Genomic DNA, 72,089 nt, shown 5'->3' on the forward strand with positions numbered 1-72,089 from the left:
AGCATTACATACTCACATATTGTGTGTAATATGTCCGCCTGTGTCAGATTTCGTCGGAAAGAATAACTTATATTATTCACTGCAGGCTGGTTCCAACTTCATTGTGGGCATTTGAAGCCCACAAGCATTTATTTCCTGGATGTGGTGAATGCTGTGCTCCCAGCATTCACTGCTCGTTCCCGCACATGCTCAGTGGCATCCTGGGAAGCCTGAGACTAGCTCCCAGGAGTCTGGGAGAGGCTAGAAACACGCCTACTCCCACGGGAGGAAAACCAGGAAGTGCAAAGAAGAATAGAAAAATAAAAGGTAATTACGGCGATTTAAATTTTTTTAAACGGCATGTCAACATCTAGGCAAGGAAGAGAATACATACAGATATTGTTCAAAATTTGGGTGGAACCCCGCTTTAATGTATGACAGAGACCTTGTAACTTGCTGCAAAGTTACAGTGTTGCAGTTTGATCTTGATCTTGCAGCTGGGGATGGGGAGGGGGGATAGGGAATTCAGGAAATGCTTCATAAGATAAGATAAGATAAGATAACATAAGATAAGATAACACAAGATTAGATAAGATAAGATATATTGTCATTGCAAAACATATCACAATGAAATTACATTTCTACTCCACACATTATTCATACATCACAATTTCCAACCATGCATTTACTACATAGGATTTAATTATACCAAAAAGTGTGTAATATATATAAATATATAAAGGTGTCCCCATATTATAAAAAGTATAAAAAGTGCCCTCATATTAAAAAAACAAAAAAAACTAAACAACTAAAGACAATAAAATAAAATTATGTAACCATTCCTGCATTGATAGCCTTAACAACCCTGGGAAAGAAGCTCTCTTTAAATCTTTGTCCTTGTTTTAATCACCCTAAAACGTCTCCCAGATGGCAATAATTCAAAGAAATGACAACCAGGATGAGTCGAGTCTCTAACTATTTTTCCTGCTCTACAAAGGCTACGAGTCTCATATATTTCTTCTAGAGAAACAAGTTCACACCCTACAATTTTCTGCGCTGTTCGAACCACTCTCCTTAGAGCATTTTTATCTGCCTGCATACAATTAGGATATCAAACTAAAATACAATACATTAATGTACTCTCAATGGCAGAGCGATAGAAGGTCTCTAGCACTTTCCTTCCCAAGCCATTCTTCCTAAGGAGTCGCCAAAAATATAAACGCTGTTGCGATTGCTTAATAATGGCTTTAACGTTGATTGTCCACGATAAGTTTTCAGAAATGCATGTTCCCAAAAACTTAAGTGCCGGTTCACACTGCTGCGCTGTGAATTTGTTCCGTTTTTTTTTGTCCTGTGTGAGGTGCGATTTTACAGCGAATTTACCGCGATTTAAACGCGATTTTACCGCGAATTTCAGGAGTTGGTCAAAGCTGCGATTGGTGTTCTAGGCAATGGAATCATAATGGAAAAAAAAAAAAAGGTGTTAACTTCCTGTGTATTTCCTGTTTTTTGTGGAGAGTAGTGTGGTGGAATTCGCACATATCTGAACCAACAATGCGATTCCAGAACGATTTACATTGATGTCTATGGAGGCTAAATTCGCAACGCAACGCTGTAAACTCGCACAAGACCCTTTTTTTTAATCGCATCGCATTCGTAGGGGAATCGCAACGCATGTATGTGAACGACGGTTATTGAAAACAATGACTTTATGGATGACATGTGAATTTAGAATGTTTTCTAAACTCGCATCAGTGTGAACCGGCACTAAAGGTAGAGACCCGCTCGACGCACACGCCTTTAATAAAAAGCGGTGCTGGTTCAGGCCTGTTCCTTCTGCAATCTACAGTCAGTTTTTTTGTTTTCCCCATGTTTAGGATCAGGTTATTCACTTTACACCATTCCACTATCAGTCATATGTGTACAGTGATCAGAGAAAGGGACTTAAGACACAACCCTGCGGTGCTTCAGTACTTTTTTCTCGCTTGGAAGAAACAAATTTATCCAATTTAAACACCTGTGAGCGATGGACCAAAAAATCTCTTATCCAAAAACAAATAAAGGGCGGCAAATCCAATTTTTTCATCTTTTCAACCAACGAATCTGGAATGATGGTATTAAAGGCGGAGCTATAATCTATAAACAACATCCCTATGTAGTTTCCTGAATACTCCAGATGTCTAAGTGCCCCTTGCAACGCTAAAGCTATTGCATCTTCTGTGCTTTTATTTGCCCTATACGCAAACTGATAAGGATCTAAACTGCCCGGTAATCTAGTTTTGATATATTCCAAGACCAACCTCTCAAAGCACTTCCTTAGTAATGAGGTCAGTGCTGTTGGTCTATAATCATCTAAACTTCCCGCAGTTAAATTTCTGGAATAATAATAGCTGATTTTAAACATGCCGGTACTACAGCAGATGATAGTGATCGATTAAAGATCTTGGAAAAGACTCCAGCTAATTGATTAGCAGAGGCCTTAACTACTCTCCCTGGGATTCCAAGTGGACCTGATGATTTTCTTGTATTTATAGCCTTAAACGCCTGCCTCACCTCATATTCCTGTATAGTGTGTGTGTACAGTTTCCTGGACCTAAAGGACAACCTATATCCTGGTTTGGCAACACAACCTCAAACCGTGTGAAGAACCTATTTAATTCTTCAACCAGTGAAGCACTAGAATTCCTTTACATTTTTTTAGTTTCTCTACAGTATGTTGTGTCAAATACTGTATACCCCTCCAACCTCTTGCCTGCAGCACATTGATGACATCATCTCATCCTAGGCAAAGTCACCTGTTTAAGGGTAACAGCAGTGATGGGAGTAAGTCACACATGTGCAAGTCACAAGCAAGTCTCAAGTCTTAACCTTCAAGTCATAAGCAAGTCCCAAGTTACTGTGGCGAAAAGCAAGCAAGTCAAGTCGAGTCCCTGCTAGAAGTCAAGCAAGTCAAGTCAAGTCAAGTCATTTATTTTGGTCAAGTCACAAATTAAGTCAAAATACTGATCTACCCCGAAGCCGGGACTCGGGGGGAGCTTTCTTTTGTGGGGGGGGGGGCGGCTTTTGCCTAGGCCAAGACACAGAACTGGTGGTGCCAAGTCATTGCAAGTCATTGCAAGTCAAATAGCCCAAGTCAAAGTCAAGTCGCAAGTCATTAGTGACAAGTCAAAGTCAAGTTGAGTAATTTATTTAATTTTGTCAAGCAAGTCGCAAGTCCTCAAACAGGTGACTCGAGTCTGACTCGAGTCAAGTCATGTGACTCGAGTCCCCCACCTCTGGGTAACAGTGGACCTTTTAACCTGTTGCTGCCAGAATCACACCTATGTGCTGCGGCAAAAGGGTGGACTTTACCTCCCACATGCCAGGACAGCACAGAGACCAAGCCATCAAAGACAGCTATCGGTCCCTAACGATCAGCAACCAGTGGGACCAGCTCCCCATCATGTGACCACCGTGACAGCCAATCACAGTGGTTACACGATTGCTGATCCTTCCCACACACCCAGCGTATAGACCCTATTAAAGGTACAAGGGAAGGGTTAAAAAAATATACTGCTGCTCGGTGTTATACTGGCACTCACCGTTAGATAAAAATGATGCAGTGTTGTGCAGTGCGGAGAAGTCTTAAAAAACATATCCATTCCACTTCCTACGTTCCACCTATTAACTCCTGACATAATACGACACTCGCTGTCAAATAAAACCACAAAGGGAATTCGTACATTGGGTTTGCAGTAACCCAATAAAGATAAAGTACGTAGGCTGTTTGATAGGATGTTAAAGACAGCACAGACAGTTCTTATTTCAGAGACTTTGGTCCTTGAGGGTCAGAAGAGAAGAACAAGTTTTTATATTTTTTTCCAATAATGACTTTGAGAAGGCACAGGACAGTGGAGCTCTGCAGCTGGGTGACGACATTACAGCATGACAAACTCTACGTTCCTTGACAGCCATTTTGTTCTGTAAGTACATTTTTCTTCTGTTATTGCCACATAACTTGTGATAGACGTGAACCCGCCTGCGACGAAGATGACATTCTTTCCACATTTCTATTGTAGAGTGCTGAGGTTGGGAGTAATTGCAAGTAATTGCGTGCTCCCATAGAGCGGCACCCCACGCCTGTACCTTGTCTGTACAACAGAAGAAGGCGCACCCTATGAATAATAGATGGACTGGATCTGCAGGTGGAAGAGGAACCAGGGGCTTCATTTCCAAACAAAGAAAAAAAATGTCATCTTAGCATTGCCAAATCAGATAAAAATAAAAACAAATGTAACGGTAATTACACAGAGGAGGACAAGTGCTGCCGAAGCGTACTGAGCTCTGATGTGACTTCATGTTGCAGCCTTTCCAGTCAAACACCTCAGTCAAATAATGAAGGTAACCATTTAATCTGGTTATAAATCTATAAGAAACAAATTACCAATACTTTAAATGCAATTAGTATACAGTTGGGTCCATTTATATTTGGACACAGGCACAATTTTAGTTTTTTTCAGGTATTTTCCAAAACATATTCAAGCTATAGTTATATAATGGATATGAGTTGAAAGTGCACACAATTTGAGGGTATGTACATCCAAATCGGAGGAAGGGTATAGGCTCTTAAGAATGCCCCCCCGACCCTTTTTCAAGGACCCAAAAGTAATTGCAATTGAATCAAAAGCTGTTTCTTAGCCAGAGTTCAGTAACCAGATCGGGTAGTCAGCCAATGCCAATGTCAGAGAGCCAGAGATCAACGTAGTAGTACAGCAAACAGGGTAAGGAGCCAGAAGGGACGTCAGCCAAGCAAGTCTTCAACAGGAGCGCAGGAGAAAAGTCTCTGAGATGTGACCAAAGGGAAGGCAGAGATGAAGTGAGCTGGACGGTCCTAAGTAGGCAGGACTGACGAGCAGATCATCAACAACAGCTGAGTCACTGTGGAGAGAAAGGAGCTGGCAATTAGCCAATAGCTGAGCGGCCAGCTCAGAGAAGGAAGAGCTGAGCCCAGCAGGTAAAAGGTTTGGAGTTGATTCTAAGTGTGGTATTTGCATTTAGACTCTATTGCTGTGAACCTACATCATGCGTTCAAAGGTGCTGTCCATTCAAGTGGAACAGGCCATTGTAAGGCTTCAAAAACTAAACAAATCCATCAGAGAGATAGCAGCAACATTAGGAGTGGCCAAATCAATAGTTTGGTACATTCTGAGGAAAGAGGAACGCACTGGGGAGCTCAGCAACATAAAAAGGCCTGGAAGTCCACGGAAGACAACAGTGGTGGATGATCGCAGGATCTTTGAACGGATGAAACTAAGATTAATCTGTCCCAGAATGACAGGAAGAAAAAGTGTGGAGAGGGCTTGGAACAGCTGATGATCCAAAGCACACAACTTCATCTGGGGTCACATGGTGGAGCTTGAGGTGTGATTGCATGGGCATGCATGGCTTCCAGTGGCACTGGGTCATTGGTGTTTATTGATGATGTGACAGAAGACAGAAGAAGCCAGATGAATTCTGCTGTATTTAGAGATATACTGTCAGCTCAGAATCAGCCAAATGCAGGAAAGTTGATTGGACGGTGCTTCACAGTACAGATGGACAATGATCCAAAACACACTGCAAAAGCAACCCAGGAGCTTTTGAAGGAAAAGAAGTGGAATATTCTGCAATGGCCGAGTCAATCACCTGATCTCAACTTAATTGAGCACACATTTCACTTGCTGAAGGCAAAACTAAAGGCAGAAAGACCCACAAACAAAGAACAACTGAAGACAGCTGCAGTTAGAGCCTGGCAAAGAATCAGAAAGGAGGAAACCCAGACTTTGGCAAAGTCCAAGAGTTCTAGACTTCAGGCAATCATTGCCAGCAAAGGATTCTTAAAAAAATATTAAAAATCAACATTTTATTTCTGATTATATTTATTTGTCCAATTACATTTGAGCCCCTGAAAATGGAGGGACTGTGTATAAAAATGTTTGAAGTTTCTAAAATTTGGACTTGATATTTATGTTCAACCCTTTGAATTGAAGCTGAAAGTCTGCACTTCAAATTCATTTGGATGGTTTCATTTTAATTTTATTCCGGTGGCATACAGAGCCAAAAGTATGATAATTGTGCCTGTGTCCAAAAATATATATGGACCTAACTGTAAGTACCAGAATAGGTCAGTTTTGAGTCTTCTGTTTTTTCTCTTGCAAAGTGGGACTTAGGTTGGGAGGTAGAACTTTAAACAAAACAGGTTCAGATGTAGTGCATAGTGTCATCCATCTAACAATGGAAGCTTGCTGACAGGAGGAGAAAGCAGTGTGAGCTTAGTGGTGACCTTATCAATTCACTACCAACTCCATCACTGTCCAATCAACAGGCTACTGGTAGGTTGGTGAGCACAATATATTTATAAAACTACAGATGAGGAAAGTAAGGTCACTGACTCACTTAGGGGCACTAGATTTCCTCTCTTCTCCATCTTGCTAGATGTCCAAGATTGTGAGTCTGATATGTGTGTGGACCGATAGAAATTAAAATAGATTCTGAAGGATCATTTGTAAAGTGATTTTTTCTTAAAGGAAGCACATCCATTAATGAAATATAGTACAGTGGAACCTTGGATTGCGAGCATAATCCGTTCCAGGAGAATGCTCGTAATCCAAAGTACGGAAAGACTCAGTTCCCGCGGTTTGCCGAGGTCGGCCGAGCTGTCCTCGGGCCTTTCCGTGCATTTCCGAACGGCGCCCCCCCACCTTAGGCCAAATGCGGTACTGCACATGCTTTGGCCTGAATCATGCTTGTTTTGCGAGACAACACTCGCAAACTGAGTTACGATTTTTAAAAATACAGTGCTCGTATTGTGAAACACTCGTTAACTGTGTTACTCGCAATCCGAGGTTCCACTGTATGGATGAACCCTGTTCTGATCCTAGGCGGTTGCCTTTCTGATTGCGACAAAAGGAGCGATCACCAAATGGCATATTAGACAGTCTTTAGTGCTGTCAGAAGACACTCGTTTTCAACCTGCCTTATCACAGGTCCCTATTGTGTTCTGTTACATTCCAGTGGTTCTCAACCCTGTCCTCAAGTACCCCCAACAGGCCATGTTTGCAGGTTTTCCTTTATCTTGCACAGGTGCTTTAAATTAGAGTCAATGGCTTGGCACTCTGGACAGCTATTTTATCTAAGAGAAATTCCCAAAACACGGCCAGTTGGGGGTACTTGAGGACAGGGTTGAGAACCACTGTGTTACACCACTTGTATGTTACACCACTTGTATCTACAGGTTACTATAATAAGGCTTACCTGTAGGTACTGTGAATATGCCATAAACTTGCACAGATTAGAAGATATTCACAGTGCATACAGCCAATGACATCATTGGTGCATGCGATCTGAAGCAGACCTTCAGAGCCCATCCTGGAAATGTCATTGCGCCCCCCGCCACTCATGTAGCCAGAAGCCACGAACCCAGAAGAAAGACTGGGTGAAGATGTCAGCCGCTTCAGTGCTGAGATTGCGGCGCTGGAGGACTTTGTTCTAGGGTAAGTTTCTCATAATGTGCTAGTATGTGATGCATACTAGCACACTATGACATTGCCTTGCAGGATTTTTTTTTTTTTTACCACCAGCGGTTTACAACCAGTTTAAAGCAGAGGTCCGCCCACCCCTGCAAAAATTAGAAGCCAGCAGCTACACATACTGCATATGCTGACTTTTAATAATAGGACACTTACCTGTCCTGGAGTCCAGCGATGTCAGCATTGCAGCTGATGTTTCCATCAGCTGTCAGCATTACGGCTTCACTCCGGGGCCCTACGGCGCATGCATGAGGCACCGCTGCGCTCTCCTACTGGCCCGACGGCGAGGGAAGGAGCCGAGCTGCTTACGTAATGCACCGAGGCCCAGCCTGCTGGAAGTGAGGACAGGATACCTGTCAAAAACAGGTATGCGCCCCCACCCCCGAAAGGTGCCAAATGTGGCACCGGAGGGGGGGGGAGACAAATTAGCGGAAGTTCCACTTTTGGGTGGAACTCCGCTTTAACAACAACCGCTCAGGACCTGAAGAAAGGGGAGGCTTTTTTCCCCTGAAATTAGTTGGCTGTATCTGATGCTCTTAACAATTAAATGCTGTAAAAAGTCCTTCAAGTGAGATAAACTTCTGTACCTTCATTTGGATTAATGCATTTTATTTGGACGAGAGCGGCGCAGTAGTCTGTGACTCTTGGATAATCAATAATTCTTTATGCATTAACATTTTTCATTATTAAAAATGCACAGCATATGAAATGGGAACATATTGCAATAAGAACAAGAAGGTATAAAATATGAAATAAGATGATTCCTAATTATTGTATTTGGGTTGGATGGAGGTGAATCCATCTGAATCTCTGAATCATAACATAACAAATGAACCCAAAATGTATTTTGTTCCATTCATTACTTTCGGATGCACACGACTCCAGTCAATATTGTCCAATATAGCCAATCTTCCAAAATAACAAAAAGAACAACAGAACTCCTGAAAATACGAATCGATTCGGAACAACGAATATATTCTGTCTTGAAATAACGAATTGTTCCCGGAAACAAACCATTCTAACATAAAGATTATGGCGAAACTAAATGATTTACTTAACGAATGAAACCGAAACTGAAATTAAAAAAAAAATTTCCATTGTCCACATCTTTAATATTTATATAACGTGACTTTGGCAATACCTGGACTCAAAGCAAGAAATGTTTTTGTAGATCTCACACAAGATAAGATCATCAAGTAGTGCAGAATGGCGCTACCAAACTAAGTGCTGATGAAGTGGGAGTGTGTGAACCCCAAGAACACCCGTGAACCCCACCCATGAACCCCAAGAGCACCCTGCTGGCGGTGCGCGCGCTCACTAGCCCGCAATTTAAAGGGGACGTACAGGTACCCCCATTTGTGCAGCCGTACCTTTGTGCCGACATACATCGTTGTTGCGCTGGTCGGCAAGCGGTTGATGAATTAACCCCTTCATCCCTCTGGGAGTTAACCAGTCCAGTCCACAGGAAAGAGAATGGGGAGAGAAAAGGGGGGGGTTGAGAGAGAGGGGGTGAGAGAGAGGGGGGCTGAGAGACAGGTGGGGTAAGAGAGAGAGGGAAAGGGAGTGAGAGAGAGCAGGAGGGCTGAGAGAGAGGGGGGAGTGAAGGGGGGTGAGAGAGAGGGGGGAGTGAAGGGGGGGTGAGGGGGTGAGAGAGAGGGAGGCTGAGGGAGAAGAGGGGCTGAGAGAGAGGAGAGAGCTAAGAGAGAGTGAGGGGGTGGAGTGTGTGAGAGAGGGGTGAGAGAGAGAGGGGTGGAGTGTGAGAGAGGGGGGGTGAGAGAGTGAGGAGGGTGGAGTGTGTGAGAGATGGGGTGAGAGAGAGAGGGGTGGAGTGTGAGAGAGGGGGGGTGAGAGAGTGAGGAGGGTGGAGTGTGTGAGAAAGGGGGTGAGAGAGAGATGGGGTGGAGTGTGAGAGGGGGGGTGAGAGAGAGAGGGGTGGAGTGTGAGAGAGGGGGGGTGAGAGAGAGAGAGGGGTGGAGTGTGAGAGAGAGATGGGATGAGAGAAAGATGGGATGAAAGAGGGGGTGAGAGAGAAATGGGGGCTGAGAAAGGGAAAGGGGAGGGGGAGTGTGAGGTGGCATGAGAGAAAGGGGGTCAAGAGAGAGGGGGAAAGGGGGTGAGGAGGGGTGAGAGAGAGAGGGGGCTGAGAGAGGGGAGGTGAGGGGGGCTGAGAGAGAGAAGGGTAAGGGGGAGATGAGAGAAGGACCACATAACTGTCCCTATCTGCAGTCCCTCCCCTGCAGGCTCTGTGTGCAGGTAGGTATGTGTATGATGCCTGGTACCTGATGGCCAGTAGCGGGCAGCTCCCAGTCTCCTTTATGATCTGGAGGTGCTCTCAATGCTCTGCTCCATCCAGCAGCTCCTTGGCAGCCTCTGCCTCCTGCCTCTCTTCCTCCGGGCACCCAGTCAGCCTGTCCTCCGGACCTCAATGTTGATCTTGGAGCAGAGAGGAGGCTGGGGGACTCCTGGTTCTGGGAGCGCCAGGGATGCTGCACCCACTCCAGCTCACCACTTCGGTGGTCAGGGAGGGGGTGGGGCTCTTCACTGTCCACCTTCCCCCGCATTCCCTACAGGATCGCCGTTGTTTGCTGCCACCGAACTCTCCATGAAAACAAGGGGCAGTGTGTTAGGCAGATTAAGCGGCCGCAAGGCCCCTGTGAGCCTGAGGCCTTAAGCGTCCACCTAATTTGCCTAATCAAAGTGCCGTCTCTGCCGCCATTACTAGCATAAAAAAAAAAAAAATTCCAGTATCTATACCAGACACAAACCAAATAATATACACTTCTTAGGATTTGTTTACCAAAGACATGTAGCAGAAAACATTTTGGCCTAAATTCATGAAAAAATTAGATTCAATTGGGATATGTTTTGTAGCAGAAAATAAAAAGTAAAGTTTTTTTTTTCAAAATTTCAGTTGTTTTTTTTTTCAGTATATTGCAAAAAATAAAAAAAAACTGTGGTGATCAAATACCACCAAAAGAAAGCTCTATTTGTGCGAAAGCAATTAAATAAATTTAATTTGGATACAGTGTTACATGACCGCGCAATTGTCAGTTACAATGAATGAACAAATTACTGAAGTTTGAATGGTTTCACATTCTCAGTACAGATCTACAAAAGGTGTCAGCTACAAAATGAATATGACTCAGGAAGTCCTCATTCTAGTGTGTTCAGGCTCACAAACCTTTGGCAGATGTATAGTCAGCACTCACTCCTATCACTAGCAAGCCATTATATCCCAGACGCCAGAAGCTGATTGGCCCCCGCTGTCAGTCAGTGGTTCAGAAAAGTGCTTCCAGTGGTGCGGACACATCAAGTGAGCTAACAGCTGCAAGGCACAGGGGGGTTACTGAGCCATCACACACTGAACCCGACAAGAAAAAAAATGAGACGGGAGGTAAAAACTGCCGCAAGTCTCTTCTGCTAAACCATTATATCATTATCCAATTCCAGGAAAGTCTCTGGAAAAAGACATATTTCTAAAAGGGGAAAAAGAGAACAGCTTGATTTATTTTTAAACACATATGGTAAAAATAAGCTTGCAACCTTTTAGCTTCTGAACTTTGCCAAATGGAATAGAAAAATCACGTTTTTATGATTCTCGGTGCTTCTGGGGACCAAATGTCAAACCTCATTGCAACGTATTTCCGCTGTGGCCACGCATCTACCTGTAAATAAAATGGTTCCTTTTTTTCTTAAATAGAATTGTTAAAAGTTTTTTTTTTTTTTGTCAATTAACAAAATGGAAAGTAAATGAACAGAAGGGAAATCCAAATCAATAAATCAGGACAAAGAGATTACGGGGATTTTTGCGGTGCCAAAAGGAGTCCAAGAGAAAAACAATAACTTAAAAATATAAGAAATATATTTTATTTTTACAAAGTTAAAAAGTACAAGAAAAAATGTTCACAGTGATAACAAAAGTATAGTGGTCACAGAGATTGGTAGGTTCAGGCAAAATCGATACATTGCAAACTAGCCCGACATGTTTCGCTGATTGCTTCTTCAGGGGATGTGCAAATTAGGACAAAAGTAGCGTAAAGAACCTACAAAAAGTTTCCACCAAAACAAACGAAAGCCGGGTTCAACAATCCCATAAGGCTCCCCATGCACACAGGAGATGGTCAGATTGCAGTCATAGAGGACAGAAAGGCGAGATGAAGGTAGTGTAGTTATCGATGCATGAGATCGAAAGTGACTTTAAACTACCTGCCTGATATTAAATGCAGGTAGTAGTGCGGTGACATGAGCACCGCTCGATGGAGTCTAGCCCTCCGGCTCTTTTGTTCTTCAAATCAAATCAATATTTGGGGTGACCACCCATTCCCTTCTTCTAGGTAGACTTGCACACACAGTTTTTAAGGGAACTCGGAAGGTAGGTTGTTCCAGACATCTTGGAGAACTAACCACAGATCTTATGTGGACGTCGGCTGTCTCAAATCCTTCTGTCTCTTCATGTCATCCCAGACAGACTCCATGATGTTAAAATCAAAGCTCTGTGGGGGCCAAACCATCACTTCCAGGACTCATCGTTCTTCTTTACACTGAAGATAGTTCTTAATGACTATGGCTGTATGCTTGGGGTCGATTACACGCCTCCCTGATAGTATAGCGTGATGGAGAAGTATCTCCCTGTATTTATCAGCATTGAGGACACCATTGATCATACCTCCCAACACTTTGAGATGGGAATGAGGGACACCTACTACCCAACGTATGTAGGCATAGGACACGCCTCCTGCCACACCCCCTTAAAGGTGAATTAACCAATAAAAAAGGTTAATTAAATCCACAAGGGCTTTTTTTTACCGCTTCTATTCCTTTATATTGGCTTTTAAAATGTACAAATGCAGCAATTTAAAGATTGGATGAAAGGTTTAGCACTGGGAAACACTTTTCGAAAGATAAAAAGTGCATTTTATATACAACTATATAGATCAGACCAAAATGTGGGACAAATGAGGAGGAAAGAGGGACAGAGGGACATCCCTCCAAATCAGGGACAGTCCCTCGAAATCAGGGACAGCTGGGAGCTATGCCATTGATCCCGACCAAATCTCCAACTTCATAGGCAGAAATGCAGCCCCAAACTTGCAAGGAACCTCCAACATGCTTCACTGTTACCTGAAGACACTTATTATTGTACCGCTCTCCAGCCCCTCACCAACAAACTGCCTCCTGCTAAAGCCAATTATTTTACATTTTCACTTATAAGTCCGGAGCACTTGCTGCCATTGTTCTGCAGCCCACTTCCCTATGTTTTCCTGCATAGTTGAGTCGATAAGCCTTGTTTCCACTTCGGAGGTAGACATGTGTAGAACGGAAAAATGTGTTTCCTTTCTGATAGATTTGTTATGTTACTAATTTCGTTTCATTATGGAATTCGTTTAGTTTGGTTTCGGAATTTGTTTAGTTTAGTTTCGTTTTCATAAAATTTTGTTTCCTTTTAGTTAAAATCCGTTTCATTTATTAAACGAATTCCAACTTTCCAGAAGGATTAGGATTCGGATTGGTCGAAAAATGATCGACCGATCCGAATTCTGTGTGAAGAAATAGCTGGTTTTTAAGCAGCGGGCCGGGAAGCCGGCCACCTGTGTCCTTAACAACCATAAGTCATCATCTGTCAGCGGGCTTCTCCACTGACTGATGAATGTAAAGATAAAGAATGCCGGCATTTCCTGGCAATAGAAAAATGTTTTAAAAAAACAGCGTAGGGTCCCCCCCCCAGTTCATACCAGGCCCTTCGGGTCTGGTATGGATTTTAAGGGGAACCCCACCCCAATTTTTTCTATAAAAACAGTGTAGGGCCCCCCCCAAAAAAAATTACCGGACCCTTATCCGAACATGTAGTCCGTCAGGTCAGGAAAGGAGCGCTCCCCCTGAACCATACGAGGGCACATGCCCTCAACATGGGGGTGGTGGGTGCTTTGCGCCCTCCACCCCAAAGCACTTTGTCCCCTTGTTGATGGGGACAAGGGCCTCTTCCCGACAACCCTGGGCTGGGGTTGTCGGGGGTCTCTGGGCAGGGGGCTTATCGAAATCTGGCAACCCCCTTTAACAAGGGGGCCCCTAGATCCCGCCTACGTGAAAGGGGAACCTGGTACATCGTGTGGGGGGGGCGGAATCTGGGGGCCCCCTTGTTAAAGGGGGTTGCCAGATTTCGATAAGCCCCCCGCCCAGAGACCCCCGACAACCCCAGCCCAGGGTTGTCGGGAAGAGGCCCTTGTCCCTATCAATATGCTTCGCCCCCCGCCCCAAAGCACCCACACCCCCATGTTGAGGGCGTGTGGCCTGGTATGGTACAGGAGGGGGTGCCGCTTGCTTGTCCCCTCCCCTTTCCTGACCTGCCAGGCTGCATGCTCGAATAAGGACCTGGTATGGACTGGGGGGGGGGGGGGGGGACACTACGCCATTTAAAAAAAAAAATTATATTGCTGGGAAATGCCGGCATTCTTTATCTTTACATTCATTTGTTAAATGAATTGCACATGTCTATTCGGAGGTATTGTGACTTTTTGGCCACAGTTTTTCCATGAAGACCACTTTTGGCCAGACTTCTCCAGACAGTAGATGGATGTACCTGGGTCCCACTGGTTTCCACCAGTTCTGTGTTGATGGCACTGCTTGACATTTTTCGATGTGGAAGGGAAGTTAGCATGATGTGTCTTTCATGTGCTGCATTACATTTCTTTGGTCAACCACTGCGTCTACGGTCCTCACCTTTCCCTATTTCTTTGTACTTCCTCAATAGAGCTTGAACAGCACATCTTGAAACCCCAGTCTGCTTTGAAATCTTTGCCTGGGAGAGACCTTGCTGATGCAGAATAACTACCTTGTGTTTTGTTTCTGTCCTCAGTCTTGCCATGGCGAATGACCCGTGACATGAAACTGTCTTCCACAACCTCACCTTAGTAGCAGAGTTTGGCTGTTCCTCACCCAGTTTTAAGCATCCTACACAGCTGTTCCTGTTTCAGGTAATGACTGTTTCAGCCTACTTATGAAATTGATGATCATTAGAACCTGCTTGGTATAATTGGTTAATTAAACACCTGACTCTAATCCTTCAAAATCACTGACTTTGTGCAAGCCAAAAAGTAAAGAAAGTGTTTCCACCGCTCAGGCTGACACTGACCCAGGTGTAAGTAGAAGTTTCAGAGCAGAAGAGCTCCAGGTGCTGGCTGAATGCTAGGCAAAGCAGGCTTGAATGGAGGAGAAGATTTGGATGCCGCACACTGGATGTAGTCAAAAAACTTCACTTTATTGAAAAAATGGGATCATCAAAACAACAAGACTGTCATGCAGAAAGTACAGGTAAGCTGACGCGTTTCGCACTCAGGACTGAGTGCTTACTCATAGCTATCTCTCCTCCAAATCTTCTCCTCCATTCAAGCCAAAAAGTAGTCACACCAAATATTCACCTGATTTAGATGTTCCTTCTGCTCCCTCAATTTGCATTTTGTAAATTGATAAAAAAATAAACAATTAAAATATATATTTTTGAAATCATTCTTACTCTACAACATTTCTTCAAACCTTTTGCTGTATATAAAGCCCTTAGGCCAGTGCAAAGTTACCTTATGTTGGTAGAAAGTGCTAGGGAGATCGCACTGATCAGGGTTGCTGTCAATTAAGGCTCTAGTAAGAGGGCACAGGGTTTGAATGATTTGAATGACGGGATTCTGCACATCGCAGGGTGGCTCCAGGAAAACCCTGCAAGGCAGCAGAGCCACCCTACAGGGGAAAATTATAGACGTTGAACTTCACAAAGCCAATACTGCTGCAAAGAATGGCTGCAGATAAAAAAGGGAAAGGAAAAAAAAGAAAAATAGATGTCCAAGCATGTGTATTTTTTTTATCATTAAAGAGTTAATAGCACTTCAGTTCTTATATCACAATGGTGGTGGGGGGCCCAACAATATAATATTTACTTCTGAACAGCTTACTGTATGTCTTTATGTGACTTAACCACTTCATAATATACTGTGGCAGGGCAGCCGCTCTGTTCCAGATCACTATGATCTGACCCTTCTGGGTCTGGGGCGCGTGCGCGCGCCTCCGGCGACCCGCTCCCATTGTGATTACACACACCAGGAGCCCAGTGGCGGGTCCTGTGGACTCGATGTCTGCCGGAACCTGCAGATTACACAGGCTGAACGACAATCTGCCTATGTATTCAAGGCAGATTGCCGTTTTGTCAGTAGAGAAGGCATGGATCCTGTGTGTCCGCAAAGCAGGAACATGGACCTATGCCTTTCCCTAGTCAAAGCTCCTCCACCACAGTGAGTAAGCACAAGCTAGGCACACATTTAACCCGTTGATTGCCCTGGATATCAACCCCTTCCCCGCCGGTGTCAGTACAGTGACAGTGTACAGTGACAGTGCGTATTTTTTAGCACTGATCTATGTATTAGAGTCACTGGTCCCCAAAAAAGTATCAAAAGTGTCACTTAGTGTCCAATGTCACAGTTCCGCTATAAGTCGCTGATTGCTGCCATTACTAGTAAATTAAAAAAATAAATAAAAATTCCATAAAAAGTGTCAGTTAGGTGTATTACTAGTAAAATAAATAAATAAAAAATAGATAAAAATATCCTATAGTTTGTAGACACAATAACTTTTGTGCAAACCAATCAATATACGCTTATTGGGATTTTTTTTTTCACAAAAATATGTAATAGAATACATATTGGCCTAAATTGATGAAGAAATTAGATTTTTTTACATTTTTTTTATTGGATATGTTTTATAGCAGAAAGTTAAAAATATTGTTTTTTGTTTTTTTTTTTTCAAAATTGTCGGTCTTTTATTGTTTATACCACCAAAAGAAATCTCTACTTGTGGGGAAAAAAAGGACATACATTTTATTTGGGTACAGCGCCGCACGGCCGCGCAAATTGTCAGTTAAAGTAACGCAGTGCCGTATCGCAAAAAAAAAATGGCCTGGTCATGTAGGAGGGGTAAAACTTGCGGAGGTCAAGTGGTTCAACCTTACTGATGAGAAGCAAGCTTTTACTGGCTATATGCGAGTTTCCAATGTGTTGTTTTTATAATAAAAGTATTTCCTACACTCAGATCACGCCCTCTGCTATACCCTTGATGTTTCAGTAGGACTTTATGAACTATCTGCTGAACTCTATTCACACATATATACTTGTAGTCCATTCTATGCTTGTGCGCCATATCCAATACCTATTATGTCTTTATGTGAGCCAGAACCAAGACAACTAAAAGGCTGCCATTGATCAGGCCCATAGAATCGCTGGCTCCGTAGCACCGCTGTGACAGGTGAGTACTTTCTGTTAGTTAGGACCCTAGTGTTTCCATCCTGGAGAAAATGCCAACGGCATCCATACATCCTGGAGAGTGTCACATTAGCAGCGGCGCCTCTATTCCCAGTAATACCCTTCCATCATTTTCTTATTACGCTCTCTCCATGCTCGAAAACCTAATAGTCACGGCGAAAGTAATCAGTGCCGAAGACGGCGGGCAATGGTTGTACCGACTCATTTTGTTTTATGGGACAGGACCTCAATCGTCCACGCACACACCGCTTTCTGTTCTCCAAGAATGGATCCCAGAGAACAGTCTGCGGGGAAGGTGCAGAAACTCTTTCAGGCCATGACGACTTTGTATAACAAGGTAGGAGTCAAGTGCAAAAAGCCGCCATTCACACCATGTTCTGCGTACACACATTCGCAAGCAGGCCTGGTGCTACCACTAGGCAAACTAGGCAGCCGCCTAGGGTGCCCAGCCACTGGTGTTCCTACTCTCTTCTCTCTGCAGCAACTAAGTCTCAGCATCAGCAGGCAGTGGCCACTCCATTCACATATAGTATCAGAGGTACAGCAGCGGCGGAGGACTGCATCTGTGTCCCGACTTCCGGATGAATGGAAGCAAGCAAACATTCATTGATGGGCGCTGGTAGGCTGCAGTTGATTGGGCGCTGCTGACGCTACATTTGATGGGCGCTGGTGAGGCTACATTTGATGGGCGCTGGTGAGGCTACATTTTATGGGCGCTGGTGAGGTCTGCATTTGATGGGCGCTGGTGAGGCTGCATTTGATGGGCGCTGGTGAGGCTGCATTTGATGGGCGCTGGTGAGGCTGCATTTGATGGGCGCTAGTGAGGATGCATTGATAGGCGCTTGTGAGGCTGCATTTGACGGGCGCTGGTGAGGCTGCATTTGATAGGCGCTGGTGAGGCTGCATTTGATGGGCACTGGTGAGGCTGCATTTGATGAGCGTTGATGAGGCTGCATTGATGGGTGCTGGTGTAGCTGCATTTTATGGGTGCTGGTGAGGCTGCATTGACGGGCGCTGGTAGGCTGCATTTGATGGGCGCTGGTGAGGCTGCAATGATGGGCGCTAGTGAGGCTGCATTTGATGGACGCTGGTGGGCTGCATTTGGGCTTCATTAAAAAGGTGGGGTATACATGGCCGGGGAAAAGAGGGTGGGGTCAGGGGTGGAGCCCCATTGATGGGCGCTGGTGAGGCTGCATTTGATGGGCACTGGTGAGGCTGCATTTGATGAGCGCTGATGAGGCTGCATTGATGTGTGCTGGTGTAGCTGCATTTGATGGGCGCTGGTGAGGCTGCATTGATGGGCTCTGGTGAGGCTGCAATGATGGGCGCTAGTGAGGCTGCATTTGATGGGCGCTGGTGGGCTGCATTTGGGCTTCATTAAAAAGGTTGGGTATACATGGGCACGGAAAAGGGGGTGGGGTCAGGGGTGGAGCCAGGGGGTCCCGCAAAATGAGGTTTCACCTAGGGTGTCAAAAATCCTTGCACCAGCCCTGATTGCAAGACGGAACAATTGTTCATGTGTGTGTGTTGGGGGGGGGGGGGGGGGGGGGCGTGGTAGGGTTCACCTACTGTACTAAGGAAAATCATTTTCATTTCTGTCATGTCGCTGTTGTAGATAGGGTTGCCACTTTTTCTTCAAGCCAACCTGAACACTTTAGCGGCACACAGTAAACTTTCTTTTTTATAGCAGGGGTAGGCAACCTGGGGCCCGCCAGCTGTTGCAGAACTACAAGTCCCATCATGCCTCTGGGAGTAATTGTAACTGCCAGCCTTGCAATGCCTCATGGGAAATGTAGTTCCACAACAGCTGGAGGGCCCCAGGTTGCCTACCATTGCACTATAGGATTGTAACAGACCTGGGGCACCTTTGGGCACTCCAAAGAGAATAGTAAAGCGGCGCACATAGTGCCTCCTCACCCTCCTGTCCAGCCCTGTTCTGAGCCACATTCCTGTCTGAAAAATGTGTCTGGGTTTCAGGTGGACTGAAACCCGGACACATGATTCAAATCCCGGACAGGTGGCAACCCTAGTTGTAGAATTCCCCTCACTTCCTGTCTGGTAAAACATCAGCAGAACAGGATGTGTCCCAGAGAGCAGTACTAAGAAAAAAAAGTTTTGTACTGAGCATACACTATAATGCTAGTAACAAACTACATTATATATGTTATTTTTGCCCATAGAAAAACACTTTAACCACTTGACCTCCGGAAGATTTACCCCCCTTCGTGACCAGGCCATTTTTTGCGATGCGGCACTGCGTTACTTGAAATGACAATTATGTTGTTGGGTGACGCTGTACACAAATAAAAGAAAATATACTGTATGTCCTTTTCTTTTGGTGGTATTTGATCACCTCTGCAGTTTTTGTTTTTTGCGCTATAAACAGAAAAAAGCTGACATAAAAAAAAATATATATATATATATATATATATATATATATATATATATATATATTTTAGGGCACTTTCACACTGAGGCGTGGGGGTGGTATCCGCCGCTAGCGGTGCGCTTTTACCCCCCCCCGAAGGGGTTAAAAGCTTCTGTAGCACTGCCCATTCATTTCAATGGGCAGGGACGCTTTAGGAGTGGTGTATACAGGGGCGGTGTATACAACGCTCCTAAACTGCCCCAAAGATGCAGCTTGCAGGACTTCTTTTAACGTCCCGCAAGCGCACCGCCCCCAGTGTGAAAGCACTCGGGATTTCACTCTGGAGTGACAGGAGAGGCGCTTTACAGGCGTTATTTTTAGCGCTAAAACGCCTGCAAAGTGCCTCAGTGTGAAAGTGGCCTTACTTTTTGCTATAAAACATATCCAATAAAAAAAAATTGAGAAAAAAATCTAATTTGTTCATAAATTTAGGCCAATATGTACTCTGCTACATATTTTTGGTAATAAAACCCCAATAAGCATATATTGATTGGTTTGCCTAAAAGATATAGCGTCTCCAAACTATGGGATTTTTTTTTAAACTTTTACTAGTAATGGCGGCGATCAGTGACTTATAGGGGGACTGCGACTATGCGGTGAACATTCTGACACTAACTGACACTTTGACACTGTTTGGGGACCAGTGACAACAATACAGTGATCAGTACAAAAAATATGCACTGTCACTGTACTAATGACACTGGCAGGGAAGGGGTTAACATCTAGGGGCGATCAAGGGGCTAAATGTGTTCCTAGCCCGTGTTTTACTATACTGTGTGTGCTGCTTTTACTAGGGGAAGAGATGAAATGTATTCCCTGCTTTGCAAGGACACAAATTTCATCTCTTCCCTCCTTTTAGAACGGCGATCTGCCTTGTTTACATAAGCAGACCACCGTTCTGCCTCTGCTTGATGATCGGCGGGTGCCAGCGGACATCGAGTCTGTGGTACCTGTCGCTTGCTCCCACATGTGTGTCCCCTACCCAGAAGAGCCGGATCACGCATATACACTATATTACCAAAAGTATTGGGACGCTTGCCTTTACACGCACATGAACTTTAATGGCATCCCAGTCTTAGTCCGTCGGGTTCAATGTTGAGTTGGCCCACCCTTTGCAGCTATAACAGCTTCAACTCTTCTGGGAAGGCCTTCCACAAGGTTTAGGAGTGTGTTTAGGAGTAATGGCTGCCATATCACTAGCGTGGCCCTTTAGTGTGGCCTTTTTTGAACTGTTTACCCTAAAGCAGTGGTGGCGAACCTTGGCACCCCAGATGTTTTGGAACTACATTTCCCATGATGCTCATGCACTCTGCAGTGTAGTGGAGCATCATGGGAAATGTAGTTCTAAAACATCTGGGGAGCCAAGGTTTACCATCACTGCCCTAGAGGAACCCTTGAAAGGTCTCAGGGTACCCCTGGTAAGACCAGTTTATTAGAGGTCAGTGCGCAAATAGCCTTTACATTTGAGGCCCTTACAGTGGCGGCCAGAACCCCTAGCAATCTCTTGAGGAACCCTAGGGGCTCCTTGGTACTCTTGTTGAAAATATCTTCTTTAGAGTTACAGGGATGCACTTCTAATGTCGTGGCCGGTAGCAGGTATTCGACACACCAGGAAGTGTCATATGCTGAAGATTCTACCAATGCTTCAAGCTCTTCTTTTTACATGTTCATTTGTAGAATTGTTTGTAGATTCTATATTTATTTACCTAAACTTCTCTGCTTGTGGGCAGGTGCAGTCTGCTGTCTCCACTGCAGGTGGTGCTCAACTGCAGTAGCAATGCAGAGGGAGAGGCTGACTCTGACGGCCATCTTAGGTGTAGCAGAGTCTATTGAAGACCCTGGCCCCTGGGTTTGGCACACTTTATGTGAGTGGGTAGTGTAGGGAAAGGTACCCTGTCTGTTAGGGAGAAAGGTTCCTGTTGAGGAGGGAAAGCGTAGGGTTGCATCTCTCTGGATCAGTGGCGGCTGGTGCTCAAAATTTTTCGGGGGGCCAAAACAAACTGAAAAATTCTGAAAGAAAACCCCATCAATTGCAGCCTCACTGTACCATCAATCGCAGCCACAGTGCCCATCAATCGCCGCCACTGTGCCACCAAATGCAGCCACTGTGCCCATAAAACGCAGCCACTGTGCACATCAAACGCAGCCACTGTGCCATCAAATGCAGCCACTGTGCCCATTAAAAGCAGCCACTGTGCCCATCAAACGCAGTCACTGTGCCAAATGCAGCCACTGTGCCCATCAATTGCCACCACTGTGCCATCAAACGCAGCCACTGTGCCATCAAATGCAGCCACTGTGCTCCATAAAATGCAGCCACTGTGCCCATCAAACGCAGCCACTGTGCCATCAAACGCAGCCACTGTGCCATCAAATGCAGCCACTGTGCCTCATAAAACGCAGCCACTGTGCCCATCAATTGCCGCCACTGTGCCATTAAAGGCAGCCACTGTGCCATCAAATGCAGTCACTGTGCCATCAAATGCGGCCACTGTGCCCCATAAAATGCAGCCACTGTGCCCCATAAAATGCAGCTACTGTGCCCATCAATTGCTGTCACTGTGCCATTAAACGCAGCCACTGTGCCCATTAATTGCCGCTACTGTGCCCATCAATTGCTCCCACTGTGTCCCATCGAACGCAGCCATTGTGCCATATCAAATTCTGCCAGTGTGCCCCCCACCGGCCCATCGTCTGCACTTACCTTTCTGAGTGGGACAGCTCCTCGATGTCTTCTCCATCCGTCCTCTATGATTGGACGCCTGCCGTCCAATCACAGCGCCTGTCGTTTCAGCCAATCAGGTGACGGGTAACAGATTCAAGCACCTGATTGACGGAGAGGTGGTTTAGTGTTAGGAAAGCGAATATTCATTCGCTTTTCTAACACAGCTGAGTGACCTGCGAGCGCCCAGGCTGGTGCTCGCTGGTCATCTCTTTTGACGCCTATTAGATCCTATGGCTCTAAACAGGTGCTTCAAAACCACCCCCCGGCCGCTGTAATTCAGGCTCCCTGCGCCCAAAAAGGGGCTGGGCGCCTGAATAGGGGGTGGCAGCGGCGGCCATGGATAGATTCATGCAATGCATGAATCTATCTATTGGTGCTAGAGGGGGGTGGCGGGAGAGAGGGGGCGGCGCCCGTGCGCCCTTAATGCGTGGGCCGCCACTGCTCTGGATACCTTCCTGATTGGGGACAAGACAGCCAGGCCTAATTCTGTCCCCTCTCAACAGACGTGGTTGGCTCGGCTTGAACCTGCTTCTTATTGGACACTGAGTCTGCCCAGCTCGGTAGCTGTCCCACCAATCCACAAGTTTTATATTGCACCCGACTGTGTGAATTATTGCCGCCACAACACTCTGCACCCCACTTATATAATGGTTAGGGCTGGAGTAGAGATCTGGAGCAGAGTTCATCTTTATAAGATAAACTTAACCCATGGTTCTCTTATGGCAACCATTGCTTGTTCTAGTGTACATTTCTCACCTCTCTTGTTTGCCTGCTACGGAATACATTTCCGCCTGGATGAATATGTGTGTGTGTGCGAGAACGCCACAACCTATAATTACAATCACTCCTAAATAAGGATTCTTCTAGCCACCAAAATGTGTATGTGTTTCCTGCGCGTGAGTATCTGGATTCCACAACTTGATTGCAAATACTTCTGATCGCCCCCAAGACCACACTCCTTCTCTTCCGCACACAATGCACTTGATTCCTCTGATTGCTGAGTGTGGCCATTTCATTACGGTGCTCTGTCTGGGCACCGTCTCCTGTCATGCCTTTAATAAGGACAGTTGATTAGGGGCGCCTGTCAAAGGCTTTTCTGGGAATGACGAGGCTAAATAGATGGGGAGTTTTGCAGCTGGAGGAAGTGGGCAGAGCCCCAGGCATAAGGAGAGGCTTTCTTCAGATGCTGCACCATGTTGGCTAAAAATCTTACATTCAGAAAATGCCGTACATCTCAAACATCTCTGGAATCTACCGCTGTAATATTCAATTCACTCAGTTTGCAAAGTACTAAAGGTCTATATCTGTTATTAGTTGTAGCCAGGTCTATTTTTCTCTGAAAATAGGTGCCGGAACCCAACCACGACCCCCCGAAATCCCCTTCTCCCCCACACACACCCTCCATCAAATAATGGGCGTTTCAAATTTCACAATGGGCGCGTCTTAAAGAGCATTAAATACCAGGAGTGCCATACGAACAGAGGGCAGAGTTCGGGGGGGGGGGTCACACACAGAGTGCAGAGTTCAGGGTTGCGCTACATGCAGAGTTCAGTGGTACACTATCTATATAGTGCAAAGTTCAGGGGTGAGCTACACAGAGCACAGAGCTCAGACTTCTTCCACAGCTGCTTACCTCTGCATCCCCCGTCCACATCTTACTTTCACCCCTCTTCAGCTCTGACCTCTGCATGCAACCCCCCCCCCTTAAAAGCTCCACCATTTGGTACAGGACCCCTGACAGAATACATAAATTCCACCCCAGCATCTCCCCACTCTGTCGGTGATGCAACACAGCTCACGGATCGCTACTCCACATTTGGTGGGAGTGCCTTCAGATTCCACCCTACTGGAAAGAAGTACACCATCTTATCTCCCAAATAACAACCTATACCCCAGATTTTACACCCGCCCAATACCTACTCCACCATACATCCATACATCCATAGCCCACACCGTCTTATCTCCCAAATAACAACTTATACCCCAGATTTTACACCTGGATTTTTACACCCACCCAATACCTACTCCACCATACATCCATACCCCATAACTTTTAGCTCTCGGATCGCTACTCCACATTTGGTGGGAGTGCCCTCAGATTCAACCCTACTGGAAAGAAGTACACTGTCTTATCTCCCAAATAACAACCTACACCCAAGATTTTACACCCGCCCAATACCTACGCCACCATACATCCATACCCCATACCGTCTTATCTCCCAAATAACAACCTATACCCCAGATTTTACACCCGCCCAATACCTACTCCACCATACATCCATACACCATAACTTTTAGCTCTCGGATCGCTACTCCACATTTGGTGGGAGTGCCCTCAGATTCAAGCCCACTGGAAAGAAGTACACCGTCTTATCTCCCAAATAACAACCTACACCCCAGGTTTTACACCCGCCCAATACCTACTCCACCATACATCCATACCCCAGTCGGCTTACAAAGGGTCTCTCACCCTACATCTCATCAACGCAGCAAAACTATGTATACCAATTCATTGGAAGGATAGTTCTCCCCCCAGCATCTCCAAGTGGCTCCAAAGAGTTGGGAAAATAGCTAAAATGGAAGACCTAATTCAACAGGTGAGGGATTCCCCAGCAAAGTTCCAAAAAACATGGGCCTGTTGGCTTCATTTTAAGGAATCGGCAGAATACCGTAATATTTCAACCATTTCTCCAAAGCTTGACCTGGTGGACAGTGCTTGGCACCTAACAAATATAACGGACAACTGCCCATAGACATACACCCCTACGACCCCCACCCCCCCTCCCCACACCTCTCTTCCTTTACTCGTCTTCCCCATAACAAAAACTAAGGTTTACAGACGGACTCTTGAACAGGACGGCTTGGAACTCACACAAACTCCAAACCTCGACTGGCTAAGGAGTTTAGCCATTGTACCAAGACTCCGAGGTTGAACTTTGACCTTTCCGTAGTATTTAAGACATTGTGAATCGTACATACTACAACCGGGAAACTGGCAAGACAGTAGATGGAAACCTGACTGGTGACACCCCCACCCACACACAGTTAGTTCCCGACAGGGGTGTATGGGTGTCATGGTGGCAAACCCGGTTTCCCGATGAAACTTATAGTGGAATCCCAGAATTGTTTCGCCAAGAGTACCCTACTTGTTCATCTAGTTCCAGGGACTCCTATAGTTGTATGTATTAGTTGGTTTATGTGACTACCGATTTGATTCTCTGCATTCTATATATACCTCAATGGTAAAATTGTATTTCAAATGCAAAATGGCATACTGTTCGATGTAAAACCTTAATAAAAAAATTACAAAAAAAAAAAAAAGCTCCAACTTTTGCTGCTGTGTTAAGCTGAAGCACCCAGCCGGCTCCAGAACCTTCCCTCACGCTGTAGTTCTCCCGTCTTTCTCACTTGCAGGGAGATCATCCAGTGGGGGGTGTTGCACCCTGAACACCTGCATCTCCCTTTTCCCCATCCTGCACTCAGTGGGAGCTGCTCAGGAGATCAGATCTGTGGGAGCCTTTGGGAGACAAGCTGTCACTTGTAAACACAGAAGCCAGACTTCTGTGTTTACAAGCGATGGTGGTGAGCAGAGAGCAGAGGGTCTGAGCCAGAGATGGTGGAACTGAGTTCCACCAAGTTCCAGCTGAAAAAAAGCACCCGGTTGTAGCAAAATGCTGTTTCCCAACATTAGTTACTGTTAGCACATAGTGGTGTTCACGTGATTAAAACATGAAGCGTTAGGGTCGCTTCACTTCAAAATTGAAGCCTCAGGTCGAGTCAGGAGGCGTTTGAAGCCTTTCAACACCTCCCATTCAAGTCTATGGTAACGCTTCACAAATGCTCTGGCAGGCGTATGCAGTGTGGTTGTGGGGCGTTAAAATAAGTTTATTTCCTGTAATATTACATTTGTGGAGCGGTTTTAACGTGCCTTAATGCTCATCAAACGCTTCAAAACTGCACATAGGGCGTTTGGGGAGCGTTTTTAAGGCTTGTAAAACGTCAGTCTAACCCCCATACTAAAGCTCATTGATGCTAAGCTAATTAGACACATGCCTTTAGTTTTGTTTCAAATTAGTTTTTCGTCAAAATTCGGTATATTCGTTGATTTGGAAACAGCCGAATTAACGAAAAAACATTTAACTTATTTTTCCGAAAAACACATTTTCAAAAAGAACGAAAATTCGAAAAAACGAACATCCAAAAATTCAAAACAATGAAAATAAGAACAAAAATCAGAAAATTTAAAAAAACAGAAAAGCTGAAAATAAGAACGAAAATCCAAAAGAACAAAAACCATTTGCATAATTTCTATAATTCAATTTGTAACAAAAAATAATTATAATTAAATTATTAAGTTTATTAACCATTATTATAGTTTTTTATTATTATTAGTATTTATTATTAAAGGGGTTGTAAACCCTCATGGTTTTTCACCTTAATGCATTCTATGTATTAAGGTGAAAAACCTTCTGTGGTGCTGCAGCCCCCCCAAGCTGTGACTGGACAATGAAAGGAGAAACAGCTGACTGGTTAGCTCATCTTTCTGTCACTTAAATACTTAAATCTCTCTTCCAATCAGCATGTTTCTTGTCAGCACATTAGCACTGAAAGCACACCTGATTGGCTCCTTGTGTTGCTTGTCTTTGGAGTGTGGGAGGAAAACCGGAGTACCCGGAGGAAACCCACACAGGCACAGGGAGAACATGCAAACTCCAGGCAGGTAGTGTCCTGGTCAGGATTTGAACCAGCGACCCTTTTGCTGTTAGGTTAAAGTGCTAACCATTACACCACTGTGCCGCCCACCTAGTACATTATCTGACACTTCCCGGCCAGGGGTGCGTGCGCGCGGCGCCCGCAACACGCTCCCGCTGTGATCTCACACAGTTGGAGCCCAGCGGCGAGTTCCGCAGACTCGATGTCCGCCGGCACCTGCGGATTACACAGGACACAGACAGAACGACAGTCAGCCTATGTTAACAAGGCAGATCGTCCTTCTGTCAGAAGGGAAGGCATTGATCCTGTGTTCACAGCAACACAGATCTTTACCTTTCCCTAGTCAAAGCACCTCCCTCACAGTGAGTAAGCACAACCTAGGCACACAGTTAACCCTTTGATCGCCCCCTGATGTTAACCCCTTCCCAGCCAGTGTCATTAGTACAGTGACAGTGCATATTTTTAGCACCGATCACTGTATTTGAGTCACTGGTCCCCAAAAAGTGTCAAAAAGTGTCAGTTAGGTGTCCGATTTTTCCGCTGCAATATCGCCGCCATTACTAGTAAGAAAATGTATAAATAAATATATAGGTGTGGGGAACCTTTTCCCTGGGCCCCCAGCTTGCTGACGCCCTCCGTTAAGACGTGTGGGTGGTGGGTGTTTTGCAGCGGATGACTTATATTTACATCAAATGTTACTGGTTGTAATCACACAATGTTTTTTTTTTTTTTTTTGTGAATAATATGTGTATTTTCTTTATTTTTAGTTATATGACAATCTTTTCTCTACATACCATCTAAATAGAAAAGCTCCTGAAGAAGCGGCCAAGTCCGCAAAACATGTAGAGTAATCACCACCAAGATGGTATAAATGTATTTTCTGATTGTCATGACTTGGTTTTATACTTACCCATGTAAAATGAAGGCATCTCCTCTTTGTAATAAAATATCTTGAATAATTTTATTATTGACTGTTTATTAACAGCCAATTATACGGTACCACTAAAGTCTGATCATAGGGGGTTATTTACTAAAGGAAAATCCACTTTGCACTGCAAGTGCACTTGGAAGTGCAGTCGCTGTAGATCCGAGGGGGACAAGTGAGGAAAATAAAAAACAGCATATTAGCTTGCACATGATTGGATGATAAAATCAGCAGAGCTTCCCCTCATTTCAGATCTACCCCTTAGATTTAGAGCGACTGCACTTCCAAGTGCACTTGCAGTGTAAAGTGGATTTGCCTTTCGTAAATAACCCCCCATAGCCTCTTTCTCCCCTTGTTTATAAATAAATAGTTTGTAGACGCTATAACTTTTGCACAAACCAATCAATATACGCTTATTGGGATTTGTTTTACCAAAAATTTATAGCAGAGTACATATTGGCCTAAATTTATGAAGAAATTAGATTTTTTTTAAAATTTTTTATTGGATATGTTTCATAGCAGATAATAAAAAATATAGGTTTTTTTTTTTCAAAATATTTGCTCTTTTTATGTTTATAGTGCAAAAAAAAAATAAAAAACGCAGAGGTGTTCAAATACCACCAAAAGAAAGCTCTATTTGTGGTAAAAAAAAAATTAAATAAATCTCATTTGGGTACAGTGACGCACGACCGCACAGTTTTTTTTTTTTTTCAAAATATTTGCTCTTTTTATGTGTATAGTGCAAAAAAATAAAAACCGCAGAGGTGCTCAAATACCACCAAAAGAAAGCTCTATTTGTGGTAAAAAAAAAAATTTAATAAATCTCATTTGGGTACAGCGACGCACGACCGCGCAGTTGTCAATTAAACAAATGCCGTTTCGCAAAAAAATGGCCTGGTCAGGAAGGGGGGGGGGGTAAATCTTCTGGAGTGGAAGTGGATAAGCCATATTTTGCCTGTGGGAAAATTCTCCACATTTGCGAAACACATTAGCAGTCTGGATTCACCTTCACGCCCGCCTAACCAAGCCCCCTGGACTTCAATACTATTTCAATAGGAAATCCAGTTTTAGTAACTTTGCTGTATTTATATCACAGCCAAAGTTATAGAAACAGAAAAGAGACGGCAGTAAAAAAGACTGAGTGGTCGATCGAGTGCGCCCATTATGTTTAGCAGTCATTTGCCGATTTAAAATGCCAAATTATTAAGACCCATCGCTCCCATACCATTTGTCCACATTTATTGTCCTGCAAATGTAGGTGATAGCCATTCATCTGGTGCCACAAGACATCAATTTGACCTTTTTTTTTTTTAAACGGTTGCTAAATGTGTTCCCAGTGCCGAACACCAATGGCTGACAGCTGGGAAGAAAAGTACCTCTGCTGTAACAGTATGAATTTCAAGGGTCACTGAGGCATCATTGGCTCTCATTACAGCTCCACACATGACTATGAAAATTTAAAGCTGCATGGGCTACAGATGTTTCTAATAAGATAACTCCGCTTTACAAGTCACCGTGGAGCTTGGGGAACTTTGCAAACCAAGGCAGCGCGAGCCGTAATGAAGAACTCCTGCCTGTGAGGCTTGTGGGAATTCCCAGCAAGCTCTTTTCCTCGGCGCGTTCCCTGAAGCCATAACAATAATTAATGATCTGTGTATCGGCTGCGCTCAGCCTGCCAAGCGCTGCATTAAACAGTAATACTCCATCCATTGCATATCTTCCCAGCCTCAACTTATTTCTTATTTACAAAGCCCGTTAACTCTACCAGCTCCTCCACACATGCTTTCCGCCACCTTTCAGAGAAATGCATGGAAAACACTTCATCTGGCTCATGTTTCTCTCTTTATCAGATCACTCTCTCTATAACATATATTTTGGGAATCTATAGAGAAGAATGAATGTTGAAAAAAAACACTTTTGATCTATTCACCCCTGAAAGCTATCGACCCTTCCTCCTCTGGGAACCTCTATCAACCCCCCCCCCCCCCACAAGGAATGGAGCAAGAAGGCCTGGTTTGCCATAGCTAAATGTTCTTTCAACACGACAACGCTGGAGGTAGCCTACGAGGTCCTTTTGAGGTGGTACTGGGTTCAGGTCCATATTGCAGGTTTGAACCCATCATACAGCGACAGGTGCTTCAGGGGCTGCAGCCAACGGGGGCAAAGTGGTGATGTACTTCACATATGGTGGTCCTGCCAACGTCTAACGGAATTCTGGTCCAGAGTCTTTGGGCTCCTGTACACCCCATTCCATATACCTATCCGTAAAGACGCTACAGTGAGTGGGTAGATGTCACCACCCCACTCCACCCCAGATCATCCAGTCTCCAGCCCCACGACCTTCCCTCCAAAAACCCCCTCAACTACAGCAGACAATCTCTCCCCGCTCCCTTCCCCTCTAACACAAACTCACCTATATTTGGTATACGTCCTGAGGAAGCTACCAGTTCATGGATGGGACGAAATGCGTCAACATGGAGTCATGCTTCCCCCTCCTTTCCCTTTCCACATGGAAAGGGAAAGCAACTTGGACTGGAGTGCACGCCAGCCTGATGGATTATAGCAGCCCACACATACCGCGCTAGTGGGTTTGATATCCAGCGTAGCAGTGATGGTGTAGCAGGCTTGGCGACATACACAGCACACTTGGAGCAGACTCAGCCATTTGGATATTGGTGGGACTTTTGACGACTTGGCGTGTAGCTGATGATGGTGTCAGGACCTCTTTCCTTCTTTTTGTTGTGTTGTATTCAACCATACTGCCCATTGTACCAAGTTAGGGCTAATAGAGTCTAGGTAGCAGACTGATTTACAGAGTCTTGGATTCAATGATTATATCGACACTAATAAAAAAAAAGACATAAAATAAACCTTGAGTCTCAGATGTTTTCTTAGATTGTTTTTACAATCGGGTTGGCCCTACTACTTTCCTTATTTGTATTTATCATTTTTCTAAACCTTTTTTCTAAATTCACAGGAGCAATGAAGTCAAGTGATTTAAACAGCAGCCTTTTCACTCCATCATCTCCGACCCCCTTAATATCAGGTGGTTGACATTCATTCCTTAGAGGAAAAACATTCTGCACTGAAAACATAATCAATGAGCAACCAGGAAAAAGCCATCATTGTATAATCACTATTTCTCAATGACTGAACAAATTCATATTCCAATATTAGATAATCAGTCTTCGCAGCAAGCAAGAGCCATAAATCTTACTCAATTTGTGTCCTTTGGATTTTAATCAAGTGTAAAAAATTCTACGAAGCGTTTGCTGTTCCCATGAATTTTCCGATCACTTTCACGGGTCTGTGAGACACTGCCAATGACTGATTTGTAAACTATGATTGGGTCGATTCAAACATGTATAGTTTAATTAAATTTCCCATTTAGTTGTTGTACAGGAGGTGTCATATATGCTAATCAATCATAACGGCAAACATCTGTCGTTACCATGGCTGGTGTGCTTCATTTCCATAGATCCTATTGGTGGCAAATTGTACGGAATTCTAAGTCAGCTCTTTCATCCAACCGACAAGGCTATGCTTCTGAATGGCCCCCAATCAGCCTGTGAAAATGTACAGCCGTAGACTAAAAGTTTTGAGAATGACACAAATATTAATTTTCACAAAGTTTTCTGCCTCAGTTTTTCTTTTGGTAACTTACATATACCCCAGAATGTTATGAAGAGTGATCAGATTGCAATTAATTGCAAAGTCCCTCTTTGCCATGAAAATTAACTTAATCCCATAAAAAACATTTCCACTGCATTTATGAAGAAGTCTTCAGGGCACCCAAGAAAGTCCATCCAGCAAGCTCCAGGACCATCTCCTACAGTTTATTCAGCTGTGGGATCAGGGCACCACCAGTGCAGAGCTTGCTCAGGAATAGCAGCAGGCAGGTGTGAGTACATCGGCACGTACAGTGAGAAGAAGACTTTTGAAGAATGGCCTGGTGTCAAGAAGGGCAGCAAAGAAGCCACTTTTCTCCAAGAAAAACATCATGGACAGACTGATTTTCTGCAAAATGTACAAGGATTGGACTGCTGAGGACTGGGGGAAAGTAATTTTCACTGATGAATCCCCTTTCCGGTTGTTTGGGGCATTCGGAAAAAACCTTGTCTGGAGAAGAAAAGGTGAGCGCTACCATCAGTCCTGTGTCATGCCAACAGTAAAGCATCCTGAGACCATTCATGTGTGGGGTTGCTTCTCAGCCAAGGGAATGGGCTCACTCACAATTTTGCCTAAGAATACAGTCATGAATAACAAATGGTACAAAAACATCCTCCAGGAGCAACTTCTTCCAACCATCTAAGAACAATTTGGTGATGAGCAGCAAAGCCTTTTCCAGCATGATGAAGCACCTTGCCGTAAGACAAAAAGACTAAGTGGCTTGGGGAACAAAACATGGAAATTTTGGGTCCATGACCAGGAAACTCCCCAAACCAATCCAACTTGTGGTTGATCCTCAAGAGGCAGGTGAACAAAAAAACCCCACAAACTCTGACAAACTCCAAGCATTGATTATGCAAGAATAGGCTGCCATCAGTCAGGATGTGGCCCAGAAGTTGATTGACAGTATGCAAGTCGAATTGCAGAGGTCGGTAAAAAAGAAAGGTCAACATTGCAAATATTGACTGTTTGCATAAACGTAATGTAATTGTCAATAAAAGCCTTTGACACTCATGAAATGCTTGTAATTATACTTCAGTATACCATAGTAACATCTGACAAAAAAAAAATCTAAAAACACTGAAGGGTAAAGGGGCAGACTTTGTGAAAATTTATATTTGTGTCATTCTCAAAACTGTTGGCCACGGCTGTAGGTATTTTGTTCCTTGTCTCTGTGCTCTCTGTGAGCCTATATTATTATTATTAATATTATTATTATACAGGGTTTATATAGCGCCAACAGTTTACACAGTGCTTTACAATATAAAAAGGAGACAATACAGTTATAATACAAAGAAATACAAGAGGATTAAGAGGGCCCTGTTCAGAAGAGCTTACAATCTAATAGGGTGGGGCAGGTTGCACAAAATGTTGTAACTGTGGGGAATTAGCTGATGGAAGTGGTAGAGGATTAGTTGGAGGCGTGATAGGCTTTTCTGAAGAGATGAGTTTTCAGGGATCGCCTGAAGGTAGCAAGAGTAGGGGATAGCCGGACCGGTGGAGGTAGTGAGTTCCAGAGGATGGGAGAGGCTCTGGAGAAATCCTGAAGACGAGCATGGGAGAAGAAGATGAGAGAGCTTGAGAGTAGGAGGTCTTGAGAAGAGCGGAGAGAACGATTTGGGTGATATTTGGAGACAAGATTGGTGATGTAGCTCGGGGCAGAGTTGTGAATGGCTTTGTATGTTGTGGTTAGTATTTTGAATTTAATTCGCTGGCTGATTGGGAGCCAGTGTAGGGATTGGAGGAGAGGGTTGGCAGACACTGAGCGGTTGGTAAGGTGTATAAGTCTGGCAGCAGCATTCATGATAGACTGAAGAGTAGATAGCCTATGGAGAGGCAGGCCAATGAGAAGGGAGTTGCAATAGTCAAGGCGAGAGATAACAAGGGAGTGAAAGAGGAGCTTGGTGGTTTCATTTGTTAAAAAGGGGCGAATGTTAGAGATGTTACGGAGGTGAATTCTACAAACTTTTGACAACGATTGGAGATATATCAGACCCGTTCATTTTGTGGGACTGCTGGACCAGAAGGGATATGATTGATATTACTGCAAATAGTCTGAATGGTCTAAGGTTATCAGTGGTGTATCCCAAGGTTCAGTGTTGGGACCCTTACTTTTTAATATATTTATAAATGATATAGGGCCTGGATTCTTTCATAGTTACACATAATATAACTGAATACTAATATTTATAGGTAAAGTTGATCCAGGGAATATCTGATAGGCTCTTGGGGGATCAGGAAGGATTTATTTCGTCCACTAAAGCAAATTGGATCATGCTTTATTGAGGGTTTTCCCTTCCTTTGGATCAACTGTGAGTATAGTAGGAATGTATATGAAGGATTGTATAATTTTTTTTACCTTCTATTGGTTGAACTGGATGGACTTGTGTCTTTTTTCAACCAGACTATCTATGAAACTATGCAAATCCAAAAGTAGGGATGAATCTGTTGTAAGTGTACAGCGTGTATAGATCCAGTTCAGGTCCAAGGCTGCGGGCTTCTCTGATCATGAAGGAGGAATTGCGTTTCAGAAAGGAATACGGGTATGCGCTGGGAGAACCTCGTAAAAATATATTTATATTAGTTGGAAACGTGTTTAAAACATTTATTGGACTTTCCTGGCAGCCAAAGAAAAGCCAAGGCCTGGAAGAAGCCCTCAGCCTCCATACAGGAACTCAAAGACCGTATGACCCTAATGTTGATTCATGCCTACTTAACGATTCTTAGACCAAATTCCTTAAAACCTGGGACCCGTGGCTCAATTACTATCTACCTTCCCTGGACCCAGCAAGCCTAACATTCTTCTAACCGCCTACCTGGACTGAACCCGAACTGGTGGGATTCCTTCCCCCCCATCCCTCCCCCACTCCCCTGCCTTTTTCCTTCCAATAGTTACCAGGCTCTACCCTCCACCTTTTATTCTTCTTTAGCGTTATGTTTTTCCTTTTTCTCAAGTTACTTTGCTCAATAATATTCAATACCATTCGATACTTGTTACCTCCTGTCTAGCATCTTGGAGTTTATATCTTTCTGACAATTCTGCCATAGCAGATCGTGCTCTAATGTTATCTGTTGTTAATGCCCCTGCGTGGGAGTAACAGTTTTTATAATCTTGTCCTTTCCTGAAAATCGTACTAATCTCTTTAAATGAGAAAACATTTTTTGAACAAGAGTTTAAGATACAGCCAAAGGGGTCGATTTACTAAAACTGGTCAAAACGAATACTGCAGTCAACGCATTTCACTGGCAAGTACTCCCCCTACTTTAGGGCTAAACATATAGGAAACAATAAAATAATAATACAAGTCATGAATAGTATATAATATTATTGTTTTCTATATTATTGTTCATCATATTTATTATTATTCTTTAATTGTTTTGTATAAGTTTAGCCTTGGAGAAAGGGGGAGAGTCCTTTCTACAAAACACATTGGGGGTTGGTTTACTGAAACTGGAGAATGCAAAATCTGGTGCAGCTGCACATGGTAGCCAATCAGCTTGTTCAATTAAGCTTTGACAATAAAACCTGAAAGCTGATTGGTTTCTATGCACAGCTGCACCAGATTTTGCACTCTCCAGTTTCAGTAAACCAACCCCTAATGTGTTTTTTAGAAAGGACCCCCCCCCCATTTCTCCAAGGCTAAACTTATACAAAACAATAAAATAATAATAATAAAAATGATGAACAATAATATAGAAAACAATAATATTATATACTATCCGTGATTTGTATTATTATTTTACTGTTTTCTATATGTTTAGCCCTAAAGTAAGGGAAGTTCTTGCCACTGAAATGCGTTGGCTGCAGTATTCATTTTGATATCAAATTTCAATTTGATTTTAGTCATTGTCTTTTGACTAAAGGGCCATTTTAATTTTAGTCATAGTTTAGTCATCTGAATCATTTCAGTTTTATTCATATTTTATTTGACTAAAATCTGCAGTACATTTTAATCAATTAAAATCGAATGGGTTTAGTTAAACTGTAATGCATTTTTTAAGCATTTCTCTAAAATTGCCAAACTCTTTATATACTCCTGGAGTAAAAATCTAATAACATGTTATTATTTCTGGTAATAAGGTTTGAACATGCACATTACAGACACAGATTTAGCTGTTGTTATATATAACGTCTTTAGAAATAAAACCAATTTTCATAAACAAACAAAAATATTCTATTTTGACAAACGGAAGTGCAACTTTTTTTTAACCATAAAAAAAAAAAAAAAAAAAACTCTATTGGCTGTAATGCCATTGCACATATTACCTGAATGTATTAGCAACATTAAATATTAAGAAAAAAAAAAATAAGAAACGTTTTTTCTTTCAGCAGCTTAGTAGATGCACTTTATTTTTTGTATTTTTATTTTGTGGGTTATAGTGCTTAGCTGCAGGTCAATAATTGACAAATTTTTCACATCGTTTAATTCATCTATCACTTAGCGCAGATATATAATTTTTTTTTCTAGCTTAGTAGATGCCCCCGACTTATTCTGTAGTGTTCATTTTGATGTCAAATTTTGAATTCGTTTTAGTCATTGTCCATTTCAGTTTTAGTCCTATTTTAGTCATCTGAATTGTTTTAGTTGTATTTTAGTCGATAAAAAAAACACTGGTTGGCTGTTTATGATACTCTTCTGCAATAAACGTGAGATGACCATTTTTTTATCAAGTTGCTCCCAACCACATATCCCGGATCTGTATTGCACAGGACACAAAAACAACAGATTAAGATTCAGACTGCTCAGCGGGAACTAGTCTTTCTTCATATATTCCTTTGCAAGAGCCCCCTGTCCTCTGAAGAAGAACCCTGTAGGTAAAAAAAATGTGCAAAGGCTTTTTTTTTCTCTCTAAACAACAAAGGGAAATCTTAATATTTATAGGCTGAGGATAACATCCGACTCCTTGTTCACAAGTCCTGGGCTCCACAGATTCCCCCCAGTCAGGTTGGTAAATGGAAGTAAGAAGGACTCCTGTGGGGTTCCTTTTATTTGATGTCGGCCCCCCTACAGAGTACTGATGTCAATGAGAAGAAATTCACGTGTGACTTTTCTAGGATCAAACACGGCTCTGTGCGGCACATCTCCCCTTCATAAACTGATGTATTATTATTATTATTATTACACAGGATTTGTATAGCGCCAACAGTTTGCGCAGCGCTTTACAATATAAAAGGAGACAATACAGAAACAATACAATTTAATACAAGAGGGTTAGGAGGACTACAACAGACCGCAGCAAAAGTCTGATGATCGTTAACATCCCAACACAAAGGAAATATGTTATATTATTGTGTTACTAATACAGCATTGAGATTAGCATTTTCGCAATTTCGTTATTTACATTATTTATATCTGTAACTATTTAACTTGCCCAGTGAATTGTAAAGTGACATATATATGAGACTCTTATACACTTTTGTGATCCATTATCCTTGCCATGCTATACAGCTGCAGAATGTAAGGATAATTTATTTTTTAAATTTTTTTCATTACAGGTACTTACAGTGCCTTGAAAAAGTATTCATACCCCTTGAAATTTTCCACATTTTGTCATGTTACAACCAAAAACGTAAATGTATTTTATTGGGATTTTATGTGAAAGACCAACACAAAGTGGCACATAATTGTAAAGTGGAAGGAAAATGATAAATGGTTTTCAACATGTTTTACAAATAAATATGTTAAAAGTGTGGCGTGCATTTGTGCTCAGTCCCCCTTTACTCTGATACCCCTAAGAGCCCTTTCACACTGCCAACGCGGGGGCGTCGGCGGTAAATCACCGCTAATTTTCCGTCATTTTTGCGGCGCTTTTCGGGCGCTAGTGGGGCACTTTTAACCCCCGCTAGCGGCTGAATAAAGGGTTAAAAGCGCCCGCCTTTGCAGGCGCTTCAGCGGCGCTGCCCAATGGGCAGGGGTGCTTTAGGGCTAAAACGCCTTAAAGAAGCTGCTTGCAGGACTTTTTTTTTTTTACGCCCTGCCAGCGCAGCACCCCAGTGTGAAAGCACTCGGGCTTTCACACTGGGATTGCAGATGAGGCTTTTTTCAGGCGCTTTACAGGCGCTGTTTTTAGCGCCTACAGTGTGAAAGGGGTCTAACTAAGATCTAGTGGTACCAATTGCCTTCAGAAGTCACCTAATTAGTAAATAGAGTCCACCTGTGTGTAATTTAATCTCAGTATAAATACAGCTGTTCTGTGAAGCCCTCAGAGGTTTGTTAAAGAACATTAGTAAACAAACAGCATCATGAAGGCCGAGGAACACACCTGACAGGTCAGGGATAAAGCTGTGGAGAAGTTTAAAGCAGGGTTAGGTTATAAAAAAAATCTCCCAAGCTTTGAATATCTAATTGAGCACTGTTCAATCCATCATCCAAACATGGAAAGAGTATGGGACAGCTGCAAACCTACCAAGACATGACCGTCCACCTAAACTGACCGGCCGGACAAGGAGAGCATTCATCAGAGAAGAGCCAAGAGATCCATGGTAACTCTGGAGGAGCTGCAGAGATCCACAGCTCAGGTGGGAGAATCTGTCCACAGGACAACTATTAGTCGTGCTCTCCACAAATCTGACCTTTATGGAAGAGTGACAAGAAGAAAGACATTGGTGAAAGAAAGTAATAAGAAGTCCTGTTTGCAGTTTGCGAGAAGTCATGTGGGGGACACAACAAACATGTGGAAGAAGGTGCTCTGGTCAGGTGAGACCAAAATTTAACTTTTTGGCCTAAAAGCAAAACGCTATGTGTGGTGGAAAACTAACACTGCACATCACCCTGAACACACCATCCCCACCGTGAAACATGGTGGTGGCAGCATCATGTAGTGGGGATGCTTTTCTTCAGCAGGGACAGGAAAGCTGGTCAGAGTTGATGGGAAGATGAATGGAGCCAAATACAGGACAATCTTAGAAGAAAACCTGTTATAGTCTGCAAAAGACTTGAGACTGGGGTGGAGGTTCACCTTCCAGCAGGACAACGACCCGAAACATACAGCCAGAGCTACAATGGAATGGTTTAGATCAAAGCATATTCATGTGTTAGAATGGCCCAGTCACAGTCCAGACCTAAATCCAATTGAGAATCTGTGGCAAGACTTGAAAATTGCTGTTCACAGACGCTCTCCATCCAATCTGACAGAGCTTGAGATTTTTTGCAAAGAAGAATGGGCAAAAATGTCCCTCTCTAGATGTGCAAAGCTGGTAGAGACATCCCCAAAAAGACTTACAAGCTGTAATTGCAGTGACAGGCGGTTCTACAAAGTATTGACTCAGGGGGGCTAAATACAAATGCACGCCACACTTTTTGCAGATTTTTTTTTTTTTTAATAATAAACACCTCTACCTTCCAGCAGATTATAAGTTAAAGTGGTTGTAAACCTCTACATATACCCAGCGAAGTGACTGGACTGGTGATACAGAGAGATGAAACAAATCCTCCAATATAAAAATTGTACCTGTTTATCTACAGTCTCCTCTACATCCATTCAAAGTCCTTAAAGCGGTGTTACGCCCAAAAAAAAAAAAAAAATTAAAAGCCAGCAACTACACATACTGCAGCTGCTGGCTTTTAACAATAGGACACTTACCTGTCCTGGAGTCCAGCAATGTCGTCTCCTACTGGCCCGGCGACAAGGAGAGGAAGAGGGAGCCCCACGGTGATGTCACGGGCTGCGGCCGGACTCCCATAAGTGGGAACAAGATACCTGTCAAAGACAGGTATCCTGTGACCCTCAAAAGGTGCCAATTGTGGCATTGGAGGGGGAGAGGAGACAAATGAGTAAAAGTTCCACTTTTGGCTGGAACTCAGCTTTAATTTATACAGCTTGTCTGATCTTTCAGAAAACAGGAGGCAGAGAGCTGAGATGACACACTGCAGAGCTCAGTGAGGAGAGCTAAGAGCTGATTGGAGGGGAGAGAAAGGACACCCCCCCACCTTTCATACAGCACACAGGAACAGAGCTGGGACTGTCAATCACAGGTTGTGTGCTGGCGTTCCCTCCCCTTTCACCTTTTTCTGTTGGTGTCAGGAAAACTTGTCAGAAGTGATTCATGCAGATAGCAGAGGAAGGAGGCAGCAGACAGAAATGACACTTGACACGTGATCTGGATAGAGACAAGTACACACTATAGAGGGATATGCTTTGTTCTTATTTCGTGTCTGAGGTTTACAACTACTTTAAGAAAATCCTGCTGCATGGCTTATAATACATTTAAGCTAACTGCCTTGGCCCCTTTGCTCTTGCTTAACTCCTGTTGGCCCATCCAAGTATCTCCTCCTTCTAGCAAGCTCAAATTAGACACTCCCACTGGAAGCCTCCTTTCAGCTGGCGTGGGGCATCCGAGTAGGAAGACAGTTTACAGGTATTTAAAAAGCCCTCAATTCCTTTTTAATTGTTTTGACTGAACAACAAAAAAAAATAAAAAATTCAACTTTTGAAAGCTGTTTTTATAAATTTGCCAGAAGTTGTTCTTGATCTGAACCCTCGAAGGAGCTCTTGTTTCTTCTGGCAAACCGCCTTGTATTTCAGGCATATTATTGATACCAGCTCAGAAACAGAACCATCTAACGAGAAACGGTTAGCGAGCGTCTCCTCCTGTCATTACCGGAGCCCAGGGACGCAGCTCACACGAAGCTTCTGCTTTAATTAAGGGCCTGTGGTTCGGATCAGCCAACAACATCTGGAGCATCCTGGTTCATCTGGTCTCAGGAGCCAGACGTGTCAGTGACGGCGCCGCGCTGTGCGGAGTCAGATCTGAGATTGTTTATTTAAAGTTTGTTGACAAATGTCAGAACCATCTGCCGCTGAGAACAAGGAGAATGTTCCCGGCGCCAGTAAAATTACACGACAAGCGATCCGCGTGTGAGCGGGTCTAAGAGGCAACGATTGATGACATTTGTGGGCCAATTCAGCTCTTCGCATTTATTAATTCATTCTTGTTCCAGTGTGGGCTCTGACTTTAAACGCCAAAGTAACTGACACCGTGTTGTCTCCATCAAAGGTGGGCAGATGTATACTGCAAAAACTGATGAAAGTTAAAAAAATGATCTGAATAAATTTAAAAAAAATCTGAAATCCAAGCCAGTAGCTCTAAGCTAATGAAATACATATATGGGAAAAATGAACCTGACAAAGGTTTTGTAACTCTGTACAGCCAGTTCTGTGATCTATGCACAGGTAACACACTCAGATCTATGACATGCACTGCAGCAGCACAGCTTGGTTAGAACACACCTATTGTCAGATGGATGACTTGACTTGATCATGCCACTGTTGATGCACAGCAGAAAACCCGGGTGGACCAATGCTTCCTGGATGATATCAGCACTTCATTAGCTGACTTTGTTTTACCTGAAAGTCTCTTTAATAGTTAATTGTCAGAGGATGGTTCACAGAAGAACTGGCACATCTGGCAACACTCAACAGGACCGCAGATGATGTTTGTGTGCGCATGCGCATGTGCGCGCGGCCGCGCACATTGGTGCGCAGTTGCAAACATGTGTGCGCCACGGCACAAGCAATGCATAACAGATCCTGGCGCCCAGTGGCCTATCTAAAGTGGTTGTAAAGCTTGTGCACCTCCCCACCCTTTTTCTTACCTGAGCCCGACCCGATACAGCGATGTGCTCCAGCCGCTGTCTCGGGTCCTCATTGGACAAATTGATAGCCATTGGCTTCCGCTGCTGTCAATCAAAAGCTGTGACACGGGGGCAAGGGGCGGGGGCCACTGTCTATGTCAATGGACCCAGCAGTAGGACTCGGGAGTGAGCCCGCATGGGTGCCCCCAGGGTAAGCAGCTTTCCGCAGGGGCACCAGATGAAGAGGAGGGCCCTGGAGCGCTGACGGGGAACCCCAGAAAAATGGGATCAGTGCTCCTTACTGCAAAACCCTTGCACAGAGCAGGTAAGTATTTTTCTTTCTGTTTTTAGAAATCGAAGGTTTAGTATCACTTTAAACTCAGCAGTCTGATCCACAAGTTGCTGGATGATCGTCCAGCATTTCTGTGCTCCTGCTTAAGCTATTATTCGATTTCCTGTTACCGGCCCGGCTTGCCTTTGACCTGTCTTGTCGCCATCGCTGGCTCTGACCACTGGCTTGTTTTATGGATTCTGCATTTGCCTGATTGCCCGTGTATGACCTTGGCCTGCTCTCCTGACTCCGCTGCTGCCTGATTTCCTGTGTATGACCCCGGCTTGTTCCTGATTCTGTTTCTTTCTTTTGCTCCTGGCTGAACTCCCGTGCATGACTACTGGTCTGGCTCCTGACCCTGCTCCTGGCTCTCTCTACTGCCAAATATCGCCTGGTACTCCTGAGGGACTTCTGCCCTGCAGTGCACCCTGTTCGACAGCCATCAACTGGAGGACATCTCCTCAGCACTTCAGCCTAACACAGCTGGCAACCTGTGCTTCTTTCTCCTGTTACCACTTTCAGGGGTGATCTTCACTCAGTCGCAAGGGGAGCCCTCTCAGCACTCCAGCCTCCAACCAGGTACGTGGCAATAATCTAGATATTTTACATAATGAATGAAACATATAGTATTTTTGTTGTGGATGTAGCGCCCTCTTCTGGTTAGGTTGTTAGGGGAAGTTTTTGGCTCCATCATACTAAATGTGGCAGTGACTGATTGTGTAGGTCCGATAATGTTTCCCTGAGCTGAGAGTTTGATTGCTCCTCCCTGCCTCTGAAAGAAGCTTCCAGAGCATAGGGCTGGGAGAGTCAAATGATCAGTTGAATAATTATTATGCCCCAGCCAATCCCTGGAAGGAGGCATCCAGAAGGTGGCTGAGGAGGTGATAAATGTGCAAGAGGCATGAGCAGATTGTTCTTTCCTCTTCAGAGAGGGATCCAGTTCTCCTGGGGATGGCTGCTGCCTCTGGGAAAGAGTCACCGAGATGAGAGATTGCAGGCTGGGCCTCAGCAGCTGTTGGGTTCAGGGTCTGGAGAGGATTGCCTGAGAGTTACATTTGCTGGAGGGCTCTGCAGTGAAGTCCTGGGTCTGGAGAAGGGGTTTGTTCTCTCCCTCACTGAGGATCTACCTGTGGATGCTGGGTGGCATACAGCTCCTGGGGCACTGTGAGAAAAGACCTTGCTGGAGACTGTTGGTTGCACCGGTGCCAGAAGGGAACTACATGCCAGAGGTAGCTATATAGACTGCTGCTGTAGAAAAGTTGCTTTTGGATGATTAGAGAGAAGATTGTCCTCCTATTGTTGTGATTGATCATTTTCAAGTACTCTGTGATCTTTAACCCATGTTTCCCGTTAAACTTCTTTGGCAATAAATACTAAAAAGACATCGCCTGGACTGAGCCTCAATTGTCGGTGTGCGTTTGACCGAGCTTGTGTGACTGGCTGCCTCTGTGTTACTTTGGGAGAACCTTGGTTTACTGTCAGTCGCCCCTTTGGATGTAAATGCTACATGTAGTGCCAGGACAAGGTCATCTAAAGCCCAGGGCAAACATGCCATATCCCCCCCCCCCCCAAGATGTATGATTGTGTGTCAGCAAAAATCCCCTCCCCCCAAAAAAAATATTCGACACTAATCTGCATACTCCCCCCTAAGCATAAATGCCCCCTTTCTCCCAGTACAAATCCACCCCCCTCTTCTGAAATCCCCTCCCCTGCCACAAATCTTTGTCTCCTCCCCACCGCCAGTTCAAATCCTTTCTCTCCCAATATGCCCCCAGCACAAACCCCACCCCCCAAAAAACATCCCCCTTTATAGCACAAATCCCCTACCCCTCAAATTTACCCTCCAAGAACAAATCCTCTCTCATCCCCACCTCCTAGCACAAATACCTCCCAATTATCCCTACTCAATTCCCCATCCAAAAAAAAATTCTGATCTTAGCACAAACCCCCTCCCCCCAACAATATTACCTTTTTGTAGCACAAACCCCCCAAATCCCCCTCCTAGCACAAATCCTCTTCATCCATCCCCTGTCCCAACACAAATCCCCCCAAATCACGACACCTAACACACCTCGCCAAATTTACCCTCCTAGACCAATTCTTATCCCTTGGCACCCAACCTCACATGATACCACAGTCATCATGTGACCAACCCTTATGCCCACCCCTTGTCCCGACCCTGGCTGCATGTGCATACTGGTATATCTGTTTCTACTGCAGCTCCCTAACTATTATTTTACATCAGCTAGAAGATACAGTACAGGAACTGAATAAGTCACAAGACTCCTCAAATGTTATTTGCAGAGGAAGAAAAAAAAAAGAGAAAATCAATTTCATTTTTGTTGACTTCCATTACTTGCTATGGAAATGCATGAAGAGACTGACAAGGATTCCAGTATTCCTCTCAACCAGTTCTATTCAGATACTCACAGATTTCTGATCACTTAGGAAGCACGATACCGCTGCAGAAGCTCTAATTAAGTAAAAATTCTCCTGGACTTGTCGACAAAATGATCCGGACAAAATGGTAAAATTGTTACACCAGAGTGGGTCGTGCCTGACTTAAAAGAAAAAAACGTCAAGAAAAGATCATCTCACAGAAATACCCAAAATTGTAACTGGCTGAGATTAATTAAAGTTCTTTCTCTCTACAAGATGATCCAACTGAGTGGTCCTCAGCATGCGATACATGTACCCCCCAGAGGTACTTCTGACAGCTTCTCAGTGTACTCCAGCCTGGTAAAGGAAACACAATATTCTCGTATGAAAATGTAAAACGCATGAAGGATTCTTTGGATAGCTTTGATACACATTTAGAGGTTTTTTTTTCAAGAATGTGCAGCTTTATGGAGGATTCCAGAAATAAACTGACACACAACCTGGGGTGCCTTGAGGCCTCTTCAGGAATGCATTGGAAAAATGCCTAAAAATTTATCAAAAATTGTATACAAGCCAGCAGGTGGATGAATCCTGCATTTTAGTTACACAAAGCCACAGGCATTCGTTATGCACATTGACACATTGACACATGACATTCTAAACTATAGCATCCGAACAACCAATGATGTCATCAGTTGATAAGGAGGATGTCTCCACAGCATCCTTGTTTGACCCTCCTGTGCCCCTCTCCCTCAGCACTGGGGGTCACATTAGGAGACTGATGGAGAGAAATTGAGGGAGAAAAGAAACATTGGAATACTAGTCAGTACCAGTGTGCAAAAGTGTATTTGCTTTGTAAGAAAATATCACCTCTAACATTGGGTGTCCTACATGTTTGGATGTTGCTGCATTATGTAAAACTATTATGCCCCGTACACACGATCGGACATTCCGACAACAAAACTGGATTTTTTTTCCAACTGAAGTTGGCTCAAACTTGTCTTGCATACACACGGTCACACAAATGTTTTTGGAAATTCCAAACGTCAAGAACGCGGTGACGTACAACACATACAACGAGCCGAGAAAAATGAAGCTCAATAGCCAGTGCGGCTCTTCTGCTTGATTCCGAGCATGCGTGGAATTTTGTGCGTCGGACTTGGGTACACACACTTGGAAATTTCCGACAACAAATTTTGTTGTCGGAAAATTCGAGAACCTGCTCTCAAACATTTGTTGTCGGAAATTCTGACAGCAAATGTCCGATGGAGCCTACACATGGTCGGAATTTCCGACAACAAGCTCACATCGAACATTTGTTGTCGGAAATTCCAACCGTGTGTACGCGGCATAAGAATAGCTTTTTACATATAATAATGGGGTGCCTCGAGACTGTCCATAATTTTAAAGGGTGCCTTGACTGAAAAAAGGTTGAGAAACACTGCACTAGAGAGTAAGGGCTTGATTGCTCTTTCTTGCCCTACATTGGGGTATAATATAACAGTGTTGAGAAGCACTGGTGCAAATCAAGAGAGGTTAATACGCATTTTTTTAATGTGTATCTAAAGGCAAAGCTGGAAATTTTGGTCCTATTTCCCCCCTCCTCAGAGCACACAACCAGGCACACAACATTGCATTCTTCTACTGGCTCCAAAGAACAGTCTAGGGTTTTTTTTGTTTTGTTTTTAGAACAATGAAATGGGATAGGGAGAGGGACCATGGGATACCCTGAAAATGATAGAAAAATTCCCCCAATTTTTCTGGCTGCATTTCACACACGGAATGTCCCACAGGATCTCTATGCTGACGTGACCTGTACTTCTTAAGAGTTTCAAAACAATATTAGCTCCTCAGCAATAGGGTTGCTTACTCACTTAGCCACAAGGTCATGGGTTGCCTTCTGCTGATATCCACCAGGCTCTTCCTAGTGAGGGAGATGTAGAATCACACCACTATAGGACAGCTGGACTCTTTCCCACCAACTTCCTCCTGGCTCTCTCCAGTGAGATTCTCCAGACGCCATTTTATCCTTAAGTTCTTGCGAACTTGCAAAAAGGCCCCCCAGCTAAGACTAGCTGGGACCTCAGTGTCTTTTTCACAGATCTTTCCAGAAAGCTGCCTCAAGGGAACAGCCCCTGCACAGGGGCCTCGGAACTCGGCCTCTGCTGCTTGGGCCTCAGACTATTTATGAGCTCTCTCTTCACGTTCTGGGCACACCTCCCCAGGGATTGGCTGCACAGATAAGCAGAGAAAGGAGAGAGAAGTGCCAGGCAAATCCTTAAGCAGCATACAATTTATTCAATGAAAACACAAGATTACGTGAACAATATAGGGTGCACTTACAGGGTGCTAAAGCGGGTGGGTGATTCCATATGCAGCATCACAGGAGAGCCGCCGGGATGTCTCTGTGGAGGAGTCCACGAGTGCCGTATCAGCAAGCAGCTGAAGCCTCGATAAGCCTTGGAGGGATGCCTGCTGAGTGTCTCTGTGTGAAAGTGGTCCGGAGCTGTCAGACCGGGGAGTCGTCAGACCGGGGAGTCGTCTAACCACTGTGTCTGGCCAATCAGAACGTGTTTTTCGAAGGCACGGCCACGCCTCCTGAACAGATATCTTCCAAGTCGCACCCGAAGTCGCACTGACATGCGTCTTTCAAATGCGATTTCAGACGAAGCAGAAGTTTATATGTGCCTTTTTTTACGTAGTTACATTGGACCCAACATGGACCACTAGAAGTATGTGTGTGTCATACCTGTGGAAGTTGGAAATCATTGTAATAGGCACTACTACTCTAGGAATCTCTACTAGCTTCTGAGTCCTGTGCCAAGAGGCTGCTCTACTGCATTGTGAACGCAGGAGGTTACGCGCTCAGCGCTGGCGCCATTGAGAGAACACATTGCATTTTTTTCCAAGAACGCAAAGTGTTCTCTGATTGGGCAAGATGTAAAAACTGCCACACCTAAACTTCAGCTTTATGTATTTAAACCTTGGCTAGTTTTGTGACGAAATGTACCTGAAGGCTTGTGATAGGCTAAACTCAAAGACACATTACATCACTGAATACAAAGGGGTTATGATAGAGATGGTTTTTATTGGATGGTTTTATATTGATTTTTTTGCCTGCATTCCAAACTACATGAAAGCATCAATGTTTTTCTCCGTTTATTAAAAAAAAAAAGCTTGCGCCCTATCTCAGTTGGGTTTTTGGCGGCTCTGATTGTCTGCACAAAGTACAGCTACTCAAAGGGACTAATCAATGTGCAGATCCCCTGCTAGCGGCAACCCGCAGATACCAATCACTGTGACAAGGGCTGCTTTTGTATTTGGCACGTGTTGCATTCCCTGCCCCTTAGAAAGGCATTTTCTGTTTATTACAGCAGTAACTGATGTCAAACATGAACAATGTAGTTGGCAGGAGGCATTAAATACAGAAAATTTCTCTTGTCATGTATTGTACATATTACCAGACACAGCTGCAGGAGATATTAATAGAATGGGCAGAAAAAAAAAAAAAAGATTACCAATATAAAGCAACAGTAGAAACTCCAGTTACCTTCAAATAAAAGGGCTACTGGTATATTGTACAGATACAGCGGGTAAAATAAGTATTGAACACGTCGCCACATTTCTAGGTAATTAAATTTTCACCACTTGTCGGTAACAACCCATCTATACATACAAAGAAACCAAAACAAATACGTTCAGAAATTAAGTTACGTGTAATGAAATGGAATGCCACAGGGAAAAAAGTATTGAACACATAAAGAAAGGGAGGTGCAAAAAGTCATGGAAAGCCAAGACACCAGCTGAAATCTATCAGTAATTAGAAAGCAATCCTGCCCCTTGTCAGTGCTAATTACTATCAGCTGGTTCAATCTCAACTGATGGCCTATAAAAAGGTGTCTCATTACCAAGGTGACAGACAAGAAACATCTTATGATGGCTAAAAGCAAAGAGCTTTTTCAAGACCGTTGCAACCTTATTGTTGCAAAACATACTGATGGCATTGGTTACAGAAGGATTTCTAAACTTCTGAGTGTTCCAGTGAGCACTGTTGGGGCCATAATCCGGAAGTGGAAAGAACATCATTTCACCATACACCGGCCACGACCAGGTGCTCCTCACAAGATTTCTGACAGAGGAGTGTAAAGAATTATCAAAAGAGTTGTCCAAGAGCCAAGGACCACTTGTGGAGAGCTTCAGAAAGACAGGTACAATTGTTTCAAAGGAAACAATAAGTAATGCACTCACCCGACATGGCCTGTATGCACGCTCACCATGCAAGACTCCATTGCTGAAGAAAAAGCATGTTGAAGCTCATTTAAAGATTGCTGCACAACATTTAGACAAGCCTGTGAAATACTGGGAGAATATAGTCTGGTCAGAGGAGACCCAAATTGAACTCTTTGGACACCATAATACACACCATGTTCGGAGGTCACATGGCACATCACCCCAAAAACACCCCCCATACCAACGGTGAAGCTTGGAGATGTGAACATCATGGTGGGGGCGGGGCTGTTTTTCACCATACGGTACTGGCAAACTTCATATCATTGAAGGAAGGATGAATGGAAAAATGTACCAAGACATGCTTGAAAAAAATCGGCTGCCATCTACCAGGATGATGAAGATGAAATGAGGGGTGGACATTGCAGCAAGACAATGATCCCAAACACAAAGCCAAGGAAACTCCCAATTGGTTTCAAAGAAAGAAATTAAAGTTGCTAGAATGGCCCAGCCAATCACCTGACTTTAATCCAATAGAAAATCTATGGAAAGAACTAAAGATCAGAGTTCATAGAAGAGACCCACCGAACCTTCAAGATTTGAAGACTGTTTGTGTGGAAGAATGGGCCAAAATCACACCTGAGCAACGCATGCGACTAGTTTCTCCATACAGGAGGCGTCTTGAAGCTGTCATTACCAACAAAGGATTTTGTACCAAGTATTAAATACATTTAATTTTATTACACAGAACTTCATTTCTGAACGTATTTGTTTTGGCGTCTTTGTATGTATGGATTGCATGGGTTGTTACCGACATGTGGTGAAAATTTCATGTCAATAGCACCTTTAGAAATATATTTACCTAGAAAAATGGTGAAATGTCCAATACTTATTCTACCCGCTGTACTGAGACATTCAGGAAGAGAACCCAATTTAACTGGATGGCAACAACAATATGCCATTGAGCCTAGGTTCACACTGTAGCAATGCAATAGATTGCAGCACTATAGTGCGAAGGGCGAAATGTACGAGTATTAAAATAGTGTCCTTCCCGGGGGGCCATTCGCCCTTTCATGGCTAGCCTAATTATTTGCCATCCTGACTAGCACAGCACTAGCAGTAGCACAAGCTGGCCAAGAATATCTAAATGCACAATATAAAAAGATGATGGCACCAGCCAACCTGACTACCCATGGCCAGTCCCCAAGTGAAGAGGTCGTAAGCCCTACCCAGTTATTGTAAGTCAAAAGCATGAATATATATACTTTTTTGGGGGCATTTTTTGTACTACAAAAGATTTTTTTTGTCATGTCTGTATTTCCAACCTAATATATTAAAGCAATCATAGGCGTGCGCACAAGGTTTGCCAGGTGTGCCCGGGCACACCCTAATCACCCTGTGCGGTGCCGATTCCCCTGCTTCCTTATTCCCCCTGCAGTGCTGCAAGCTTCCCTCCTCTCCTCTCCCACCCGCTGCTGCAGGGGATGTTTCAGGATGGATGAATGAATGAACACAGTCAGTGATCTGTACTGATCGCCCTTGTGTTCATTCTTAACTGAAGCATAGTAAACTATGTTTACTATGCTTCCGTTTTGTGAATGAGCGGGAAGCCGCTCAGCAGATATTCCTATACCCAGAAGTATCATTTGGATATCGCAAATCATCTCATCTTTTGAAAACAGTTTTCTTTGCAGAAATCTTCTTTCCTGCTTACCAAAGACCATCAAATGCACAAGAAAAGGCATTGGACACAAGTCTGGCAGATGCTGGCTCATGTCTATTAGTGACCTGAGAGCGCATGCAGCTTTATAATAATGTGAAGAGCAAGTGGACCTTTCTAGTGTGTCTAGTTCTGGCTACAGCAAGACACAATAACATGGGCAAATGGGGAAAGGTATTTAAATGAAAGAGGTAACAGGAGAATAGGAAAGCAGTGTTAGAAAATGTACATCACTGAGAATAGACTGACCATAATCCTGTTTTCACAGTGTACCATAAGCATGAAAAACTCTCATTAAATATTAATTTCACAAAGTTAACTGATCTTCACCTCACTGGGTCTCCTTGTGTGTAACGGTTATATTGTGGGTGATGCTGGACTTGAGGCCAGGGGTGCCTAGGTTCCAGTGATACTGTGGGTGCTGTTGGGCTTGGACAAAAGGGTGCCCAGATGGCTGTGATACACTTTGGGTGCTGCTGGGCTCACAATTAGGGATAACCAGGTCCCATTGATACACTGTGGGTGTTGCTGGGCTCGGAGCCAGGGGTGCCCAGGTCCCTGTGATACACTGTGGGTGCTGCTGGGCTCAGAAACGGAGGTGCACAGGCACAGCTCCCTGTGATACACTGTGGATGCTGCTGGGCTCACAATTAGGAGTAACCAGGTCCCTGTGATACACCGTGGGTGCTCTACTTGATTCAGAGTCAGGGGTGACCAAGTCCCCGTGACATACTGTGGGTGCTCTACTTGACTCGGAGCCAGGGGTGCCCAGGTCCCTGTGACATATTGTGGGTGCTCTACTTGACTCTGAGTCAGGGGTGATTAGGTCCCTGTACTACACTGTGGGTGCTGCTTGACTCGGAGTCAGGGGTGATTAGGTCCCTGTACTAAACTGTGGGTGCTGCTTGACTCGGAGTCAAGGGTGACCAGGTCCCTGTACTACACTGTGGGTGCTGCTTGACTCGGAGTCAGGGGTGACCAGGTCCCTGTACTACACTGTGGGTGCTGCTTGACTCGGAGTCAGGGGTGACCAGGTCCCTGTACTACACTGTGGGTGCTGCTTGACTCGGAGTCAGGGGTGATTAGGTCCCTGTACTACACTGTGGGTGCTGCTTGACTCGGAGTCAGAGGTGATTAGGTCCCTGTACTACACTGTGGGTGCTGCTTGACTCGGAGTCAGGGGTGATTAGGTCCCTGTACTACACTGTGGGTGCTGCTTGACTCGGAGTCAGGGGTGATTAGGTCCCTGTACTACACTGTGGGTGCTGCTTGACTCGGAGTCAGGGGTGACCAGGTCCCTGTACTACACTGTGGGTGCTGCCGGACTCGGAGTCAGGGGTGACCAGGTCCCTGTACTACACTGTGGGTGCTGCCGGACTCGGAGTCAGGGGTGACCAGGTCCCTGTAATACACTGTGGGTGCTGCTTGACTCAGAGCCAGGGGTGCCCAGGTCCCTGAGATACACTATCTTCGGAAAATATTAACTACTGGTGGGTGTGAAGGTGTCACTTCTAGTCTGCAGTAAAGAAAACACTTTTAGATCCCCTGTGGCAAAGAGCAACATTTAAAAAACAATATACTTCATGTCATGGGCTATCGACGTCAAAACCAAACGCCTGGTAAAAACAGAGTATGAATAGATTCAGGGTCCATCACAGTCACAAGACTGGAGAATCTTCTTGTATAAATAGGTTGGGGATGCCTAGGACAATTTTCTCCAGAGCAATAATACAAAATGTGATTGCATGGACAGCAGGAAATACAGCAGGCCCGTCAGAGATCTGGAAGTAAACCCACAAGGCTGTGCCAACAATAAACTACAGTTAAACTCCTGGCAAACTCAATTATCTCCCCCCAGCTTGACATTCCACAAGGTAACCAAGAGCATCAAAATCAGATTTTCAAAACCATCCAGCAGAAGAAATGAACCAAGACAGGTCGTCCTTTACAATGACATAAAATGAGTTTCATAATGTCCGCTCCTTGTCCGGTGAAGTGAAATACGTTTCTCAATGACTGACAAATCCACAGTCACACATCCTGGTTTTATAGCTTAATCCTCTAACTCAACAGGGAAGTCCTTCAGAGTTCTAGTCCTCTCACGACTCGGATTAATATGTGTTCTTTAATTATATCTCTCTGCTAGAGAACACACTGCATGGCCTCCACAAACCTCTCTATAATTTACGGCCTGACAAAGTCCTTCCACACCTAAGATGGACAATGGTCATACTGGCACTGGTCACCGGCACTGCCATGACACCGGAGAGGTGCCAAACCCAGACTCTTAATTTCAAATAAGATACAATTCTCAGCTCTGAAATCAACATTATGCAGGCCAAACATTTCAAACGATCTTGTTATTAAAATAATGTTTTATATGAGACAATAGGACACATGCACTGGCGTAACCTCATCTGCTCACAGTTTGCAATAAAAGCATCTTTGCCATTCTCAAGCTTCCCTCCAACCACTTTGCATATTATTTTATATATACTGTGATTCTGTACTTGCCAAATATGCTGCAGAAATCTCCCTCCACTGAGTCTGGCTGCAGCCATTTTAACTGTGGGCAGCTGAAGCTGCTGCCTGTTCACTTCCTGGATTTACACAGAGGCACACAGAGGTGTTTTGTCACATATGGCGACCCATCACATTTGGCTACGGAAGTGACGATCCGCTGAGAAATTTCGCACTGTGCATGCGTAACTCTGCGATATGCATTCCAAAAGTTTTTACGACAATACAGAGCAGCGAAACCGTCAGATAATGTCACGGAAGTGATGTTACAGACAAGCTCTTCTTCTGTATAATTATTGATTGTAAGACACCACTTTGCAACAGGGCCGATCGCCACGCTTCAGGCGCGGCCTCGCTTCGCTCGGCATAATTATGATCTGACTCTATGTCCACTTGGATGGTGGGGCTTGAACCTGGACTTAGGGGTGGAGCCATATAATAACTGCGCAAGCGCAGTTCAACGTCAGTTCCGTAATGCCGCGTACACACGAGCTGACTTTTCGACCGGACTGGTCCGACGGTCTATCCGACGGACTTCCAACGGACTTTCCCAATGAACGGACTTGCCTACACACGATCACACCAAAGTCCAATGGATTCATACGTGATGACGTACGACCAGACTAAAATAAGGAAGTTGGTAGCCAGTAGCCAATAGCTGCCCTAGCGTCCGTTTTCGTCCGTCGGACTAGCATACAGACGAGTGGACTTTTCGATAAGGACTGGGTCCAGCGGAGTTCCGACATAAAGATTTGAAACATGTTCCAAATCTAAAGTTCGTCAGATTTTCGACCGCAAAAATGTCCACTGCAGGTCCGATGAAGCCCACGCACGGTCGAATTGTCCGCCGGACTCGGTCCGTCGGACCAGTCCGGTTGAAAGGTCCGCTCGTGTGTACGCGACATTACACTATCTGACGGTTTTAGTGTGCTGTTTTGTCGTTAAAGTGTTGGAACGCATATGGCGGCGTCGCGCATGCTCACTCCAGCGGGTAGCCAAATATGATGGGTCGCCATATGTGACGATACACTGGCACACCTCCAGCTGTGCAGCTCTCATTGGCCCTCTTATGGCTCATCCCCCCCTCCCTTCCTGGCAAACTCTCACGAGAGTAAGAGAGAGCACTGTGCATGATGTCATAAGCCTAGGCTAATGACCAGACAAGTCACAGGAAGTGGGCTGTATAAGGGATTTACTGGCAGGAAAAAAACTGTTTTACTATCCAAAGTTAAAACAACAACAAGGGCAGAAGATTTAATAGATGGAAAGATGAAAAAATGACTGAAGGTCCACTTTAAGACTGTATTCACAGATCAATAAAAGAAGACCAGCCCCTGAATGCTGGCTCATACATACTGTAGCGATGTACAAGCCAGCTGGAGAAGCAGGCAGCTGGAGGAGCAGATATTTACACAGCGGGAAATAGGGAGCAGCAAAGTGGTCATGTTTCAAGATACCAGCAACCAGAAAGGTAAGCTCAAATCCACTTCTTTTCTATGGCTGGCCTTCTTTTTTCTATAAGTGACTCTAAGGTCACAGGGGCACTTTAGGTATCCAACTGGATATAAGCATCTTTTTTTTTTTTTTACTTTCAAGGTATTACAAATATGCAGATTTAAAAAGAGCAGAGCTCCATGTTAATGAGAGGATGAGAGATCATTTCGGCAGGATTTCAGGAACTGAGCAGATGACGGTGTTGGCAGGGTAAACGCCAGGGCGGCATGTTAATAGAGCACAGGGTACGGGGGCTCAGTGACAGAATGCACGGAAGATTTGGAAATATCACGGGACTCCTCCGCTTAAACAGTGTAAATAAATTAATGCTGAACTCCGAGCACAAAAACTTCCACTGAAGTAAATTCCTCGGTCACCACAAAAGATAGAAATCTATTTTATATGCACCACATGCTATTGCAAACCCAGGCATTACCTTGTAATAGTGATATCATCACTGTGCTGTATATAGCCTGTGCAGACAGCAGAGTTGTATAAGGGGCCCAGCAGGCTCCACCCACTACAGGCTGCCTATAAAAACAACAGGAGGGGGGCGGAGACAAGACCAATCACCCTGCACAAGGAGAGAGAGCAGAGCTGTGGGAGGGATCCAGCAGGCTCCACCCACTACAGGCTGCCTATATAAACTACAGGAGGGGGTGGAGACAAGACCAGTCACCCTGCACAAGGAGAGAGAGCAGAGCTGTGGGAGGGACCCAGCAGGCTCCACCCACTACAGGCTGCCTAGAAAAACAACAGGAGGGGCGGAGACAAGACCAGTCACCCTGCACAAGGGGAGAGAGCAGAGCTGTGGGAGGGACCCAGCAGGCTCCACCCACTACAGGCTGCCTGTAGAAACTTCCTAGAGGGGGTGGAGACAAGACCAGTCACCCTGCACAAGGAGAGAGAGAGCAGAGATGTGGGAGGGACCCAGCAGGCTCCACCCACTACAGGCTGCCTATAGAATCTACAGGAGGGGGTGGAGACAAGATCAGTCACCCTGCACAAGGATAGAGAGCAAAGCTGTGGGAGGGACCCAGCAGGCTCCACCCACTACAGGCTGCCTGCCAAAAACTAGAGAAATGTGACTTCTAAAATATGGTTCATGGATCTTTAATAAAAATTAGCAACATGTACATCAGGCCAACATGTTTCAGGGGAATAGACTATCCCTTCTTCAGGGCTGTTGCTGCATACTATTTGGTGGGAAAGATTCTAACACTGAGAACCCCGGTTCTATATACGGTTCTATAGACTATCCCTTCTTCAGGGCTGTTGCTGCATACTATTTGGTGGGAAAGATTCTAACACTGAGAACCCCGGTTCTATATACGGTTCTATAGACTATCCCTTCTTCAGGGCTGTTGCTGCATACTATTTGGTGGGAAAGATTCCCATGAGTGGTTATGTTGGATCAAAGATTCTGAATGGTGGGATTGCTAATTGTGGCTTATACAAAGAAAGCCAGCATTAGAAACTTTGATCGAACATAACCACTCATGGGAATCTTTCCCACCAAATAGTATGCAGCAACAGCCCTGAAGAAGGGGCAGTCTATTCCCCTGAAACACGTTGGCTTGATGTACATGTTGCTAATTTTTATTAAAGATCCATGAACTATATTTTAGAAGTCACGTTTCTCGGGCACGCCTTTCTTTTTATCCAAGCCTACATGCTGAAACGTCCTTCCACCCAAAAATGAAACTTCCGCTTATTCGTCTCCTGTTTTTGACAGGTCCCCTTTCCCACTTCCAGAGACGGCACCGCGGCGAGCTTGGCACCCTCCTCCTTCCTCCGCTGCTGGGCCAATCAGAAAGTGAAGCGCACTTCACCCATGCGCAGTAGGCTTCACTGCTGGATTCCCTTTCCAGTAATGGCAGCGGCTGCACCCCACAGCCTATCCAGGGATCGACTGGGGTGCCGACATTGTGGGCTCCCTGGAAAGGTAAGTGTCCATATCATATTTGTAGCTGCCGACGTTTAATTTTTCATGGAATGGGGGGACCTCCACTTTAAGGTCGCGCAGAAAAGGCAGCAGCCCAATCCCCGAGAGGGCCCATTGCCACCATCCTTCACTGGGTGGCGATCCTGCTGTGATTTTACACAGCAGGAGCTGATCAGCAAGTCCTGCGGACCCGATCCCTGCTGGCACTCGCTGATTGTTCGTTACACTGACAGAATGCCAGTCTGCTTGTGTAAACAAGGCAGATCGTCATTCTGTCAGTACAGAAGATATGGATCCTGTGTTTCTGTAAAGCAGAAACACTAATCCATGTCTTCCACAAGTAAAAGCAACCCCCCCCCCACTACTCTGAAATACCAGCTAGGCACAGAGAACCGAGTGATTGGTGGTGTTTGATCGCTCGGTTCTCAGTGTTAGAGCCGGCAGGGGACAGATGCAGCATACAGCTAGGTAAGTATGATTCTGAAATAAAAAGAAGACCCCAGACTTCTCGTTTAATCTCTCTGCCGTCATCCCAGGCTCACCAATGACCATGGAGGGTAGGGGAAGCTCTGTTGCGGGGTGGCAGCCTAGGAGGAGTCCCTGGCAAAAATGCCTTGAGAGAACACAGGTCTGTAGCTAAAATCTGCTACTTACCTCTTGTTATAAAAATGCTAGTTGCCCGATGGTAACACAGAGTCTTGGGCTGCGGTATTTCCAGGAATTGACCTTGAACAAGAATGCAGCCAATGAAGTCAGAGCCCCGGTTCTGTATACTTGTTTCAAGTCAAGTATGTTTATATTGTGACAAAACAATAGCTTTCTGGAAGATGTCATTGTTTATACCCTTCGCGTTGTTTTTAGTGATAATTCTTTTGCTTTATATTCAGTGTAATTCAATGTGTGGTTTTCTAAGACCCCTTTCACACTGAGCCGCACCGGGCGTCAGCGGTAAAGCGGCGCTATTTTTAGCGCCGACTTACCGTCATTTTAGCTGTGCTATTCGACCGCTAGCGGCCGAAATACAGTTAAATCCGCCTGCAAAACGCTGCTGCAGCGGCACATTGGCAGTGGTATGGCAGCACTGCCCCATTGTTTTCAATGGGCAGGAGCGAGGGAGGAGCGGTGGAAGAACAATGTATTCACCGCTCCTCCACCGCTGCAAAGAAGCTGCTGGCAGGACTTTATGCGACGCCCTGCCAGCGCAGCGCCCCAGTGTGAAAGCACTCGGGCTTTCACACTGGGTTTGCAGCTGAGGCTTTTTTCAGGCGCTATGCAGGCGCCTATTTTTAGCGCTGTAGCGCCTGAAAAACGCCTCTATTGTGAAAGGGGTCTAATACCTGTGAACTAAACAAATGCTGGTTCACATGGACAGGCTGAGTGACGCATTCCATTCTTCTATCACCCAGGAATAAAATCATGAACATCGGAAGTTTAATTCCTTTTCAGTGAAGACTCTTCTGCATGGAGTGCAATGTGAATCTCCACCCACAAAACTCAACTACAATTTACTGGAGGAAGATTAATCACTTCATGGAAAAATTGATTTACAGCAACAATGTAGCAGCCTATTCTGATGACTGTCACAATGATTACTATTCCATTTATACCAGACAAAGACTTGGCAGAGACAGGAAGACAGAGACTATCTATCTATCTATCTATCTATCTATCTATCTATCTATCTATCTATCTATCTATCTATCTATCTATCTATCTATCTACAGTATCTCATAAAAGTGAGTACACCCCTCACATTTCTATAAATATTTTATTATATCTTTTCATGTGACAACTCTGAAGAAATGACACTTTGCTACAATGTAATGTAGTAGGTGTACAGCTTGTATTGGAAAAAAGAGATTAAGTTTCAGCAAACCTATATAACTAAAAATCTGATACAATCCACCTGTGTGTGATAAAAAATTCTAACACATTCAAACTGTGTTGACATTCAAGTCCTTATACTGTGTCAAAAATGATGTTTTTCAAAAATGAAACAAAACTAGTAATATTATCAAACTATGTTGACATTCACGTCCATATAGTGTTTAAAAAAATATATATGTAATAAAAATAGTGATGTCAAACATTCATGTTGAGATTTGAAACTTCCAATTCAGTGTTAAATCATAAGGGGGGGGTTACCGGATAAGGTGGATCTGTTTCCACACAGCATTAAACAAACCTCCTTATTTGTCTTCCAAACCCAAATTTGTTTACCAGGTAAAAAGAAGAAGAAGAGGCTTCATGGTGTAGTATTTCCATTAAAAGAATTTATTGCAAAGACTTCCATAAACACTGACATCCACAAGCAATGAAACGATTTTTCAAAACAGCCGAGGCTCAAGCCAGCCGGCTGATACGTAGTGACCTCAGAGGGCTTCACGAACAGTGTATAACAGTGTAAATTTGATGTCCCCTCAAAATAACTCACACAGCCATTAATGTCTAAACTACTGGAAACAAAAATGAGTACACCCCTAAGTGAAAATTTCCAAATCGGGCCCAAAGTGTCAATATTTTGTGTGACCACCATTATTTTCCAGCACTGCCTTAACCTTCTTGGGCATGGAGTTCACCAGAGCTTCACAGGTTGCCACTGGAGTCCTCTTCCATTCCTCCATGACATCATGGATCTGGTGGATGTTAGAGACATTGCGCTCCTCCACCTTCCATTTGAGGATGCCCCACAGATGCTCAATAGAGTTTAGGTCTGGAGAAATGCTTGGCCAGTCCATCACCTTTACCTTCAGCTTCTTTAGCAAGGGAGTAGTCATCTCGGAGGTGTGTTTGGAGTTGTTATCATGTTTGAATACTGCCCTGTGGCCCAGTCTCTGAAGGGAGGGGATCATGCTCTGCTTCAGTATGTCACAGTACATGTTGGCATTCATGGTTCCCTCAATTAACTGTAGCTCCCTAGTGCCGGCAGCCCTCATGCAGCCCCAGACCATGACACTCCCACCACCATGCTTGGCTGTAGGCAAGACACACTTGTCTTTGTACTCCTCACCTGGTTGCCGCCACACAAACTTGACACCATCTGAACCAAATAGGTTTATCTTGGTCTCATCAGACCACAGGACATGGTTCCAATAATCCATGTCCTTAGTATGCTTGTCTTCAGAAAACTGTTTGCGCGCTTTCTTAGGCATCATCTTTAGAAGAGGCTTCCTTCTGGGATAACAGCCATGCAGACCAATTTGATGCAGTGTGTGGCATATGGTCTGAGCACTGACAGACTGACCCCCCCACCCCTTCAACCTCTGCAGCAATGCTGGCAGCCCGCATACGTCTATTTCCCAAAGACAACCTCTGGATATGACACTGAGCACGTGCACTCAACTCCTTTGGTCGACCATGGCGAGGACTGTTTTAAGTGGAACCTGTCCTGTTAAATCACTGTATGGTCTTGGCCACCGTGCTTCAGAGAGCGAATGCGATAACACCAAACACCAAATTTAATTCAATCTTGTTTTACCAAACACCAAATTTAACACACCTGCTCCCCATTCACACCTGAGACCTTGTAACACTAACGACTTGACACCGGGGAGGGAAAATGTCTGATTGGGCCCAATTTGGAGATTTTCACTTAGGGGTGTACTCACTTTTGTTGCCAGCGGTTTAGACATTAATGGCTGTGTGTTGAGTTATTTTGAGGGGACAGCAAATTTACACTGTTATACAAGCTGTACACTCACTACTTTACATTGTAGCAAAGTGTCATTTCTTCAGTGTTGTCACATGAAAAGATATAAAAAAATATTTTTAAATATGTGAGGGTTGTACTCACTTTTGTGAGGTATTGTATGTATATATATATTTATAGATCTATATACATATAGATCTATATATATCTATATCTATATATATATATCTATATCTAAAAATGTTTGTAATTTGAGTAATCTGAGTAATTTTTTAGCAAAAAAATTATGATTTTAACATGTAGGAGAAAAATGCCAGAATTGGTTAAAAAAACAAAGACGAACTACATATAGATTTTTTTGCAACAATGTTACAACTCCAAACCACACTCTAGGTCTCATGTGCAGATAAAAATATATGTATGTAGCACCGGCTTCATCCCTTGTTAAATAATTCTATTTTATCTCTCAGAGAGGAAGGTAACATACGTGGTCGCCGGTGTTACAGACAAGACAAAAGGAATTAATTTGCTTTGCTGTTTAAAGGGCCTGGAGAAAATATGACACAGTCTCCCGCGATGGAGAAGGGATGAAATGAAGTTGCTAAGTAACAGTCCTTCCTCAGACCCCTCCGGAGACGCACATACGCTTGTCACTCTCAACTATTTTGATCTGCTGACGTCAGCCTCCAATTCAGAGTGACTCAACAAGTGGAATCAGGAGAAGAATTCGAAGGCAGATGGGAACCAACTGGACCAGTCTACCCATTCACTAAAGAAGACAGAGCTATATAAGTCTCTTTCCACATAAGACTAAATTATCCAGTTTTATAAATAAGCAACAATTCATCCACCTACGAGGCTCACACAGGAAAAGGGCAGAACACGTCACGGGCCATACCCAGGAAACAACTTAAAGGGATACGAAAGGCTAATTTTTTTTCTTACTTACCTGCCCTGTGCAACAATATTCCACAGAAAGGTTGCTTTGTTCCTCTTCTGGTCATCCCTGCTGGCTCTGTTGGCTCCTCTTTTTTAAATGCTGTATAATCTTTAGAAAATGAGGCCGATAACAGGGCAATACAAGCAGGGCTGTCTTAACGTATGGGCAGTGTCCAGGGGCTCCAGGTGCATGGGGGCCCCATGATAGTCTTGCATTACATCATACTTGTCAGTCTGTCCAGGATTTGACAGGATATTCATGCTTTTTGCTAAGTTGTCCCAGGATGGCTGTGTCCCAGGCAGTGTCCCGGGACCTGTACTGTGCCCTCCTGATCCCTGTATTGTGCCCCCCTGACTCCTCCTATACTGTGCCCTCCTGATCCCTGTATTGTGCCCCCCTGACTCCTCCTGTGCTGTGCCCTCCTGATCCCAGCATTGTGCCCTCCTGACCCCCCTGTACTGTGCCTCCCTGATCCCAGTATTGTGCCCTGTGACCCCCCATACTGTGCCTTCCTGATCCCAGCATTGTGCCCTCCTGACCCCCCTGTACTGTGCCTCCCTGATCCCAGTATTGTGCCCTGTGACCCCCCATACTGCGCCCTTCTGATCTCAGTATTGTGCCCTCCTGACTCCTCCTGTACTGTGCCCTCCTGATCCCTGTATTGTGCCCCCCTGACTCCTCCTGTACTTTGCCCTCCTGATCCCTGTATTGTGCCCCCCTGACTCCTCCTGTACTGTGCCCTCCTGATCCCAGCATTGTGCCCTCCTGACCCCCCTGTACTGTGCCTCCCTGATCCCAGTATTGTGCCCTGTGACCCCCCATACTGTGCCCTTCTTATCTCAGTATTGTGCCCTCCTGACTCCTCCTGTACTGTGCCCTCCTGAATCCAGTATTGTGTCCCCTGACCCCCCTGTATTGTGCCCCCCTGACTCCTCCTGTACTGTGCCCTCCTGATCCCAACATTGTGCCCTCCTGACCCCCCTGTACTGTGCCTTCCTGATCCCAGTATTGTGCCCTGTGACCCCCCATACTGTGCCCTTCTGATCCCAGTATTGTGCCCTCCTGACCCCCATGCTGTGCCCTCCTGATCCCCGTGTTGTGCCCTCCTGACCCCCATGCTGTGCCCTCCTGATCCCAGTGTTGTGCCCTCCTGACCCCCATACTGTGCCCTCCTAATCCCAGCATTGCGCCCTCCTGACCCCCTCCTGTACTGTGCCCTCCTAATTCCTCCTAATGCTTGCTGACCATATACAGTACATATACGGCGGCAAGGTGGCTCTCCTGCGCATAATCACATACCTAGTACGTCAAATGCACAATGGGCTAGGCCGACCCCCGCCACCCGGCTGTGCTGCGATTGACTGCAGCGCGAACCAATTAGCGGGTGCCCCCCTCTGATTGGTCGCCGGCACCCGGAAATCGGCTCCAGGCATTACCAAAGAGAGCTCTGTGTAGGTAAACAAACACAGGGCTGTCTTTTGACAGCAGCAATGTGCTTTTTGACAGCAGCAATTTTTTTTAGAAGCCCTATTGAGGGGGCTTTGTTGAAATATCATGGGTCTAAACAAACCCCTGATGTCTCACTTTTGAGACAGAGAAAGGGACTAAGGACAGACATTCCCCAGTCCCTTTCTCTGCAACCAAGCAGCAGGGGAAATCTGCCCAACACAGGGTGATTAGGGTGTGCCCAGGCACACCTGCCACACCCTGTGTGCACACCTATGCACAGGATCCATGCTTTCCCTCCTGTCAGAACAGTGATCTGCCTTGATTACAGACCGCTGTTCTACCTCTCTGCTTGATAATCAGGTGGTGCCAGCGGACATCGAGTACATGGTACCCGCCACTGGGCTCCCGCTGCGTGTGATTACAATGGGTGCAGGCCGCCAGCAGCGTACATGCGCACCCTCTACCCGAAAGAGCCGGATTACATACAGTATATATACGTGATCCGGCTCACAGGTGCAGTCCTGTAGCAGTAAAACTGCTTTGGGGCAGACCTGAAGTGGGTAAAACTATTATATATACCCAGTGAAGTGACTGGCAAGTCTCTAGCAAGAGCAAAGTTGCAGTGATGAGTCTACAGCAAGAGCTTTGCAAGTCTACAGCATGAAAATTCAGCCACAGTGAACCCCTGTGGTGGGATGACTATTGCACAAAATAACTGAACCAGAACTTGCAGCAGACTTGCAGAATGTTTCCAAAGAAAGTTGATCTGGGGTCATGCAATGCGGACTTGCTGCAATTGTGCAACAAACTTGTGAAGCCCGGCAAGTCTAACAATAGCTTAGCAAGTCATTTTCAAACTTGCAGCACAATTGCTTGCTATCTGGGATATAAATAAATAATTTGACGTTTCAGTGTGTGTTGTATTCCCCGGCATCCTCTGTAGATGTAAAGTGCAACCAAACCACCCAAATGTAGAAGAAACAAAGGGCTGCACACCCATCAGGTCACTTCCTTTTATAAACGTTTATTCAGCCAAACAGGCATGAACACGTTCCTCCCTAACGCGTTTCCTACGGGGGGGGGCTTAGTCATAGAGAAGCTGCCCAAATACCATACAAAATGTCATGCTGATCCTGGAGCTGATATTTACCGCTTTTCATTTTGCATTATTTCTTTGACCTTGGTAAACCATTCCTCCATCTTCTTGGTTTTCCTATAAACATGAAATGAGGCACTTAGCCGCATTCAGAAGGTAAGGCACTAAAGACTTTTTTGTTTTGTGTAGTAGACGAAGGTGTCTCATGGAATTCCAGGTTTGGTTTTGATAAATAAAGTTCACTTTGAATAGAGGAGTAGATTTCAGAAGTGAATTCATCTACCTGCTTCTTCTTTCTGCTCTTTGTTTGTCAGACGGTGGGCGCAATTAGGAAACACATCACAACTGTTTACTTCATTCGGGTTTAATTGGGTCAGCTCCGGCACAGTATCAAAGACTACACAGCGCTCCCTGAACACTCTCATAAAAGCCAGGAATAATCTATAGAAGATCAAAACGATGAGGGGGATCAATATGGAGGCTTACTGTTTGACCTGCAACCTTGTCAGCGCGGATTGACAGGATGAAATTTCTTTGTCTGTCAACACTGTTTAAATATCTGGCATTCCTGCGGCAGCGTGGAGGCCGATAATGAGGATCACACGGTTCCATAACGGTTTATATAATGCAGAGTCAAGTTCTAACGGGCTCCTTATTTATTATCTGTAACGCTGTTCAGACAGAACATGTGGGAAGTTATTTTTCCCACCGCTGCCAGTCAAGAAACCTCTCATCTTTTATGCTTTAAACAAAAACTCTGCTCTTGCTGGAAAGCAGGATTTCATTTTTAAAAAGAAAAGCACGCAAGTCGATAGAAACAATCTATGAGGATCCAACACTTTGGGTTTTTTGGGGTTTTTTTGTTGGATGGTGTGGGGAAGGACTAGAAACTGTGTCCGGTGTTTATTACTACTTGAAGAGAAAGCCAGCACTCAACCAGCCAACTTCAAGACTTTAATGAGGTCATATTGCAAGATCAACGTGCAAATATGCAGAGTAACCCATAACACATCAACGTTTTGGGGTAATGACGAACCCTATTCTCAAGCTGACAGACAGACTGTCTCTCACCTTGAGAAAGGGATCCACTGTGGCCCCTGAGACATTACCGTGTTGTGGGTTACTCTCAGGGCTTTTTTTGCAGAGGGAACGTGGAGGAACCCAGTTTCGGCACCTTCAGCGCTGAATGTACTGTATGTAATGGCAAGAGGTACTGGGGTATGCTGGAGGGTCTATTGATGCTGGCAGGAATCTATTGTTGCTGAGGAGGTCTATTGTTGCTAAGGAGGTCTATTGTTGCTGATGAGGTCTATTGTTGCTGAGGAGCTCTATTGTTGCTGAGGAGCTCTATTGTTGCTGGTGGAGGTCAATTGTTGAGGGAGAGGTATATTTTTGCTGGCTGCTGGGAAATTTGTTGATGTTGTTGGGGGTCTATTGTTGCAGGGGTGGATCTATTGTTGTTGGGGTGGCGACTTTTTGCTCTCTTTATATATTTGTTTGGTGTAGTATAACACTTTTTAGTCGTAGCTCCTTTTTGTTTCTATTTATAGCGCAGTATCTTTATATTTATTTTGTAATGGGCAGTCCACTGTTGCTGGGGGATATCTATTACTGCTGGGGGGGTCTATTGTTGCTGGCGGCAGAGGATCTATTTTGCTGCTTTTCTTGTTTCTACAAATCCCATACAAATTATTTAGCATCGCAAAATGATACTTGGTTCTGTACTCTCTAAAAGGGTCAGTACTGGGAGGAGGGTGGAATAAAGGGACGATGCTCAGAGGTGGGTAGGGGGTGGAACAAAGGGACGGTGCTCAGAGGTGGGTAGGGGGTGGAACAAAGGGATGGTGCTCAGAGGTGGGTAGGGGGTGAAACAATGGGACGGTGCTCAGAGGTGGGTAGGGGGCGGAAAAAAAGGACGGTGCTCAGAGGTGGGTAGGGGGTGGAACAAAGGGACGGTGCTCAGAGGTGGGTAGGGGGTGGAACAAAGGGATGGTCCTCAGAGGTGGGTAGTGGGTGGAACAAAGGGATGGTCCTCAGAGGTGGGTAGGGGGTGATGACAAGGAATGACTCACAAGGGGGGAGTTACTGCACCTATTCTCTGAGAAAAAAAGCCCTGATTACTCTGCATATTTGCACATTGTTCTTTCAATATTACCGCACTAAAGTCTTGAGGTCGACTGGTTGAGGGCTGGCTTTCTCTTCAAATGTATTAACCACTTGCCGACCGGCCCATAGTAAAAATACATCATTACTTTGACGTTAAATACTGGTGGTATGGCAGCAGCTATTGTTTTTTATTATGGGCGATTCTGCTTCGGATAAAAGCAGTCCTGCGAATGCATTAGCTACGGGATAATTTTTAGAGGCAGCGGGAGAGGTGACCCCCTCCTTCCACTTCCCGGTCGTTTCCTGGCTTACCAGAGCTGTCGGTAAAGCCCGGAATCCGATGCAGGCGTTTGCTGGGCAGGAACACAAGTAGGGGCCATCTATGTCCTTGGAGGACTGGAGCGACCTCTGACATCACTTCCGGCTCTCGGACCAAAACAAATGAATTTTTTTTTTTAAGTCAAAACACACAAAACCTTTCTTTTGCTTTTAAAGGTAAATGAGAGATCTGGGTTCTTTTTAAACCAAAATCTCTCCATAAAGAGGACCGGTCATCCTTATTTCTATTACAAGGGATGTTTACATTCCTTGTAATAGGAATAAAAGTGATCAGAAAAAAAAAAAGAGAGGCAGTGTAAAAAAAAAAGTAAAACAAATAAGAAAAAAAAATGTAAAGCACCCCATCCCTCCGTGCTCACGTGCAGAAACAAAAGCATATGTAAGTCGTGCACACATATGTAAACAGTGTTCAAACCACACATGTGAGGTATCACTGCGATCGTTAGAGCAAAAGCAATAATTCTAGCACAAAACCACCCCTGCAACTCTACAGAGGAAACCTATAATCATTTTTAAAGCGTCGCCTATGGAGATTTTTAAGTACCGTAGTTTGTCTCCATTCCACGAGTGTGCGCAATTTTAAAGCATGACATGTTAGGTATCGATTTACTCGGCATAACATCATCTTTCACATTATAAAAAAAAATTGGGGTAACTATTGGGGTTTTTTTTAATTAATTAAAGTGTATTTTTAAAAAAAAAAATGCGTTTGAAAAACAGCTGCGCAAATACTGTGTGACATAATATTTTGCAACAATCGCCATTTTATGCTCTAGGGTCTCTGCTACAAAAAAAAAAATTATACTGTTTGGGGGTTCTAAATAATTTTCTAGCAAAAAATACTAATTTAAGCTTGTAAACAAAAAGTCTCAGAAAAGGCCTGGTCAGCAATTCAACAATGGGACACTAAATAAATAAGGGTGCTAAAAGGTGTACACATCTTGTGGAAACATAATATAAATATGAATACAGAGCAAGTAATCAAATCAAACCAAACTTATAAGGGTATATATAGAGACACTTAACTCAACACATAACTTCTCCAATGTACAGCTCAACATGAATGACACCATGCAGTTTACAAAATGACAGCCTGCCGTCCAGCGTGTGCGGTGACGGGCAATGCCTGATGGTGTCGTGTATGATGAAACGCGTAGGGTGGAGCTACGTACAGTACATATACTTGGTATCAAGATATTGTTTTGGGCAGCTTTTCACTTATAAAGTATATTCTACGTCCTGAGCTTGGATTTTCCTTTTTATTTACTTCTCTTTAAATGGTTATTGATGGTGTCCCTGTTAGCTGTTCACTCCTGACTAAGGAAACAAAAGGCTGTGGTGCTGGATGGATTTGTGAATAAGGGTTTTTATTGCTCTCTGTTGGGAAGATTTCCTCTCACTTGCTGTTCTTACACCCCTCAAATTAAAAGGAATTGGTGGTGGGGGAGCTCAAACTAATAAGAACACAATAATAAAAATTAATAAAAAATACATTTTAAGCAGCTTTTAATCATTTCAGCCCCGGAAGATTTTACCCCCTTCCTGCCCAGAGCACTTTTAAAAATTTGGCACTGCGTCGCTTTAACTGACAGTTGTGAGGTCGTTCAATGCTGTACCCAAACAATATTTGCGTCTTTTTTTTCCCACAATTAGAGCTTTCTTTTGGCGGTATTTGATCACCTCTGCGGTTTTTATTTTTTGAGCTATAAACAAAAAAAGAGAGACAATTTTGAAAAAAAAAAACAATATTTTTTACTTTTTGCTGTAATATATATCCCCCAAATTAAAAAAAAAAAAACAATTTCTTCATCAATTTAGGCCAATATATATTCTACATATTTTTGATTAAAAAAAATCGCAATAAGCGTATATTGAGTGGTTTGCGCAAAAGTTATAGCGTCTGCAAACTATGGGAAAGATTTATGACATTATGGCATTTTTATTTAATAATTTTTTTTTTTTACTAGTAAACTAGTAAATCTGCGATTTTTAGAGGTACTGCAACATTGTGATGGACAGAGACTTTTGACACTTTTTTGGGACCATTGGCATTTATACAGCGATCAGTGCTATAAAAATGCACTGATTACTGTGTAAATGTCACTGGCAGGGAAGGGGTTAACACTAGGGGGCGATCAAGGGGTTAATTGTGTATTCCCTCAGTGTGTTCTAACTGTGTGGGGATAGGATTGACAAGGAGAGGAGACATATCATTTTTCCTACTTAGTAGGAACAAATGATATGGCTCCTCTCCTCTAAGGTTTACACACACAAATCCTCGTGCTGGCACTCATGCATACGATCGCGCGTGGACGGCGGCGATCGTGCCCCGCCGGCCACGCGCATCGGCTCCCCCGCCGTGCAGCAGACGTGCCCTCTGGTGGCCGAAAAAGGGACAGACGTACCCGTACGGGATTTCATCCAGGTTAAAAAATGATGGAAACCGCTAGACTGAAATAGAGAGGTCAATTGTTTTATAATGTAGGTTGCATAAAGTGTATCAATCACAACACTGTATTTACTTTTGTTTAATTAAACTTGAGTTTTTCTTTTAGAGCAAGTCCGCATGGCCTTGCAGAAAAACACAATCAATATTTACCTGTCCCATTACCCTTGCCTTAGATCTTTTCTCTCTTGAATAGCTATGCTGCATCTGACACACATCTGGGTATGAGTGATGCCCATGCCCTTTGTTGCAGGCTGTGTGTCCACCAGCTGACCGCCATATCACTACTGTGACCTTTCAAGACGTAGTACCTGGTGGATTGAACCACAACAAGCAGCAAGGGACCAAGTATTAAACAAAACCAAAAGTGTGTGTTTAATAAAGAAGCTGCTACATCCTCAAGGTTTGAGAGGGTCTGGAACCCCTGGATTTAGTACCTTCAGTTCCCTGTCTCCTGATGGCTTGGTGGTGGACAGGGTTGGCGTTCAGGTGAAATCTGAATTCTTTCCTTTCTCTTCTTTCTTTCCTCCTTCTTCTCTTTCTCTCCTTTCTTGGTGACACCATCGTATTCTTTTACTGATCGTACGTTGCATCCTCGGTATCTTCTAAGACCGCAGTATCCTCTAAGCCCTCTTGCATCCATAGTATCTTCTAAGCCCTGGCCAGTGGGACTTGGGGATACTGCGACTTCAAACAAAACCAAAGAAAATTCCCAGCTCAACTTACCGATCAGCCTGCAACCAACCAAATGATCCTGTCTAACAGTATGCGTTAAGAACAGGGGTTTAGTTTGCACACATTTGCAAATACATGCGTAAGCTGCAGAGCCCCTTCACGGCACCCCAGTATTATCTGCAGTCCGAACGCTAAAATTTGAAAGCCTCCACAGTGGAAGCACATGCATTATAATGGATAGATAGAGGGCAGGTGAGCCTGGAGGGAGCTCACCCCTCCGTAAAGGCACAGGGGCACAATGGATAGCCAGCATATAGCACAATGGAATGTCCAGTGAGTCCCCCTTACTAGTATTCCAACAGTACAAACGAATGGCTACTGCCCCACCTATAACTGGCCTTTGCAGCAAGGAGCACATGGAAGGGTGATGCATGTAAAACAAAAAAAAAGAGAATTCCCAGCTCAACTTACCAGCCTGCAACCAACCAAATTATCCTGTCTAACAGTATGCGTTAAAAACAGGGGTTTAGTTTGCACACATTTGCAAATACAAGCTGCAGAGCCTTTTTACGGCACTCCTGATTTTAACGTATACTGTTAGACAGGATAATTTGGTTGGTTGCAGGCTGGTCGGTAAGTTGAGCTGGGAATTTTCTTTGGTTTTGTTTGACATGCGTCGCCCTTCCATGTGCTCCTTGCTGCAAAGGCCAGTTATAGGTGGGGGGCAATGGCTATTTGTACTGTTGGGATACTGTGACTTATTTGTTATGGGTCCCATTCATGGGCTTGATGTATATCGTTACTGTTTTGCTGATTTATCTGTTATGCACTAATGATTTTGTTCACAACCGACTGTACTACTTAATAATTATGCCTTATCTGTATACTGCGAAAGTTATCACTCCCCTCTTGCATTGCGGGCCTATTGCAATACCTCGTGCTTTAAGAACAACCAGATCTTTTGCTATGGTTGTCAAAAAAACTCAAATATATTGAAATAGAATAAATAAGTTGTTTCAGATGGTGTAGCCCTCAAGATAAGGGCAGCAGGTCAGTTAGGTAATAATGGACTTCTTTTGAGAGGAACTTCTTATTTAAGATGCAGCATAGTAGCTTTAAAGTGGAATTCCAGGCATAAATTTCTGTGATTTTTGGACAAAGTCTAGAAGGTTTGGATCCTCGGACAAAGTCTAGAAGGTTTGGATCCTCTGAGAAAGTCTAGAAGGTTTGGATCCTCGGACAAAGTCTAGAAGGTTTGGATCCTCTGAGAAAGTCTAGAAGGTTTGGATCCTCGGACAAAGTCTAGAAGGTTTGGATCCTCGGACAAAGTCTAGAAGGTTTGGATCCTCGGACAAAGTCTAGAAGGTTTGGATCCTCTGAGAAAGTCTAGAAGGTTTGGATCCTCGGACAAAGTCTAGAAGGTTTGGGTACTCGGACAAAGTCTAGAAGGTTTGGATCCTCGGACAAAGTCTAGAAGGTTTGGATCCTCGGACAAAGTCTAGAAGGTTTGGATCCTCAGACAAAGTCTAGAAGGTTTGGATCCTCGGACAAAGTCTAGAAGGTTTGGATCCTCTGAGAAAGTCTAGAAGGTTTGGATCCTCGGACAAAGTCTAGAAGGTTTGGATCCTCGGACAAAGTCTAGAAGGTTTGGATCCTCGGACAAAGTCTAGAAGGTTTGGATCCTCTGAGAAAGTCTAGAAGGTTTGGATCCTCGGACAAAGTCTAGAAGGTTTGGGTCCTCGGACAAAGTCTAGAAGGTTTGGATCCTCGGACAAAGTCTAGAAGGTTTGGATCCTCAGACAAAGTCTAGAAGGTTTGGATCCTCGGACAAAGTCTAGAAGGTTTGGATCCCCAGACAAAGTCTAGAAAGTTTGGATCCTCTGACAAAGTCTAGAAGGTTTGGATCCTCGGACAAGTCTTTCATTGCCATTTATGTCCCTTTTTTGAAAAGTTTCTCTGTGACTGGTTATACCAGGGTAGGAGGAAATTTCTCCAAGGGAGACACAGCTAATAATAAAAATCAGAAGGATTGCTGAAGTAAGATACAACAAACAAATCACGGTGCTCTCTCAATGTTAGGATGCCTGAAATCTCATTCTCCCACTCACTGGGGCATACGGTGATAGGCCACATGCGAGTTTGATCACTGAAAGCAGTAAAGTTGACCTTCGGTGGGATATGACAGAGCGTTGAGCGTTATAGTCTCTTTGGTAGATTAATTCTAATTAAACTGGAATTGCTTGGTGTCTGTCCAGCATTATAACAGAGCAGAGCGATGCGGGGACGTGAAATTGCAGCGACTGAAGCAGGAGGATGTAGCTGTGATGATCAGTGTGGTGTGAAGAGGATATTCCTTCGCCTGATTACAGACACACGCCAAGGAGAACACGTGAAGGGGAAAATCGGATAATAAACGCCTCAATCAATGTGCTGAAAGGACAGAATATTGAGTGTGACTTATACCTTCCTTTAAATAATAGGACACGGTGACCTTCAGCCTGGACAAATATGAAGGCTGTGGAATATTCTCAAAGAATGAAATGTACATCTTGATATGAGTTAATATACAGATAATAAGGGAAATAACACATAGATTGCTTGCTCAAATGACTAAAATTCTACTTTATAAAATGATGCTGCTCCAACAAGTAACATTAACCACTTGCTTACTGGGCACCTAAACCCCCCTCCTGCCCAGGCCAATTTTCAGCTTTCAGCACTGTCACTCTTTGAAGGACAATTGCGCGGTCATACAACACTGTACCCAAATGGAATTTTTAGCTTTTTTTTCCCCACAAATAAAGCTTTCTTTTGGTGGTATTTGATCATCTCTGGGTTTTTTATTTTTTGTTAAAAAAATTAAAAAAGACCAATATAAAAAAAAAAATACAAAACCGTTTTATATTTTGTTAATACATTTTGCAAACAGGTAATTTTTCTCCTTCATTGATGTACGCTGATGAGGCTACACTGATGGGCACTGATAGGCTGCACTGATGGGCAACGATGGACTGCATTGATGGGCACTGATAAGGCGGCACTGATGGGCACTAATAGGCGGCACTGTTGGGCACTTATGAGGTGGCACTGGTATTGGTGGGCACTGAGAGGTGGCTCTGATGGCTGGCACTGAAGGGCATTGATAGGTGACACTGAAGGGCACTAATAGGTGGCACTGATAGGTGGCACTGATGGGTGGCAGTGATGGGCACTGATTGGTGGCAGTGATGGGCACTGGTAGGTGACACTGATAGGCAGCACTGCTAGGTGGCACTGATTGGCACCATTGGTGGGCATTGATAGGTAGCAATCATGGGCACTGATAGGTGGCACTGATTGCTGGCACTTATATACTGGTGGACACTGATTGGTGGCACTGTGGGCACTGATTCGTGGCACTGGCAGGCAGTACATATGAGGTGGCTTCGCTTCCTCCTCTTGGGGACTGCTGTCCCTTCAACAGAAGCCGGTGATCGGCTTTTTTTTCTTCTCACACTTTCAGTGTGAGAAGAAAAAAAAACGATTACCGATCTTCTGTTTACATCACGTGATCAGCTGTAATTGGCTGACAGCTGATCACGTGGTAAGGGGCCGGGATCGTTCCCTTACCACATGTCTCATTGACTCGGGTGATCACAGCGTACGCCCTTCAGGGGTGTGTGGTGAGCATGCAAAGGGGAGGACGTCTATTGACGGCCTCCTGGCAAAGCAGATCCGCACTATAGCTGTCATACGGCTATAGTGTGGATCTGAAGGGGTTAAAGTAATATTTCACTGGTATAACTTTTCCTCAGTTATGTTCAGTCACTTCTCTACCCTTTTCTGTGTCCTTTTAGGGCTTAATTATAATTTTGCAGCTTGCCATAGGTGGTTTTTGCACATTGGGAGCCCCCAAGGTCTACAGTACAAAATA

Source organism: Aquarana catesbeiana, linkage group LG12 (genome assembly GCF_042186555.1).
Source record: "Aquarana catesbeiana isolate 2022-GZ linkage group LG12, ASM4218655v1, whole genome shotgun sequence".
NCBI lineage: Eukaryota > Metazoa > Chordata > Amphibia > Anura > Ranidae > Aquarana > Aquarana catesbeiana.